General features: G+C 39.9%; 1 protein-coding gene across 1 annotated transcript; it reads right to left on the reverse strand.

Moving 5' to 3' along the window:
• Positions 1-14,286: 14,286 nt before the first annotated feature.
• On the reverse strand, positions 14,287-34,617 carry LOC148017243 (uncharacterized). Its single transcript, XM_087662729.1, has 4 exons — positions 34,585-34,617; positions 34,205-34,420; positions 15,009-15,218; positions 14,287-14,728 (listed from the first exon to the last, which is right to left on the reverse strand). Exons 1-4 carry the CDS (start codon positions 34,615-34,617, stop codon positions 14,684-14,686), a joined length of 504 nt encoding a protein of 167 aa, XP_087518855.1. The 3' UTR covers positions 14,287-14,683.
• Between the last annotated feature and the right edge of the window lie 37,472 nt (positions 34,618-72,089).

Below are 72,089 nucleotides of genomic sequence, written 5' to 3' on the forward strand. Positions count from 1 at the left end.
CCATGCTTTCAGTGAAGAGACTAACATATGATCATATCATACAATTTGTTGATGAAGGATGGGATACAAGGACAGAAGGAAAAATTATATGTAAGATAGATCAAGACTTTATAGCTTGTAAATATATGATTGCTACTCAAAATTTTATCCTTAGCTTTTACTATAGTCGATGGCATTTTGTTGGTAGTAGTCTAGTTACTTTAGACCAGAATCTTAATGATTTCAGCAAGGATCCTATAGTGGATCTTGATATTTGGTTCAACGAGGATATTATTGCAATCTTAAAGATGAGAAAATCATGTACGCTACATCAAGTGAGGATGGATTTACAAAATGAAGACATTGAACTACCATGCTCATTTGTATTCCAACTTGACAAGAAACGAGTAAGTTTTCACATCATATTATATCTACTTAGATGTATATCAAGATCTCACTTTCTAACTAACAAACATTTGTAATTTATTTTTTGCAGATATCGAAAAGGAGAGAAAATAAAATACACTGCAATGACATTCAAGAAAAGATATATTTACTATCAATATAAAATACATATACAAATTTTGTAGCAGATGTCTATCTGCCATCTCTATGAGATATACAAGGGCTGAAGGGAAAATTTCTATATATGAAGGCTTACAAGGCGATATGGCAAAGCTATTTCTTTTTTGGAGAACTATCCTTTCTAGGAGTCCTTTTGCCTTTCTTTGATGTCTTGGGTATAGAAGGTGTTGAAGCTGTGGATTTGCCTTCCATGGTTATAGTCACCGCATCTCCTTCATGGTGCAAATCCCCACCAATCTCTGTTGTTGGTTATATACAATTGACCATTATATACTTCAAGAGCTTTGCTCTGATATACCAAACATGCTCAGATGTATAGCAATCCTTCGAAAACTGACACACATTTATAGAAAAAAGAGTTTTAGTTCATTATTGTTCTTACAATAGACTATATTTTTATCATCAATGGACTATTTGCAATTAATATCTATCTTAAAGTTTAGCATCTTTCATATTACCTTTACATGTTTATCATCATTAAGATAAACAAAGTTAACCATTCTTCTAGCATTTGCAATCACCCTCCAGCCACAAGAATGGCTATCATCCTGATGGGGACACTGCAACCACCAACACAAAGTAAAACTATAAAGAGGACGAATGGTAGTTCATAGAATAAACTCATGTTTCAATTATTTTAATGAATAACTTACCGCAACTTGTCTATATTGCATTGTTGCAAGCAAATCAGATGGCATAGGGGGTCTTTTCTCTAGCTCTTCAATTAATCTTTTGGCACCTCTGTATATAAAATATGTTGAAATTTAGAGTACTTACAAAAAAAAGAATTGAAATATCAAGGAGCCCTTGGATAATATAACTTACAATTTAGCATCTCCATGGCTTCCTTTCATAGAGTTGATTAAAAAGCATTGCTTATCCACAAGGTCTATTGCAATCAAGCTCCAATGAGAACTAAAAGCAATCATATCTCAACAAATTAGTAGGATAAAATCTCAAAAACTCTAATAGAATATTGAATCACTTACTTTTCATTATATGGAATTATAAGCAGCTCCAAAGTATCGAAGTCAATCAAATTGAGCCAGTGCTCAATAAAACTTGTATCAAGCTCATTCCTCATAAAGAATGAGATAGATGGATCAAAAACCTCAATTTTTTGTTGTATATCCAAAGGAAACTCATGCATTATACACCTAGAAAAGGCATAGAAATAGTGAGTATAAACAAGAAAAATCTTATTGCTAAAAAAATATCAAAAAGTATAAGTAATTATGGATGGACATACCTTAGGCCAGCAAGAATAAGACTGTCATTTACTTCTCTTCTTTTATCCTTAAGAATCTGAACACATGCAGCATCAAAGGAGATAACCTCAGTTCTTTTGCCTAAGTCACCAGGTAAGAAACAAAACACATTGAATCCTTTTGGATTAGCTGCTTCAAGAAGGGTGGCTAGCTCATTTTCAAAGGACTCTAGTTGCTCTATTTCCCTTTCTTCAACCCTTTGCCTCCTATACTCTCTCCATTTATCTGCTTGTTCCTCTTTAGCCTTCTCCTCTTTTTCATGTTGCCTTGTATCCTTCTCATGGGTGACATCCTCAACCCTGAGACCGGAATCATCTTTCTTTCTTCTAGCTGGGGGCACATTAAGGATATTAAATGTCTTCATATCAGTGAGGGGAATTGGCTCAAGGACCTTTGAAAATCTATATCTTAGCCTCCTAAGAATCACCATGTCCTTGTCCATGAGTGTGAGCCTATGAGCATGAGCAGCACAAATGTAGGCATCTTGAAAAAACTCAACTAGAAAATCCTCTGTGGCTTCTTGTATACAATTAAGAGCTGTTCTTGTCCATTTGAAACTATCCAAACTATATCTGTCACAAATTTCCCTGACAAGCCTCTGAAAAGATAACTTTGGAATTGCATTGTCAAGAGCATTTACTGCCTTCCTAATCTCCCTTAGACACCTGACATTTTGAGAAAACTTTCTCCTTGGCTTTGACTTTCTAGAGAGCTTCTGAGGCTTTGAAGACTGATGAATCTTTGATGCTAAATCCCTAGGATCAATCTTCTCTTTTCTTGTTGTTGCCTTAGTCCTAGCCATCTGCCAAAAAAAGATATGTTATTTCTTCTCCAGCATGTCCAGCGAAACGCGAGTCCTAGACAAGATTTATCTATGCTGCATGGCGTTTTCGCGTATCAGCTGAATTTTTCTCGAGCTGTCTAGTGAAACGCGAGTGTCAAGCAAGGCGCCTCCTTGCAGCTGCTTCTTTTCGCATTTCACCGGACTTGTTGTCCATTGTGTCCAGTGAAACGCGAATTTAAGCCAGGAGACCTGCTTGAAATACCTTATTTTCGCGTTTCACTGGACAGCTCATGAATAGCATAAAAATTGACAAAACCAAGAAAAAAGAGCTTTGATCCAAGGAAAGCTTTTAAGATTACATAAAATATCCACAAAATTAGGGAAGAAATTTGAAGATTTCCTTAAATATCCACAATATTAAGGAATGCTTTCACTATGGAAAAAATTCTTTTGTAGTGGTCATAAGCTAATAATAACATAAAGGATTAAGGAAAAGTATCAAAACAATGCATTGAATGGAGCCTGTTATTGAAAAGCAAGATGCAGAAACCATACCTTCTTTTTAGCTTGTTCTTCACAATCTCAGCCTAAAGACGACAATATGCTCAAAGGTTTGCTTTGTTGGGGAAGCAGTGAAATGCTTGGAGATTGGAAGGAAATGCTTGGAGACTGGAACACCAAAAACAAAGATGGAGTAGCGATGAAATGCGATGAAAGGTGAAGGCGGTGAATTTGCATGGACTCAATGTTCTTCGCAAAGTGTTAATAACACACGTGTGACGTACTCTCGCTTACCGGAAATTTTTTTTTAACTTGGAAAAGGATTATGTAACACACGTGTGACGTATTTTTGGAAAAAGAGAGTGCGCACGTCTAGTGAGGAGTTTAATACGCTATGTTAAGTGAGACACGTGTACACGTATTTTTCCATTATTACACAAACTTTTTCGTTGGAACTATCACCACATGCTTAACGATCAATATAAAAGCATTTCAAAGCCAATTCTCCGACATTGTCTTCTTTTCTGCCAAAATTTCATCTCGACTTCCCTTCAAGGTCCTTGCTTCCTGTATGGAGAGCAGTTCAACAATCTTTGATAGGTAACAAATTTTTTTTATTACAAGCATTTTAACAAAATAAATTTGATTAATATAGAAAGAATGTTTTATAACACTTGAACAATTAGAGATGTTATGTGCTTTCTATCTTTTAAAAGCAACATAGCTTTTCCAAAAATGATTTTATCATCAATTTGTGTGTTTCCATAGAATTTATTTATAGTTCATGTTTCTTTTCTTCATTTGCAATTTTTGACCAGTGAAACGCGAAACAATGTCTCTGTTAGTGATATTTTGCTAAGTATCGTGTTTCACCGGCCACATATTAGAATAATTTTTGTCTTCAAGGAAGTGTCCGATGAAACGCAATTCCTTCACAGGCATTTGCCTTACACACTTGAATTTTCGCGTTTCACCGGTCAACTAAAAAAATTCTCCTTTTTTGATTTTTTTGTCTTGGAAAATCAATTTTGGGGCCTCTTTCCATGGTTCCATCTTGTTTTATTGGATATTGGTTCTATTCTGCTTTTTTTTTCAGGGATAAATATTTTCCTAGTCAAGATGACAAAGAGGAAGCTATCTCTGGAAGGAATGGATGAGGAGGAGATAATTGAGGCATCTGATGATAGGCTCTTTGATTTTTTACACACCACTGGAAATTCTTCCAAGTTTTACTATATCAGGGAAATTTTCAATGTTCCTTTTGATTTGAAGGAGTTATTGGAGGATCTTGATGATAAACTTAAGGAGTACGTATGTTTTTATGATAGACATGTGCAAGGTTTGGAAGTCAATGGATTTGTTCATTATAGTGATGTCATGGGAGCCACCAATACATCCAGGTCAACTTTGCTAGGCAGGTTCAACCTCATTGATGAGGAATTCAGAAAGAAAGAAACATGTTGCCCTTTCCACAGGTACCAACACCAATGCCTTCTGATCCACAAGGACGTTGGATTTATTGTGTATCTTCAGTACATGGAAAATTCTTCTCCAGATATAGACCAACAAAGAAAGCTAGAGGATATTGCAAGTATGGATAAGGAGGTCGAAGAGAAGGAGGAGATGTTCCAAGAAGATGTTGAGAATCAACTTGTCCAAGGTTTTGATGTAGGTTTATTCAAGAGTGACAATATCACAATGGTGGAAGAAAAGGAGATTGAGCCAAGTGCACAGGTTGATGAAGAAGGTCCTCTTGCCTGTGTTCCAACATTTCCCACTTATCTTATCAACAAGAAGAGATATGTGTTGCTAAATGATATTCAACATCTTTTTTATCTTAGAGAAGATTATTGCTTAGCAATCCTTGCAGGTTGGGGCAAAAATGACATGAATTTTATAGGTTATGAACAAGAACCACTAGCAAGTCTTGATGTTGAGGGAGAGAATTTCCAAGATAGCTCTATAGCCTTACATACATGTATTAATCAGATCATAGAATACGAAAAGGGGGGGCTACCTACAGAAGAAGAGTTCTTGCAGGTCCAGAAGAAACTTTATATTGATGATGTAGGGTATGAAGAGAGATTGAAGTCTCCATCAGATGAGAAGCCCAAGAGTTCAATAAATCTTTATGATGATAGTCTTCTTGAAGGAGACGAACACCCTAAGGTATGAAATATAATTCGAAGTTACCCATTGAGTTTATGTTAGACTTTATTATGCGTTATAGATAAATATCTTATATCTTGTACTGTTGTGGTTTGTTCTATAGATTGAGATTGAAGATCTGGACAACTTTCTTGGAAGGGCCAAGGGCTCTAGGCCAATGAAGCTTGGAAAAAATCAAAGCCTTGGCCATTATATTGGAAACTTAAACAATCAAACAATTGTAATATATCATAGTAGATTGTCAAGCTCTCCAAGTCTACCAATGATGGCTTTGAGAGCTATCTCAAAGGTAATTGGATCTCAAGTTTTCAGCAGAGGTTTGGACAAGATCATTTTGGTGGAGAAGGAAGAAGCCATCAGAGTTTTTGGCTTCATGCCTGGATACAGTGGATCTAGAGCTGGATATTTTGGAGTTCTTGGCTTCTATTTGCTCTCTTATGTAGGAGATAGTAAGAATTTGAAGCTTCTTCCAGGCTATCGGAAACAAGAGTTTTTGAAATGCAGAGGTCTTATTGAGTGGGATGAAACAAATATATTCCTCTAGAGGCCCTGTCGAGCTACCTGAAACTAAGGACTCCTCTGAAGGCCCTGTTGAGGTGCCTGAAACTAAGGACTCTTCTGCAACACAATCAGACTAGAAGATGCCAAAGATTAAGGGTTTCTTGAAACCCATCTTTTCCCAACTCTTTGTTTGGTTTGTAACCATTCTGTAAATCTTTGCTTTGCGCAAGAATTTAAATATCTATCTTTTCTTCTTTGGGTAACAATTTGTATAGTCCTTGCTAAAGATGATGTATTGCTTGATGTGGTTGTATCTTTAAGCTTGAATTTATGCCAAATTTGTTGATAGAACCATTTAAAGACCTCTAATAAACTGTTGGCTTTGTGTCTTCCACCTCCATGTCTTGTATGTCTGAAATATTTTGTTCTTGCTTGATAATGTGATTTTTCCATACCTTGGGTTGACCAGATAGATAGAGATCCATATTGTTTAATAAAGTATGGAGCATGGTTGTATAGAATATGCTGCATAGTCAACAAATAAAGAAAGTTATTAAAAAACATTATATGAGTTCGACAATGAAGAAACAAACATATACAAACTTCTTACCATATAGTGAGTAAAGTGTTGATCACCCCAAGCTTTTGTCATCGCCTTTTTGAAAAGGTTCAATTGGTTTTTAAAGTCTTTGAGATCATCATCATTCCATTCAGTCTTATCACAATAAAAAAACACTTTGTCTAGTGTTTCCCAAACTTTAGCTTTTTTATTTCGAGCTTGTCCATTATCAGTGTGATCCTTAACTACATTATGTAGGGATTTCCACTGATTAAATTTAATAGTTGAGCCACCATTTCTCGAGTTTATCTTGTCAAGTCTCCCATGAAAGCCTAGAAACCTTCTAGCCTTCACTCCACCAATAGATGGTTTTTTTGGGACACAATTACCATCCTTAGACTTTTGAAGATCTGGTTCAATAACAACATTGCCACCATGCAAACCAATTGCAGAGAGAACCTTTTCAACCTTTGTTATAGCATCTGTTCTAGTTGATAATGGCTTCAACTTCCATGCAAATCCTATATAGAGACGAACAAGCTTTTCGATTATCCTGCAAAGTGCATGAAGTGTACAAATATGGGCATTCGCTAAAGGAATGTCCAAGACTGGTTTAAACTGTGGATCCTTATTGTGCCTAGAGGGAGCTCTATTCCAATTTCTTGAGTTTAACTCTACAGCTGGTGACATGCAATATAAGCAAGGAGATCTCGAGTTAGCTCCCTTTGATACATTATACATACATTTGAGTGTCTTTAGGTCACCAGCTATGTGCCACTCAATCCTGTAGTTCCCTAATCCTTCAACAAATAGCTCTTCTCCTGCTTGTTGCCTTTGAATAACATTAGGTATTGATGTTTCATGAAAAACCCAATATAGTATATCAAAATTCTCAGTATCTACCTCAAATGCTCCTAGCCACCAGATGTTATATTCAGATTGAACACTAAATGATGTTGAGTGATTGCAATGACCTGACGAAAGTGCTCTATTCATCAAGGTGATAGAGATTCTCTCCAATTTTTTACATTTCAGAATCTCACTTTCATCAAGTTTAATCACAAATCTAGCCACTCCCTGTGCCTCTGCTACTACTGACAAGTCATAAAATTTGATCATTAAGCATTGTAGGGTGGGCAAGTCAAGGAAAATATTGTTAAATTCATTGAATGTAACCTCCTTTTTCTTGCCCTTGAAGCTAGCCTTGATATGAAAAGGCTCACCTAGAATTTCCATCACTTTGTTATTAACTCTCTGTCTGATAGTCCTAACCACAAATGGTTTCGGAAGTATGCAATTGTGTACTTGTCCTTGCTTCATATTTGATTGTAAAAGCTGGAAAAGTTGCATATAAGCATCTCGACTGATACCAATACTATCCAGTGTCTTCTGTACTAACTCGGAATCCAAAGAATGATCCTTCACAAATGACTCCAAGCATTGTTTCTTTGCCTTTTTAAATTTCTTTTTCTCCAAAATATCCTTTGAAACTACTGAAGGAAGAAGATGATAATAAAACTAAGCTGGTTTTAAAGAATCTCTTTCACTTGCATTTGGTTGTAGAAGAGATCTAAGCAAAATTAACATCACAAATCAATGCAAGTAGTTTAAATAAAGCCATATTTAAGATTTTTCAAGTGAAAAAAAATATACCTTGCTGCTTGGATTCTTTTACCACAGCCTCCTCCTCCTCGTTTGAGATTCTCAATATTTTTAAGAGCTCTTTGTCGATTTCGAAGGCCTAATAAAGTTTGCTTTTGTTGATAAGCTTTGATACGCTTTTCCAATGAATGAATTTTTTGCTGACAATCCTCTAGCTTCTGCAACAACTCTATATTGTGTTTCATCAAAAAATGATTCTCTAGTCCAAGGATATCCTTTTCTGCAACAAGATTAAGTGTATAACCTAAAAATCCATTGTAGCCATCACCAATAAACCTCATTAATGACGAGCTATTATAGAAAGGAGGAGTGCTATTTCTGCTAGGATCTTTGGGATATAGCTTTCCATCTAACCAAAGATTAATATTCTTCTTTCCTTCAAACCTCAATATATGTTTCATAGACTCTGTAACCGTGATAGATTTTGTTCTCTTTCTTATCGGTTCATACTCACTGTCCAACTCAATATGAAGATGATAGAGAGGTCTTTTATGAGAGCTACAGAGATCATTAGATGATTGATCCATAGCTGAGTTACAGAGATCATTGGGTGATTGATCCATAGCTAAGGATATGATTAGAAGCAAGAACGAAAACAAAGAAGAGACTAATAAGGAGGAGAAAAAAAGAAGAGAGAAACGATGGAGAAACGATGGAGGGAGGCAATCGAGTATCCACCAAAATTCAAATTGAATATTACTTTTCACTTTAATGAGGAGAGGTAAGATCTTCATTATGACAACCTTGCCAACTTTATGGCGACCTAGATTTCTAGGTTTGATGTGACCACGAGAATATCACGACAATGACTTATTAACGAATTTTGATATTTTAACTTACCAAAATATAAACCTTTTAAAAATTCTATAAAATGATTTTATTTCGTAAATTTTTTTCTCTCTCTAGGATCTCTTACAGGGCATTTTCGAGACCTCAAAACTCCCCTAATGCAACAATTGTTTGATGCATTAGAAAGGATTATTTTAATAATTATATATTTTTAAGTTAAGATTATATCAACACATGTACTTTTAGATATGTGCACTAGACCTTCTCCAAGATAGCCATGAAGCTATTCACCAAGGTGTTGTTTATCGACTCTAGATGCTAGAATCAATACGAGATGTGAGAGGTCTCTCAATAGGAATTAGGAGTTAACTAGGAGGTGCCAAGGATATAGAGGGAAGCCTAGCTGCAATTCCTTGGGTACATTAGGACTAGTCTGACCCCCCTACAATCCTAGGATAGGTCTCTTAGAAGGCATAAATGCTAATAGTAGTAGCTTATAGAAAATTGATGGTGTTACCTTTGTACAGAGTCCTATATATGGAGTGGAATTGATGTAACAAGACAATGATCATTCAACTTTGCAAAAAAGGTTATGTTTTTCAAAAATGACTATTTTTATGTATGTATTATTGTGAATGAACCTTTTTTAATGGGTTAATTAAGAAATTTGTTTGTACATATTCAACTAATGTGGTAGGTAATTAGAAAACTAAGCAAACCCCATTTTGAATGGGAAGTGGAAGGGTGAATCCCTAAACAGGTTCATTCTATGGATAGTTCATGGCTTTAATTCCTTAATACCTAAGCTAATTGCTATTGCATAAAAATGATGGAACAATCACTCATTAAAGTAAAGGTTATTCATGGGGTTAGAATAAAGAGAGTTATGTGTGGAGTCTAGAGATGTGTTATTTTAACATGTGATCTAAGTAATGGGGAGAGTGGCATGTATCACTTTGTGATTGCACTCTAAGGAAGAATAAGTTGTTATGGATAGCATCTTCTTTTGTGAAGTATCCGAAGGACATTGTGTTGGTTTCTTGACTTTGTCTTTTTAAGAAAATGCTTATTTTTTGGAAAAGAGATTCTTCTTAGCCAAGATAAGTTGGTTGAATCTTATGGGATATTTAAGTGATTACTTGGTTGATGTTACAGAAAGGGAATGTTTTACTGACTGATGATGATAGACTGATTGCCTTGGGTGTGTATTCTAAAATGTTTAAAAGGAAGGATTACACTAGACCTCCTCCGAGGCTAGTTGCGGGACCCTATACCAAGGGGATTCATTTTACTACTTCAAAGAGCTTGGATCGACCACAATTGTGAGAGGTCTCTCTGTGTAGGAAGAATGTTAGATAGGAAATGGTAAGGGTGCCAGGGAGGCTATGGCTAGTAAATTTCTTATACACTTAGAAACTTCCTAACCCCTACGTGATCCAGTATGGTAGGGTGGTCTTGCTTAGCTGAGGTTTTTCCACAAACGGTGTTAGATTAGGAACTTTTAGAAAGAGCTGAACATTGATTGTCTTAGAGTGTCGTCTTTGATCCCAACCTAGTGTCATTTTAGGAAACCAAAGTGAGACTTTATCCTATGAGTAAAGAGGTCGATGCATCTAGCTCCCCCTCATTTCTCACTCTCTTTGAATCAAGTGCCACACGAATACGTTTTGATTTGAATTGTCTTACATAAGTGGCTATCCATAATTGATGCTAGAAACCTTATTAGTTGACCTTAGGATCGATTAGAAACCCTCATTGCAAGTTAATCCTCGTGGGAATGGAGTGGAGCTTCCCTGTGAGGGTAGACTCAAGTGACCCTAAGCCACGAAGTTCGAATATGTCATGAGAGCTTCAAGTTGAGTCACCTAGGTATCTCAACTACCAAATGTGTGTTATCAATGATTAATTAGATAGGTACATTACACCTCACTATTTGCTCGACCTACAATCTCCTATTTCCTCATAGGTATGATGCTAGCATGTCACTTGCGCCCTGGTCACCCAACTAGTATTTGGAGAGAAGGCATCCCCTTCATCAGTGTTTGCATGGAATTCCTTAGAAAACAAACTGTATGTTTACCTCTCTCTCTCTCTCTCTCTCTCTCTCTCTCTCTCTCTCTCTCTCTCTCTCTCTCTCTCTCTCTCTCTCTCTCTCTCTCTCTCTCTCTCTCTCTCTCTCTCTCTCTCTCTCTAGGGTTGATGTATGTCTCTAAAATATATGCCTTTGAGATGTCTAAAAGGACATTAATGCAACTTTCTTGCTCTCTCTCTCAATCTAGGGTTGTACATATTTTATTTTGTACATAGTTAAATTCATTGAGTAGTAAAGAGAAAGTATCTTCATATGTTTTGGGAAATTTGTGACATAGACTTGATATCTTGGAAAGTACATTTCTTCACAACTTGGTTTGAGGCTTTTTTTAAACTTAAATAGACGATAAGAGAAAAACTAACTCATCTTTTCCCAAAGCCTATCCCTACAATCAAGCCCAATATCGATACTAACCACTACCTTAATGACTGTTATCAATACTAAGGGTTGCCTTAGTATTGACTATCGATACTAAGGGTTGCCTTATTGACTATTAATACATTGCTCAATTGGCAAGTCTTCAAGTGCACAAAAAATCTATTCATGGTTTTCAATTTAATCCAATCATTATCACTAGTCACCCATGTCACTCATGCATGTGCATGCATGCTTGCACACACCCCACCCCCAGTGGACACAAGATAATGATTGGTTATTATTTGGCCAAGATATATGGATTGATGTTGAAGTAGGAGCTTGGCCATTGGATATAAAGACATGACCACTAAGCATAGGGATAGGTTGAGTTCAAAAAGGGATATCCTACATTAAACTACATAATAACTCTCAAAGTTCTCATTGAGGAGGGATGGGTATACAAAAAGGATTATATATTGTTACTTTATGGATTTTTGCAAAGCATTTGACATGGTGCCAAGAGTGAGACTCATCTCAAGATTGCATGATACTAGGGTCCCAAAGAGGACATGCATGGGATTTATGCTTTAAATGAATCAATAATAGGCAATTCAAGCACCAATCCATTTTTTGATGCAATAGATAGTACGATAAGAGTGAGTGAAGGTTGGCTACTTTCACCTACTCTATTTGGCATTTATGTGGATGAGGTATCTAACTATGTTGATAGAGTAACAAAAGTAAGAGAAAGATTGGTTGAGGTATTGATACATGTGCTCCTATATGAATATGGCATGGTATCAAACTCTCCTAAAGGTTTGCAGAGACACTTAGATATGCTAATGCTTTTGTGAAAAGGGTGGTTTGACAATGGGCCTAAGCAAGACCAAGGTGATGGTGTTCAATGCCACACAAGCATGGGTGACTCACTCAATGCATCACTTTAGCTAAGTTTCACCAAAAATAACAAAAAGTACAATAAAAACAACATACAAGTTTTAACCACTTACACAAGTGCATGTATTAAGTAGCAAAAGTGACTAGCCTTGGAATGCCAACACAAACATTACCAACAAGATACATATTCAAGCAACCAACATCAAAAAAACAATCAAGAAAACAAGAAAACCATCACCAAAAACTTGAAGCAACCTTTATCAAGTTCATAATACGTCAAACTCAATATTACAAGCTACATAGATATACACAATGCAATAAACTATTTTGCAAAAACTAATATTAAAAAATTAACTAAATGTTTTACAAAAGGATAATGTACTTATCATAAGCACAAATACTCCATGTGGAGTACAAAGAGATCTTGACTATGATGATTGCATGTATATTATGTAACAAGTCACTAATGCCACAAAATCATTCATGTTGAGCTATGAGTGACCCCAATAGTTAGAGGCTTTATTTCAAGTCATGACATGCATATAGAGGATTTGGGAGCTCCATCTAGATAGATACCCTAAAGTAGCACTAGTTTCATTGAGATAGCCAAGGGAGATACTAATTACAAATGGATTACCTCCCACCTTTTCCATGTAGCCTTGAATTACCCACATTTGGAGCTCACATGCACAAAGCAAAATTGGATCATTAGGATAGATATTGTCAAACTAGATATAAAGAAATTGAATCAATCCTCAAGAGCCACTTGGTATGAAAACAGCTCCCAATCAACATTTCCCATATCTCACCTGATGGATTGGATGTATAGATGGTATACGCAATGCAATCGGACAAATCAAGGCCTCTTTGCATCAACTAAAAATAGAGACAAGCCACTACACACAGTTGCAAAGGATCATAATTGCCAATTAGACCATCAAGAGGTAGGGTTGGAACACTCTTATCGATGCACAATATACCACAAAATCAAATGAAGATTCCATTCTCCTTAGAGAAGCTTGGGGCCTCTACATAGAATGGAGTGCGAGGATCAAAGGGGCTCTCTCTCTTTTTTTTCGTAATAAGGGGCTCTCTCTCTCTCTCTCTCTCTCTCTCTCTCTCAAGGCTGACTTCTCATCTTTCATCACAAAATTCATTATGTCAAATTTGTGGTGCCCCAACTTCACAAAGCCCATTTAATCCACTCCCCATTGACATGGATCAATTAAGGTGAACGGGTTTGTGCTTCCAAACTTTGTTGCCGTGGCAAGTGTACGGCTTTATTCATGTACGATAATTCACAAGATTTGACTGGCACAAGTGATTTAACCAAGGATAAGGGCACATTCATAAAAATATAACCATATGCATGGCTTTCTCATATGACCAATCTTGATCTGAGCTGGACATTGGGACTCGGGGGGAGTCATGAGACATGCAACTAGTCATCGGAAACTCGTGATGAGATTAGATGCCAGATCTTGTTGGAAGGGAAGGCATCAGCTTGATGAGGTTCAAAGTAACAACATCAACCTCCTGAAGCATATTATGCTTTTGTCACTCAAGGATCGCCATGCCTTTGAAACCGGTCCACCATGCCTTTGATACTGGCGAAGAACAGTGCTGTATCATCTGTTAAACCTACATCTTGCATATGATGTGATAACTTGGGGCGTTGGAGATCAGATTAACTGTAGACATCTACCATCTCTAACATCCATGGACACAATTAGATCTCTGACTCTGTACCACATCATACTCAACCTTCTTTTGACCAAGTCCACAATATGCCTTGCATAGGTGAAAACAAAACACATTGTGTGTGTAGAGATTTGAGAATTACGAGGTAATGATGCCCCCAAGGCAACATAACCAAGTAGAACCAAAGCCCTTAATAAGGGTAATCAATCCAATGTTGCTCGCAGCTCAGTTACATTACCAAAAAGCATCCAAGCATTAAAAGGGGCATGCCAAGTGCCATCTTCCACTTTGAAATACACAAAAACCCCACTCATTATTTCAACTTTACTAGACACGACTCTTGAAGTCCGCATCTTTTTCAATTTTCCTTCCATTCATTTAACATGCTCCTTACGAAGACCCATCTATAGCTGAAGCTCGTACACTATGGAACCACAAATACTTCTGGGAAGTTCTAGATATATGCACAAACTGTCCAATTTTCAAATACAGAGAGTCACATTGATAAACAATGATTTGGATTGTCCAAAAAACACTCCTAGTGGGTGGTTCAAGAGTTTACAACAAGCACATATAAGACACATACATACAACAAATATTACAATTATGGGAGGAGAAGAAAAGCATCGATGCAAAGTTTTCACACAGGCACTGACAAGACGGTGCGGCCCCTTCTGCTCCACAGGAGACTTGCCCAGCATTGTTCTGCACTATGGCACGATACACAGCAGCATCCTTGTGAAGGCCACCTCCAATGAGTTAAGAGAAACACCCAAAAAATACCCTTCTAAGCAGACTGGCAGCCCATGGCATATGTGCTTTTAATACCACAATGTGTGTCAATCACGAGTCCTGCTAGGATCGAAACAGCAGCAACACCGTCTCTGGACATGGACAACATTACCAAATAAAAACCAAGGCACTGTAGAAAGGTGTGCATCACCAGCCACATACAATTGGCTTAGAAATTTATAAGGATCCTGATATCCCCACTGTGCTCTTTCACTAAGAAACATCAACTCTGTTCTTTTTTCTGAACATCAATGCACATTTTAGATGCAAAAGTTACAAAGCAACAGTTCTCCAACAACTTCTAGGACAGGTTTGTGTGAACAATGATTCAGAATTTGACAGCTCAAATTAGTTCAGAGTCTGAACTTGTACCCAGATTGAAGAGGAACCTTCCGTGTTTTGTAAGGCCCCTCCAGAGTTTGTCTGAAGTAGTGAATCTCCTGGCCTTGCAGGCACACGAGCAGCTCCACCTGTTTTTTTCTCATCCCTTGCTTTATCAAAAATGACAGTAAACCCTCGTCCCGATGCTGGATCATTCACATCCCAGTCTCCAAACTTTGGTACACTTCCACTATTATCCAACTGCAAGACCACGATGCTAAATTTGTATAAGAAACAGACTTTGCAATAGATCTATTGTATATGAGCTTCTTACATCATCCACAAGGCTGAATGATAATGGCACATAATGCTTCATCCTAAAGCTGCATTCCTCCTGTATCTACTTCATGAAGGTGCAGCCATTAAAACTATTACAGATTCAGCCACTTATCTTGCCATCCCACTAGGAGAAACCTATCTAATGCCAAGAGTGTCCGTTTCTCATTTACCGCTTCAAAACATGTATTTGAAAACTGATGCGAACAAAAAAAAGGGAAGTCGTAAAAGCTCCAGCTTTGAAATGTAGACTGCTCTTGTGCGATGCAAAAGTGGTGGTGGTTGATCAAGCAATAGACCTTTGTAAATATGGGATTGCAAAGAACCTCATGAGCCAACCAAGTATCTGTTGCTTGCATAGCCTCACTTGGCATTAGGGGGAAAAAGACTCACCAGGAACATAAATTAATAATTGATTTGATTCATGCTTATAAGGCACAAAGCTTACTTCTTATTAAAAACTAATGTTAAAGCAACCTCTTTGAGCATACAAGTGTTGAGAAACCACATCATTCCGTACAGTTTCCATTCTTCATTCCCACTTTCGGTTTCGGTTTCCAGCCCCAAAAAGGCTTTCCGGGGTCTTCCGAGAGTGTCAATGCGTCATATGGGAGACTTCAATGGGCGAGACTTGGGACTGTTCGTGCCTATATATACAGCAGCTCCCATTCATTCTTCACCCACTTCGTGAGACCGTCATCTCTCTCTCCTCTCCTTCCACCGTCTCCATCCCTATTGCCAGGCGCCAATCTCCAGCTTCCTTGATCTGCATTTATGGTGGTAGTGGCTTCTCCTCTCTAGCTAGTGACCATCCCTTCATCATGGCGACAACATCACAAGGGCGGACTTCTTGTGTTTGACATCTTCTTCCCTCCTCCTTCAGCTAGCATCTACCACCATCATCCAGGCATCAAATTTGCAGCACCTGTACTCTGCATTCGCCAGTCAGGAGGCTCTACCCATTTGCGTTTGTTGTATCTGGGATCTCTACCATGACTAGCGACCTTCACCTCTACCAAGTGTCATCATTTGGGTTGTTCTCCCCTACGTTTGGCAGCTCATCCTTCAGCCATCTGTGTTTTGCTACTTGGACCCTTCTCCTCTACCTGGCGTCACATCATGCGGCTAGCATTGTCTCATCAAGCATGTGTTTGCTAATTTGGAGGCTTCTTCAGCTGTCTCCCTGCTCCACACACCGGTCTTCACCCTGCATTGCAGATTTAGAGGCTCCTCTTTGATGACAGCCTCCCTACTTCGGGCGACACCTCTTCATCCCTCCCTACTTTGCAGATTCAGAGGCTTCTTCAGAAATCTCCTTGCTCCAGGGCATCTTTTGTGCCACCGCACCCTTGTATCAGATTCACTTCATTATTACATTTCATTCATCTAAGTTTCTCTTCTCTTCTCTTCTCTTCTCAATGTTTGTCATACACACTTTGTGTTCCTCCCTGCAAAACCTACTATCTCTCTAGTTGCTTAGTCATTTCTTGATATGGTATCAAAGCCAAAGGCGCTCAATGAGCCATGAAGATCCTCTACATCAATGAAGGCAAAGACACGTTGCAGGTTCTCGACATCCACATCTGATTTCCTTACTTCTTCCGCTATGTCACTAGGAGATATCCTTCTTCTCCCTCCCACCCTCCCTTTTACAAGTTGGCACACCGATACTATGGCATCTCCACCGACACATTGCCCGTCTACTAGGTGCTCCTCTTGCAACAAGAACGGTCACACCCCCAAAGATTGTCAACATCAACCTATGCTATGTACCCCACCAGAGTATATGTGTCTTCCACCAGGCACTCCTTGTGCTACCTCTCCTTTCTGAGCCACAAAGATTTTTCTGCATCGGCTCTCAGCTTACTATGCTCAAGGCAATATGACGCATCCAACATGCACAAAGTCCTCATGAGCAGCCAAAGGCTATAAGACCTCACAAGGCGATAAGCCCTCCTAGAGACCACTACACTAAGTGGTAGTTTCCCCCACCCATTTTCGGGTCCAATAGCTCCCAAGCCCACATCTCCTCCACAATCTACTCCATTGCGAGCCCGCAACTATTCCCCACCCTTGGCTCACCCTAAGCCTCCTTCCCCACCCTCTTCTCCTCAAGTTCCAAAAGCCACCTTTGGGCACTCTCTGACTTTTGCTCCTTCCAAGCCCCCAATACCTTCTTCGACACGATTGGCAGTCCTTCCTTCATCCTCAAACACCTCCAAGTTCATGATCCATGAGTTGGAGTCCCTATCTGTCTCAGAGGGGGATCCAGAGGGGGATCTTTTTCCTTTGCCCTCACAGGGGGCATCTCCATTTTCTTCGGCTTCAAAGGGGGCTCCTACTCCTCCAATTTCAGAGGGGGACCCTACCACTCTCGAAGTTCTTCACCCACCATCTTTTACTTCCGAGGTTTGGCTCTCTTTCAAGCAGATTTAGCTCCACTGAAACCCTACATCTAGAGGATCTATCTTTGATCAGGGTCCTCGGATTTTCAGCCACGACTTTGTGACTAGGCCTTCATATTTCTTATGGCATGGTATAACAGTGCTAGTGGCTTCTCACCCAAGGTTATGTTTCAGGTTCTACTGCTCTTCTAGTCTCCTAACTATCTTCATAGGTCTCCTTTCAGCTAGCTTTCTCAGATTACACGGTGGATCTTCTTCTCTTCACCTCCATCCTCTTTTGTGCTCCTTGTTGGGCCTAGAGGGGGTGTTGAGAAACCACATCATTCCATACAGTTTCCCTTCTTCATTCCCACTTTCGGTTTCAGTTTCCAGCCCCAAGGGCCAAAAGGCTTTCTAGGGTCTTCCGAGAGTGTCAAAGCATCGTACGAGAGACTTCAATGGGCAAGACTCGAGACTATTCGTGCCTATATATACAGCACCTTCCATTCATTCTTCACCCACTTCTTTCACTCACTTCATGGGACCATCATCTCTCTCCTCTCCTTCCACCGTCTCCATCCCTATTGCCATGCACCAATCTCCAGCTTCCTTGCGTTTATGGCGGCAATGGCTTCTCTCTAGCTGGCGACCATCTCTTCATCATGGCAACAGCATCTTGAGGGTGGACTTCTTACATTTGACATCTTCTACCCTCCTTCAGCTAGCATCTACCACCATCATCCTAGTGTCAGATTTGCAGCCCCTGTACTCTGCATTTGCCAATCATGAGGCTCTACCATTTGCGTTTGCTGCATCTAGGATCTCTACCACAACAAGCGACCTTCATCTCCACCAAGCATCAGCATTTGGGCTATTCTCTCCTGCGTTTGGCAGCTCACACCCTTCAGCCATCTACGTTTTGCAGCTTGGACCCTTCTCCTCTACCTTGCGTCACATCGTGCTATTGGCGTCAGCTCATCAGGCCCGTGTTTGCTGATTTGGAGGCTTCTTCGACTGTCTCCCTACTCCAGGCACCGTCTTCAGTACACCTTACCATCAGAAGAACCGAAGCCTGGAGGCTGCTCAACATAGATCTCCTCTTTCAACTCCCTATTTAAGAAGGTAGACTTCACATCCAGCTCATAGAACGGCCATCTCCTATGGCTAGACAAGGCAAGAATTGTGCAAATAGTAGCCATCCGAGCTGTAGGGGCAAAAGTATCATGGAAATCAATGCATGGGTTCTATGCAAAACCTTTAGTAACAAGGCTGGCCTTGTGCTTGTCCAATGTGACATCACTGCAGTGCTTGATCTTGAAGACCCATTTGACTTCAATGATCTTCTTATGAGGAGGCTTCGGCACAAGATACCAAGTGTCATTCCTCTCAATCGACTCCAACTCCTCCTCCATCACTCTCCGCCAATGATCATGCTGTGAAGCCTCCTTCACGGAGGTGGGCTCACAATCCCGCATGACACGAGTCATCAAACAATAATTAGTATAAACAAGCTCGGTGTGGTGTGCCTAGTTCCTCCAAGAACACCGTGGGCCATCTTGCGGCTGCCACTCCTCAAGGACCCCCTCAATCCCTGCACCACGAAGAGTGTCACAAGCCCAACGAAGAGAAGGCCGAATCTCACCTCATCATTCTCCATCTGCTAAAGTTTGTGGAAGGTCCACTGACTGCTGAGGCGCAAGCGGGGAGTCCGATAGCTAAGGACTAAGCTCCTCATCCGAAGAAGAGTCCTCAAGAGGCACAGGCTCCAAAGGAACAGTCGCGGGCGCCCAGTTATCACCGAGATCTCCAAGAATGGGGTGTTCCTCACCCCCCTCTGAGACTAGAACTTCCACAAACCGAACATTGCGGCTCATGTAGACATCTCGCTTAACGGAATCATACAACCAATAGCCTTGAGACTACGAGCTATAGCCCATAAACACCAGTCTTTTGGAAGCCACTTCAAATTTATCACACTGTGTTTTCAAGATGTGAACATAGGCATCACATCCAAAGACCCTGAAATAAGAAACATCTGGCTTAGACCCAAAGTACACCTCATAAGGGATCATACCAACAACAACGGCAGTAGGGGATAGATTAAGAATGTGAACTGCAATAGCCACAGCCTCAACCCATAGACACCGAGGCGTCTGATAATGCTCGATCGTGGTACGGGCCATCTCGATCATATTGCGATTCTTCCACTCCAATATGCCATTCTCCTGAGGGATGTTTGTATTGGCAAACTCTTGGTGAATACCACAATCTACACAAAAACAAGCAAGCTCATTAGAAAAAAATTCTCTGCCCTTATCCGATTGTAAGGTCTTCAATTTCTGGCCCAATCAGTTCTCCTCAAAGAGCAACCAATCCGTAAAGTTGGAGAAAGCCTCCAACTTCAGCTTCAAGAAATAAGCTAATGTCCTCCTGCTGTAATCATCCACAATTAGCATAAAATACAAGCTCCCTCTAAGGGACTCCATCTTCATCGGTCCACAAAGATCGGTAGAAACAAGCTCGAAGGGTGCTAAAGACTGCCTCGAAGCCTTGTTGGAAATAGCATCACAAGTTTGCTTCCCACGGATGCAAGATACACAAGGTTGCTAGCTCACCACAATATCCGGCAAACCTGAACAAGCTATCCCTTAGATGCCTTCCGAAGGTAATCATAGTTGAGGTGGCCAAACGGAGCATACCAAAGCTCGAACTAAGTTTGAGAGGTAAGAAGAAGAGCAGTCAAGATAGAAGAAGACTGCAACTTATAGACTCCATTCTCTTCATATCCTGAAGAAAGCACCTGTCTCAATCCACGATCAAGAATCTGAAAAGAATCCACATCAAATTCGACCAAAAGACCCAGGGCACAAATCTTGTGCACCAAAAGTAGATGGTATCCCAAGACCAGCACATAAAGCATCTCAGATGTATAGGCACCACCTCGCCCGTCTAGAATAACATGCATATCACCCCATCCCTAAATAGGAATAGATGAACTATCACCAATGAGAATCCAGCCATGCGAAGGCCCGAATGAGTAACACCTCTGCTGCTGAAGGAGTCATGTGCCATGAAGCACCACTGTCAATAATCCACTCTCAAGTATATGGGTCCGTCAACGCAGCATCAGAAGCCGTCAGGGTCGATTCCTCAACCACTTCCAAGTGGAGGAAAGCAACTGATAGAAAGCAACCTCAGCTCCGAAATCCTTTGAAGATTTCTCCTTCTTCTCCTTGTCAGGGCAATCCTTGTTCCAATACCATGTCTTGCCACACATGTTATAAGTAAACTCCTTTTCCTTGTCCTCCTCAAATTTGGCCTCCTTTTTCTTTTGGTCCTTTCCCTTCTTCTAAGAGGACTAACCAACCAAGGCCTCAGATTTAGAAGCATTTGTCCCTTTCAACTGCTCTTGGTCCAAGACCATAGGAACCAACTCCTCCCACCAAAGAGTCTCAGACAAGCATTTGTCCCTTTCAACTGCTCTTGGTCCAAGACCATAGGAACCAACTCCTCCCACCAAAGAGTCTCAGACCGCCCTATGGCAATCAAGACAGAATAAAAACCAGTGAACAAGATGGTAACTGTGAAAGAAGAGTTATCGCCATGTCTTCAAAAGTGATCACCTTCCCTGCGTTTTGCACTTGCATCTCAAGCTGCGTCAGCTTGTTAATATGCTCCCGCATAGAAGATGACTTGTTGACACTCATGGTCCACAATATACTTCCAAAGAGACTCGTTTCATGACAGTCATTCGATTGTACATTTGATCAAGCTCAAGCCACATCTCTCGGGCCACCATCAAATGCTTAATATAAGAGATAATAACTTTAGTGCATGAGAGAAATAAAAACGAGCGAATGCGAGCATTGAGTTTGTTCCAATGTGCCTAAGCCTTAGCCAGCTCCATCTGATCTCTAAAAGAGAGTCTAGACTTGTTTCGCAAAGAAGGACGATGAATAGCCTCCATAATAAGCTCCGCTAAATCATAGGACTCCAAAATGGCAAGCATCATCACCCGCCAGATGCGGTAGTTCTTGCCATCAAGCTTTTAATCTGATGGAAGAGCCGGTAACACGAGCACCTTCCGGTCCATGATCGCTTGAAACTCTGTCTCGGCCTCAGAAGACATCTTCACCTACAATGTCTATACAAAACACAAAAAACAGCCCCCTCTAACTATGTGAATGCAACCTGCTAGGGCTCTTCGCCGCTCATCTCGCTCCTTTACAAGCCGGAGGCAATGAAAATGTAAAATCTGCACTTGAAGGCCCAAAACGCAGCCTTATTCCTTCTCTAACAGCAAAAATCAACAATATCTTCAACAAATCTTCTCCTTTCTCACATACCCAAGCTCGCCTCAACCTTGTTCTGATGCACAACCCTCCTACTCGCTCTTAAACACTGAAAACGCAGCCTTGTGTCGCACTGAAAACTCCTCTTCAGGTGGATCCACTCTTGGTCAATCCTTCGATACTCTGATACCATGCCGAAGTGAAGTAATGTGGAAGCATATGACCAAGACAGAGTGAACAAAGAGAGGAGAAAAAAAGAGAGTAAAACACAAAAAATCTACAATGAGGAATGTTGTATGAGGATGCAGATATATACACGGGTGCAGAGAGAATGTCTACATATGACCAAGAAAGAGTGAACAGAGAGAGGAGAGAGAGAAAGAGATAGTAAAACGCAAAACATCTACAATGAGGAATATTGTATAAGGATACAAATATATACATGGGTGCATAGAGAATGTCTACATATGTCTCCACCTCGAAGATCTCACTCTCCGTGAACCTCGAGGATAGACTCTATGGTCTACAACCTAAAACCTGAGAGCACAACTATAAAAGAGTGTGGAGACTGGGGCCAATAAACAGGTCACAAATAATACTGCAAATAATGCACGTCAACTGCATTTGGACAAAAAATTGTCCAATTGTAGCCCCACTGCCCAACCTGATACATGTCTCCAGCCTGTCGCCTCTTGACGCCAGTTGCCACGTGGACTACCTATTGCACCTACCTATCCAAGGAATGTCAAGCTCTAACAATCCACTCCTGTCCATTTTGCACATATGACCTCGATGCTACTTGAGCATGAGGCGCCTTTGTGGTTACAAGGGTGGCTTTCGTCATCTTATGAAGGTTCCAATGAGGCTTTTGCAATTTCAGAGAGGGGTTCGAAGAAGAAGACCCAGTGTTACCACTGTGGGGAGAAAGGTCATTTACAGAAGAACTCCAAAGAGTTAGCGGCTCCCAGGAAGCAAGAGCAGAAGACGAAGCGGGATGCAGACTCCTCCAACAAGTCATCATCTGCCTTAGACTTAGACTTTGATCCTCCAGCCCCAGCGAAGGCCTAGGCGTAGACAGGATCAACTTCTTCGGCTCGCAGGTGTTGGGAATAAAGGCCCTTGTACCTTTAAATGTGCTCGAGTATGAACACACCCTTAGCACTTGTACTTACACATATATATCTATCTAAAAACCTAAAAGTACACACTTGTCATTGTACCTAAAAACGTGCACACTCTGATCTGCTCGCTCTCACTCTCTCTATCTCTCCGCGACTAAGGAACACCTACTATCTCGATCCTCGTGCCTAACCCGTCACTACAAGCTGGTATCAAAGTGGACAAGAGAGCTCTGGTGTTGCAGGAGTCCCAAGTGGACTCAATGAGCAGCAGTCAACAGTCAACAAGCAAGCAGGTCGTGAGGTCGTTTTCTGACTTGGCAAGCAAGCGGAAGGCATTCAGTTGCAGCAGTTTTGACAGTCGGTTGCAGCAACTAACGAACGACAGGTGACCACGCCTAAAGACACGCTGCAGGCAACCCCAGACGACACGCTGCAGACGACTAGGAGTAGATTGGACACGTCAGTAGACAGCGGTCAGGTGACCAGCAAACGACTAGCAAGTGGAGCGACGACTACTGGACTGGCGACGACCAGCAGTCGCGACCAGGCCAACGCAACCACCATACGTGACGGTCGGGCAACGGCGTGTAACAGGCAACAAATGGATCACGGTGTCGGAGGGGTTTTTGTCAAAAGGTCGAATCCACCGGGGATCAGAAGTAGAAGGAAGTAGAGATAGGAGATGAAAGAGACGATAGAGAATACCCAAGTGGTAAACACGACAAAAACAAATCACAATGAATTAAAACAATATGTATTGAAAGAACCTAGAATCTTTGCTCTACTCAGAAGCAATCTCCAGGCATTAGTTCTCCTGGAGCTCCTTCGTAGACCAAAAAAGTGGATCAGAAAAATCAGCTCTTTCTCTGTTGCCCGGAATCCAAATCTGATGGCTCCGTTGGCTCTGAAAGGGGGGTAAAACCGCAGGACACCTGCTCACGGATCTCCCAGATCACTCCTTCTCTCAGTTCAATCTGCAGTTTTCAGCCTGTTTACAGCGATCGCGACGCGCGCGATTTTGTCAATCTGTCCTTGTGAAAAATCCCTAATTGGCTGAAAAAGCAACTAGCTTTTTGCATACCATCCTAATCTAGAAGCTTTTTCTAACTTTTTCAGATTTTTACAATAAATAATATCAAAAATAGACTAAAATTATCCAAAAATCTAGTATTTTCGGATAATTCATGCAACTCGCACTAGTACTAATGGCTCAGATCACATTGACTCTCTAGATCAATAGAGAAGTCGGATAATGATGCATTCCATACATTTTTACACTATGTCCTCATAACATCACGACAACGGCTGACAGGTCATGCGACCCGACTCAAAGGTCAACCGGACCCCCCGTCATTTTTTTTCCAAATCAGAAATCCTATTTTCTACCAAATCTCTTTTAATTCCTTTCTTTTGTCCATAGTTCATGCACTGGAGGCACAGATCTCAGATCTGTGCAAAATTAAGCCAATAATTTCGGGCTTTTCTCGAATTTGGGGATCTCAATGCAGAACTGGATAATTTGACTGAGAAATTGCAAAGTCGGTTCACATTTGCCAGGGAATTTTGGGGATTTTTCACATTTTAGTGAAATTCTTTTAATTTCACTGAAATTAGTGCACACAGGACTTAGAAAATTTGGAAATTTGTCCAGATTTGGTGTGAGCAAGATGCAACAATGATATCTGTCTCAAAAATTGCACGAATTTCTGACATTTTGTCCCTGACATGTAGGCCTTTTAATGTACATGCACAAATTGGGCTGAAATTTACCCAATTTCTCGACATTGATGCACATTGGACCGCGTGCAATTTGGGGCTTTTGCAGTTTGGACAAAATCTGTGCAACATTTGGTCACTTTATGTACATGCAGGTTGAATTCCACGCAATTTGGACATCAACACTTGGTAAAATTTGGGGGCTTTGCTGAAATTGTTCTATTTTGGCAAAATTGGCATGTTCTATGCATGACAAAGAAAATGCAGATGTGTGGTTGATGCTTTGAGCACAAAAATTTTGGGGCTTTTGACTGTTCGTGTCAAACTTTGTGCCCGTGGGTACATGTACAACAAAAATTGCAGCTAAAATTTTGGGATTTCTCATGTAATGTGATGTATATGCCCTTGGAACAGCTGTAATCAGTTGTGGAATGCTGTAGCACATGGTTTGGTGCTTCTGAAAATTTAATTACAGATCTGAAATCTGTGCTTCTACGTGGTCATTTATTGTTGGTTGGTACTTGTTTGTACCTTGGTCACTTGGGTGACAGTTTGGCCTGCATTTACCGTTTTTTTTTTGTCACATTTGGGCTGAAAATCATGGCTGACAACAATGACAGCAGTAATCTCATGCACATAAAGAAGCTTGAAGGAGCACATAACTTTGCAATTTGGCAAAAGCAAAGCTACAATATCCTGTTGCAAAAGAAGCAAGCAAAGCCGATTAAAACCAAAGGGGCAAAGCCCGTGGACATGGAACAATAAGATTGAGATGAGTTAAATGAGCTTGCATGCTCAACCATTGAGCTATCGATTTCTGATGCCTTGTTATTTAATATTGAAGGTTTGGATTCTGCATATGCTATATGGACTCGACTGGAAGAACTGTATGCACAGAAGAGTGCTGCAAGCAAAGTGTATTGGCTAAAAAAGCTTATGGATTTGCGTATGAAAGAGGGTATAGCAATGTCTACTCACTTGAGTGAGTTTAACTCCATTTTCAGCCAGCTGGTTGCCATGAAGTTCATGATTGATGAGGAATTTAAGGCTACTTTCTTGCTTTGCACACTACCAGAGAGTTGGGATACATTCAGGTTTGCTATGAGCAATTCTAATGTGATCCTTTTGTATGCTGATGTAGAGAGTGCTCTACTCGTGGAAGAAATGAATCGGCAGAACGATGCATCCAATAAGTCTTCCAGTGCTTTGCATACTAGGGGCAGATCACAGCAAAAAGGCAAATATAATGGCAAGGGACGCAATAAATCACATGGCAAAGATGTTGAATACCATCATTGTGGCAAGAAGGGTCACTTTAAAAATGACTACTACAAATAGAAAAAAGAGAAAGGAAAAGGCAAGAAGACAGATGATAGCAAGGAAGAGAAGAAAGACAATCAGCCTAAGAATAGCAATGTCAAAATTGAAGAGATGAATGTAGTCACTCATGACAGTGATATTGGGAGTGACGTACTCTTTGTCTCTTCACACTTTGGCCATTGCATGCCTGGATTCTTGATTCAGGTGCTTCCTTTCATGTCGCCCCTCATCATGAGTGGTTCTCTAACTATACAGGGGGTCAACATGTTGTCCATCTTGAGGACGATTATGCATGTGACATTGTAGGTATTGGCAATGTGCAGTTGCAGTTTCAGCATGGCTCTGTCTTTACACTTCAACATATACGGCATGTACCTCAACTCAAGAAGAGCTTGATTAGCACAGGGCAACTAGATAATGATGGTTTTCATTCCACCTTTGGTGATGGAAAATGGAAGATCTGTAAGGGATCTAGAGTGATTGCCAGAGGTTTACAAGAGTGATACTTTGTATCAACTTCATGTATCTAGTGTGCGTGACCATGTTGTTGCCATGACCGAGCAGCCAAGTGTTTCTTTGTGGCATGGCCGGTTGGGACACACGAGTCAAACTGGAATAAAAGTACTTTCGCGTTTGGGTTACTTGCCTTGTCTTCGTTATGCTAATTTTGAGCATTATGATCATTGTATTTATGGCAAACATGCACAAACGTCTCATAAAAAGTTTCTTTCGCTAAAATCTTCTCCTCTAGAGTTAGTACATTCAGATGTATGTCAGATGCCAGGATTATCTTTAGGAGGAAAGAAATATTTTGTCACCTTTGTCGATGATGCTACACGGAAGGTATGGGTTTATCCTATTCGTAGCAAGGATGAAGTGCTAGACATATTTAAAAACTTCTTGGCATTGGTTGAAAATCAGACTAATAAGACAATTAAGTGTCTTTGCTCTGACAATGGTGAGAAATATGTGTCGAGGCCCTTCATGCATTTTGTGACAGCAAAGGGATAAAGAGGGAGCTCACTGCCCCTCATAATCCACCCCAAAATGGAGTTGCAGAGCATATGAATCGAACCGTACAAGATAAGGTCCGTACGATGATGTCTCATGCTCCATTACCCCGTGGTTTTTGGACAGAGCCTGTTATGACAGCCGTTCACTTAATTAATCGGTCACCAAACAGGTCTTTGGGAGGGGGGGGAGTTCCCCAAGAAGCGTGGTCAGGCAAGCCACCTTCATATGCTCACCTGAAAGTATTTGGCTGCGAGGCTTTTGTACACATTCATAAAAAAAAACGCAGCAAACTTGAGCCAAAGTCCTGTAAATGTATTTTCCTAGGATATGGTGATGAGGGTGAAATGGGGTATAGATTGTGGGATCTCAAGAAAAGGAAAGTAGTACGTAGCAATGATGTTATCTTCCGGGAAGATCGTATGCATAAACAGCCCGAAAAGACTGAGAAGATCCGTAGGATTGTATTTTGGAAAGAAATACCCTTTGAACAGTAAAATGTGCCCACTGTACAACAGCAAATACCTGCTGTAAATAAACCTGTAAATGCAGAAAATAATGCTGGAAATGATCAGCCAGCTATTGCCCATGATAATGAGCCACTACATGTGCAGGAACAACCAGAACAACAAGCTATTAATGCTGATTTGCAGGCTGAAATGCCAGGACAGCAAGCTGAAAATGCTCAACCACCAACAAACAATGATCATTGGGTTAAGAGATCATCTAGGGCTACTAGACAACTTGACACATTTGTTCCTGGTACAAACAATGTGGCTGATTATGTCATGTTGACAGACTATGGTGAACCGTCTTGCTTCAAGGAAGCAATGGACAAACAGGACAGTAAGAAATGGTATAAAGCCATGTTGTTAGAAATGGAATCTCTTGAGAAAAATGGCACTTGAGACTTGGTGCAGTTGTCTAAAGAGCAGAAAACACTTCCATGCAAATGGGTTTACAAGATGAAGGTCACTTCTGGTTCCTCACCAAAGTACAAAGCAAGATTGGTAAGGGATACAAGCAGAAGCATGAAATTGACTTTGATGAGATTTTCTCTCCTATAGTCAGTGACTACATTGAGAACCATTTTGGGCTTGGTTGCAGCTGAAGATATGGAGCTCATACAGATGGATGTAAAGACTACATTCTTACATGGTGATCTGCATGAGAACATATATATGCACCAACCTGAAGGGTTGGTTGAACAAGGGAAAGAGAAAGAGAAGATGGTATATAAACTCAAAAGGGGTTTATATGGGCTGAAACAAGCACCAAGAGAATGGTATCATAAGTTTGATATATTCATGCAGTCTCAATGCTTTCATAGAAGTCAAGTGGATCACTGCTTGTACACCAAGAAGGCAGCAAATGGCAGCCTGATAATCTTGGTTTTGTATGTGGATGACATGCTGATTGCTAGCAGGGATACTCATGCCTTGGGCTCACTGAAGCAAAGTCTTCATGGCAGCTTTGACATGAAGGATCTTGGTGATGCAAATCACATTCTTGCCATGCGAATACTTAGAGATAGATCAAAAGGCTTACTTTATCTATCTCAACAGTATATCTCCAAGGTTTTGTAGCGTTTCAATATGGAGAAAGGAAAACAATTGGGGTTCCATTGCCTCCATATGTGAAACTCAATGCAGAGGATAGCCCTACATCTGATGATGAGAAGGCTGAAATGCCCAAAATACCATATGCTTCAACTGTTGGCAGTTTGATGTATGCTATGGTTGCTACATGTCCTGACATTGCCTTTGCAGTAGGAGTGGTTAGCAGATACATGGCAACCCCTGGCAAGAAACATTGGGATGCACTGAAAGGTATTATGAGATACCTCAAAGACATAAAGGAGTTGTGCATCTGCTTTGGAAAGCATAAGGCATATGTTGTTGGCTTTACGGATGCAGACTATGCTAGTCATCCGGATTGCAGAAAATCCACTTCTGGATATGTGTTTACTTTCACAGGAGGAGCAATCTCCTGGATCTCCAGGCTACAAAAGTGTATTGCATTGTCTAGGCAAAGTAAATGGCTGCCACTGAGGCATGCAAGGAGGCTTTATGGCTTCCACGTCTGGTGGGAGGGCTTGGCATCACAAAGTTACCTGTTCTCCATTGTGATAGTCAAAGTGCTATCATGCTAGCATGGAATCCTGTCTTTCATGCAAAGACAAAGCACATACAAGTGAAATATCACTTCATTAGAGATGTACTTGACAGCAAGAGCATTGAGCTTGTCAAAGTGCATACATATGATAATCCTACAAACCTTCTCACGAAGGGTCTTCCAACAGAGCGGTTTGCTCATTGCCGACAGATGATAGGAGTTGTACATATATATGTATTTCAGCTTCGTACATACCTAGACTAGCTGATTCTTTTCTCCTCTTAAAGCACATTGCCTTTAGGTGGGAGGTTGTTGGGAATAAAGGCCCTCATGCCTTTAAATGTGCTCGGGTGTGAACACACCCTTAGCACTTGTACTTACACATTTCCAACATTATTTTCTCCTTCCTCTACTGCATTATTTCACCTGTAAATGCAAAAAATAATAGGGTCACTTCCTCTACTACTTACTAGTAGTGGTGATAACAGCATCCCTCAAGACATGCCAGAGAGGGAGTGTGAGAGTGGACGGATGGGGCATCTACGTCTCATCTATACATCTATACAAATGCTGAGAATCTAGAGGGGGACTTCCCTGTTGCATCAATTGAAGTCTGGCAGATTCAAATCATGGAGCTAGGTATTGATATCCAAGTTCGTAATGGGCTATCTAACAGAAGACTTGATTGGTTCCTAGTCATGAGTTCACATGAGGGGACACTTTGGCAGTCTGGCCAAAGCCAGGGAATCCATGATCACATATGTTTCAGAGACATTTTTGACAAGCTGATCATGTATGCTACTGAGAGACATTGGGACAAACACAAAGATATGCGTTGATCTTCTCTATTTTCAAGTGCTAGAATGATTAACATCGACATTAGGCTTTCTCTGAGGCACCTTGCTGGTAGCTTATGCACCCATTGCTTGGGTATCCATGGTTCTACTTGGTGGTTCTATGTTGTATGGTTTATGCTTCATTATCATTGTACCATTGTATTGTATCCAATCACCCATGATCTAAGAAAGGATGTTAGCAAATATATCAACTCATGTGTGAGATTGCGTATACTTTAGGGTTGGGCATTATTAGATTCTTTTAGGCATTTTTTATGATCTACATATTGATCATATTTAACATTTATTGCTGGCCTACCAGCATTAAATGCTCACCAACCTGATCATATTGAGAACATATTTTTGTCGTATTTATTTAAGCTCTTTCTTCTCAATCAGTCACTCACTCACCGTCACACTTGTGGATCTTCTATTGGGGAGAGGAACCAGTACCAATGCACACAGCAAGTGACTTACTTTTGTATGCGACTATCTCATGTTGAATATATGGATTCCATTTCCCAAACATACATTTAAGTTCTCATCTGTATCGTTTTCTTCAATGTTCCTGCTTTCCTTTCTATTTTGTCTTGTGTTCAGCAATTTATTTCAGCATATGTTTATGCTTCCACTATTGCATCCACTTCTGATAGTTGCAACTAATGTGATTTGTGCTGTCATGAGGGCATCTATTTTTGAAACCTCACTTAACATATAGAATAATTTTTAATCACATGATTAAGTAAATGTTGCACATGTGAGGTGCAACTAGGATTGAAGTAAATTTACGAGCCCCGGACCCAAAGAAATCACGAGATGTCAAAGGCAAAAGTTGCTATAAGTTATGCCACACAAGTACTTGGTGGTATCTGGTGTCAGTTGTTGGCCTAGGTCATCCATGTGGCCATAAATATCAGTCGTCGATGACACTAGAGAAGTGGCATTTAATGGTATCTAACACTAATCTGATAGTCAAAAATGGTGCAAAGACACTCGAGAGTGAAAGTTGCCTAACCAATTTAATTATTGGCCTGCCAGATTATTTTTCAGAGCACAGAATTAATTATTAGATAAATTTTCACTATTTAAAGTATGAAAATTAATATTCAATTACAAAAACTGCTGAAAAAACCATTTGGGAATGCTACCACTTGTCAAAAATGCCCATACAAGACTGAAAAACGTCTTTAGAGGCTGAAGAGAGGCATTTTTATGAATTCAGCCTGCAAGAGAGAGGGAGAGGAGACTGTTGGTCTGATTTGACCCCATTGGAGGATCTTCTGAGACTGCCAAGGGCAAAAAAAGACCAATCAACAACAAGAGACAACATGTACATGCTGTTGAGACAGGGCAGCAACAATAAATGATTAATTTTCTTCAGTTCTTTGCATCTAAAAGCTGTTGTGGCAGGGCAACAACTGCATTTGACTGATTTTCAGTCACTCTTCGCGACAAAACTCTGAATTTCCTCTTTCTACAGCTTTCTCTCTCTTCTCCCAACCATTTCACAGCTTTGCTCCGAAGATCTCAGCATTTGGACCCTTGGAGGCTGAGAAATTTTAGATTTATCTACTGTAAAACCTAATCTGCAGTAGAAATTAGGATTTAGCACCAGCAGCCTCAAGAAGCATGCCAAAAATTGAAAGCTTCAAGACTTGGATTCAACAAGGCTAAAGCTGTTTTTAGCCTATTCTAGTGGAGGGACCAGCAAATAATTGAATTTAGGGCATTTTCCATCTTCATCAAAGTGGGTGAAGGCTAATTGATTGCCCGAATCAAAGGGCAAACCAGATTAAAGACTTGCTGGTGATTCATTACAGTAAGAAAAGTTGGAATACCAAAAGGGATTGGGAGAATCAACTTCTTCTTCAATAAAGCTAAAGAAATACTGAAAGGGCCACCAACTTTGGAGTCAATCAGGTGTGCATTGTCCAAGATCAATAGATGAATTTGTATTTTCAGATTTGCATTTATTGTTTGCTACTGTAATTAAGTTGTAATCACGAATTTACCACCCATCCACGGAAGGAAGGCTGGTTACATGTGCCATCTTAAAAAAGTGTCTCTTTCAAGCTTTTTATCACTTGTATATTCTACAACACCAAGTCTAGAGCTAGGACTCTTCGCGTATATTACTCAAGATAGACTTACTATATCTAACATAAGCATACAAATTAAATGATTGGGCTACCATAGTTTAACACTCTACCCAAGTTCTACAATCTTTTAAACGCTGCATCAACTTAGTATGAAGCTACTCAAGTTGGTGAAATAACTAGTAATATTTCATTGGTTCTTCCTTGGATTTAGATTGTGACCTAAAGCACATTTTTTCTTGCTACAAAATATTGGGTGGTTTTTTCTACAAACCCAAAACATTGGACTCTCTCACCAAGGGAGAGTTCCTAATCTAAAATGAAATGATTCAATCACAGTACTTACCTTTTGGCACCTCATCTTCATAGCTTACATGATCTCCTTACCAAAGCCTCAAGCCCTCAGTAATGCCTTGGATAAAATATTGTGTGACAACCTTGTTCAACCCGTTAGAATTCAAAATGAGGATGACATGCAATCCAAATATTGTGTGGAATGGGTTGGTATCTTGGTTTTGCAAGACATTCTGTCTTATCGTAATATAGCAGAGAACCTTCTCATTCTATATACCTAAGTTTTTACAAGGGGAGCTAGCATTCGTACTATTTTCAAGGTTGTCATCATGTACGATAAGATATGATATAGTACAATATGATAAAATACGATACTAATTGATACCTTAAGATCTTATAAGGTATGGTAAGCTATTAGTACGAAATAAAAAATTGCCTTGGTTATTTTGGACTATAGATGATAGAGCACATGTTTAGAGCTAAAATAGCAATGTCACTTAAGCAAGGCAAAACCTAATGCATGATATGCACAACGCACTACAAGTATACAAATGGGAGAGTATACATGGTACATCGTACATCATACAAAAAAGTAAAGTGTAGGGTGGATGGACAAAGAGGCTCTTCATTGTGTGTGTGTGTGTGTGTGTGTGTGTGTGTGTGTGAGAGGCTTGGCAGTTTAGGGCGAGAGGGGGAGATGGGAGAGAGAGAGACATAGAGAGGAGAGAGAGGCTTGGAATTGCATATTCATCTTGGAAGTTGGAGCGAGTGAGTAAGAGAGGCTTCAAATTATGATAATAAACATAAGGCTTGGAAGTTGGAAGATATAGAGTATGGTCCAATCTTCATGGGCAAAAAGTCTATTTTTTGGTACAAAAATTGGTACAGTATAAACTGTATGGAACAAATCAGTCCATGAGTAGTACGAATGCAACTAAATTATAGTAATAAACATAAGGCTTGGAAGCTGGAAGATATTGTACAGTCCAATCTTCATGGGCAAAAAGTAGTCTATTTTTTGGTATGAATTGGTACGGCTATATACTGTCCAGTATAACACGAACCATATGGAACGAACCAATACAGAAGTAGTACGAATGCAACTAAATTATGATAATAAACATAAGGCTTGGAAGTTGGAAGATATTGTATGGTCCAGTCTTTATGGGTAAAAAGTAGTCTATTTATTGGTACGGATATTTACCATACGGTATGAACCATATGGAACGAACCAGTCCAGAAGTAGTACGAATGCAACTATGACTATTTTTGAAGTAAAAGGCATGCAAGTTTCCCCAGCTCTGACAACTGGCATTAGTACACAGACAAATGTCAAACGCGACAGAAACAAATCCCGGTGGCCAGCTTCTAAACACGTAGTGCTACAAACAGTGCAACAAACTGATGAAAACAATCAAACTTCAACGATTTCAAAGTTTTGAAAAATGGAGTAATGGAACGTGTACAAAGCAATCGAAACTTTCAGAATCAAGAAGTTTCAACAGAGAGGAATGGACTGGCAGAAATGCAGGCAAGACAGTCAAACTTTCAGAATTCAAAAGTTTAGACAGATGAATGAATGAACAGAAATGTGTACAAAACAGTGAAACGTGCACGGGACAATGAGAAATGCACATCAGAAAATAAGAAAGACTGAGGACTTACCGCCATTGAAGGAGCAAGAGGGGGCAAGGCAAGAGACCACACGGGGAAAGCCTTGTCTTACCTTCTCCTGTTCTTCCCTTCCTTCCTTCCTTCCTTCCTTCCCTCCTCCTCCTCCTCCTCCTTCTTCTTCTTCTTCTTCTTCTGCTGCTGCTGCTGCTCCTCCCTCTTCTTCGTCTTCGGTGCGGAAGCGCGAAAAAGGTCTATAGACAGCTTTTATCACGTTCCCTGATTTTGTGGCGCCTTTTACTAATTTGAGATTAAGATTTGGCGACCGGCGCTAGCCGGTCAGCTTTCAGGCCACGTGCGAGTCGCTCACATTTTGACCAACTCGAACATGAGTGGGGTCACACGCAGACGTGCCAGACCTTTTACATCACATAAGTCAAGTTCGCTAGGTGTGAAATGTTTTTTTTCTCTCTTACTTACTAAATTTAATGTTACCTTTACTTTTGAATGCAAGTAGAGAGTAGACATGTGGCATGTCTTTTTTCTCTCTAACTTATTATATTTATAATCATAATTACCTTTACTTTTGAACGCAAGTACAAACTAGATGTGTGGCAGCACTCCAAATGTGTCTCGTGAAGGCCTTAAGTCTAGCCTAACAATGGTAGAGATTTTTTTTCCTAATGCATCAATTTTTTTTTAATGATTAGGCCTCATCCAAATATTTGCATTGTGCACCCCTAAAAGCTCTGTCGCATCGGGGCTACCAAGGTGAAGAGTGTCGCTGCAAAACCCATTAGCAAACTGGTCTCACTGAATGGTTCATCAACATTATAATTGCTTCAGTCGTGGTGTGGGTGTTAGCTTTCAACAAAACTACCAAGCACTCATTGGTTCAATCCTTCGACTGCATTAACAACAGCCAATAGGATTCCTTCTATCATGAACGTTTAGCCACATGAGCTAATAGTGTGGTAAAAAATTACGAGTTTTCTAGCTAGAAAAAAGTTGATAAAGTAAGGAGCCAATCCGAACACCCATGGTTGTTGCAATGTTTTAGATATGTGTAGCCACTAGCACCGCTATAAAACTTGCACTTTCGTGAGTGTTTGTGGGGCAACACAAGGTTAAGGAGTCCCTGCTCCTCCTCAACAACTTGGCAAGCCCAACTCTAAGGCTTACTTCCTATATCGATTATGTTTTTAATTTCCAACCTCTAAGTTGCTCAATCCAAGACTTGGACCCTTAACCATGCAATCATCCTAGTGATTCACTTGTCACTTATTGGGAGAGGATTGATTTTTTGGCATGCTTGCTTACCCTTCAAATTTGCACACAAATCCTAAAGATCAACATAATCTTATCAAATCTATAGCACAAACATTTTTGCAAGTATTCACTCATTCATTTTTAAAGAAACCATGCATGAGGCCTATCAAAAATTGGGCCTTAAGGTAGACTATATTGTACATAAAAATATGTTTGAGGAGCTAATATAAATATCTACCATTTGTTGAAGGTGTTTTATTTGTTTATTTATTACTAAGTTGCATCAAAATTTTGAAACCAAAGCATGCTTTGTTAAACATCTTTGAAGTTTTCTTCTAAATCTAATGATTTTGACACAAAAAGATCTTGTAATATGTATAAAAGAATGTCAAAATTTACATCAAAGCCAGTTGTGTCATAGAGGGTAGATTAATTCCTCATATTGCTATTCATTCCGTGTTTGACCTTCAAGTGCTCAACAAGCTTATGGACTACGTCCTCCCATGTGAACTCAACTCTTATCCCTCAAAGATTAATTTCAACCTGGCCTCCCAAATAAATTGGGGTACATTACATCTAAGGCTCTGAAAAACTTGATTATTCTCATCACATTAAACCACTATTTTTTGTGACCATTACCATAGCATTTTACTTCTTTTCAATCTAGTGAAGAACACTTGCAGAATACGGTAGTGGGAAGAAGACAAGTACCAAATTTATCAAACAAGTCCAAGCCCTAGTTTTCTAGTACCCCAGTACAACCTTGAAATTGAAGCCTTCGATAAGGTTTTGTATAAGAAAAGTTTCTCTCTGTAGGGTTGTTTTAGGAGTTGATTTTCACATATTTTAGCAAAAATCCAAGACCGCTCTGGGGCACATGGCATTGTTTTTTAGCTTTGAAGAGAAAGTTCATTTTTTACCAGGAATATGGGCATTACTTAGGATTGTCCTCATATATCACCAAATAGAAACCAAAATGTATTGCTATAACTTTGTGACTTATCAATGACCATAAGATTGGTCCTTCATGGAGGCTACCTCCATGTTTCATTGGTTCGAAGGTTGAATTGTAAGCCTAAAACTTGAGGAGTGATCAACCTTAATGGGCTTACCTTGTGGTAGAATAGGTTGTAATATGTGTCTATTTCTTATTTCTATGAGTCAAGCATAAAGTGAGACTATGAATTAGGATATGTATTCATTACTTTGATGTTGAAAGTTCGACTTGTCAAAGACGATTCTTTGTTTGTTCATGTGAAATTTGCATCATGGAACAAAATAGAAGAAAGTAGGACCTTGAGAGTCCATCACGTGTTTCCTTCTAATTTTTAATTTCTATCATTTGTTTACTCTGTAATTCTTTTTATTGACTCTCTACGAGTTTATCTTTGCCATTTTCTTTAGATAGTTTTGTAACTCTGTTTTATCAACATTCTACCCATTCACCTTCTCCTTGTCTTTAGGTAGGTTTAATTCAAGTTGGGCAATGTAGTAGGACAATCAATGTGCAATACAAACAATGATAGCAGAAGAAATAGATCAATCATTTCAATCAATTGATGTGACATGTTATATGCATAAATAATCTTAAAACTCATACAAGTTTGAGTCATTCGGTACACTTATATAAATATTGCGGTCAAACATTAAATCAATATTTCAAAGAAACCATGTCATTTGTACATGGCTCATTAAACATGTGATTTCTTGTAATTTAACAAGCTCACTAGTGAGCACAATTTCTCAAATTTGTTGCACATGTGACAAAAAAAAAGTCATATTTTAAGCTTGTCAAATTATCCCACCCTATACTTGGTCAATAAAGTGTAATAGTCTAGATGTGCTCTCTACTCTTTCTCTTCATATGGGTTGTGTTTAATATATATGGCATTGAATAGGTGCATCATATTGAACGAGGTTGTTAAGCTTGGGTTCCATTAAGTGATCTTTCCATCGTAAGTGGCAAGCATGACCATCCTCGTGTGATGAAGCATATGCTCTCTCTCTCTCTCTCTCTCTCTCTCTCTCTCTCTCTCTCTCTCTCTCTCTCTCTCTCTCTCTCTCTCTCTCTCTCTCTCTCTCTCTCTCTCTCTCTCTCTCGTGTGTGTGTGTGTGTGTGTGTGTATGCATGGTGTGTGAAATGGGCTAATGAGCTAAGCAAAATAGGGCATATTCATCTAAGAGATTTTGAGCAACCATGTAAGAGTTACATTGTACAATTGGGCATTTCAAATATGATGTTGAGCTTATTCTTTCAATCTCAAAGGTTTATATTTTTTAGTTTATGTTAGTACAAACCAAATAAACTTTGATAATTTTGATCATGTCCATTTGATGTGGATATGAAAAGACAAATACCTAGATGATCATGGCTAATAAATATGCTAATAGGCTTTATAAATGTTGCCTTAGGCAAACACATTGTGATTCTTGTGTAGACATTACAAGATACGAAGCATGAATAAAGTTATGGTAGGAACCTCTTTTTCTATTTAGTATATTTAAGCGTCTACCAAGAATGCATGAGCTATGGAGATCAACAACCCTTATGCACTCAATAGGTGAGATGGAGAAGACAAACTCAAGAACAAGGAGGTGGAAGCCAGTCTTACACACAACATGCAAGATGGATAAGACAAACTTCAAAATAAAGATAAAAAGTAGTTTTTCTTTTATTTAGAATGTTTAGAAGCAATAATGTATTGTCACTTAATGTGACAACTATCCATTGTGGTCTCATATGATGTGGCATGTGCTAGTTGCCAAAGGGTTGCAGAATATCCTCATAGGTATTAAGAAGTGGCCCAAGTCTTTTGCTACAACTACAACTTTTGAAGGTATAGTGGAGGATGAGGCAAGTCTTAATATTATGGTGCCAAATGTGTGACATGATAAACAACAATATATATGGGATGCAAAGGGTACATAAGCTTGTACATTAGTGGCTCTATGTATTGAAACAACAATCATAATTTATATTCAATCATGAAAGTTGCAAAGAAGGCTTTAGATGCACTTATGATTCTCTAACAAGTATGTAATGAGGAACATGTTTCCTGCATGCATAAATTATGGGATTCTAAGTATACAAAGGAGGTGACTCTATGGATGAATTTCTCATGAAAGTCAAGGATCTCAAGCAGCAACTTATTACACTTGATCATGCTAGATGGCACCTTGATTATGAATGTTTTGAATGCCTTACTAGAATGTTATTGAGGTTTTACATTTGCAGTTCAATTGATGATGAATGGCAACCACACTCCCTTCATGTTTGACTAGTTGACTTTGATACTACTACAAGAGTAACAATTTCTATGATGTGTGCAAGCGATTAGACATTTGTTGTAGGCCTTCATATAGGCAAGGGAAAGGCCTTTTTACTAGTGACTCAAAGCCCAAGTTTGATTGATACATATAACTCTAATAATAACAATGACCAAAGTATAAGAAGAAAGAACTTTTCTATCATTATCGCAAGCATAAAGGTCACATAGTAAGGATCATGAGAAGTTACACGGTAAGGACAAGAAGAAGAAGAAGAAGAAAGAGTAGAATTTGGCAATTGCTAATGTATCATGTTCTAGTTTTGGGAAGAAGAATGTTGCACATGCTCTTCAAGATGATTATGGCAAAAAGAGCAGTTGGGTACAATCTCCCCCCATGCCTTATGTGAGCACTCCACAAAGCATGTATTTATAATTTTATTCATCTCCCATGCATTGCATTATGATCATCTTTTGCATGCTACATGTATGGCAATTTCTACATCTGATATTTGGTATTTTAACTATGTGCCAACAAGTATGTTAGCTCTCAAAAGGAGTTGTTTATTCTTTAGAAAATCCTTTGCAAAAAGGCTAGGTTCAATCTGCCAAAAATACCTCATACCATATTAAAGGGTTTGCACATGATGCATTGTTGTTACTCCTAGTTTTTAGACAATGCTAAGTTGTGATATGCACATTTTAGCCACTTGAACTATGGTTTCTTGTTGTATCGCTAGTCAAGAATGGTGTCTAATTTTCTACATTTGTGGACTCCTATAAACCATGTATGTGAGGGTTGTATTATTGGTAAAATATAGCATGTTGTATTTCCTAAGGACAATTTTGGTAGGGGAACTAAGAAGTTACATTTGGCATGTGATGGTAGGTCCTATGTAGACACATTTGATTGGTGGTTATTTGTATTTTGTCACATTTGTTGATGATTACAATAGCCTTATATGGGTCTAACCCTTAATGATGAAGTTAGAGGTATTCATGTGCTTTGACCACTCCTTCTTTATGGTCAAGAATGAGATAGGAAAAATAAGACTCTTATGAAGATGCCATGGTACATGGTAAAAGTGTAGACATTACCTCAAAGCTTTTGCTCGGACGTTATAATGTGTACATACTGGGGAGGTGCCCAATTATATATTAGGTAGGTCTCCAACTTTAATGCTCTCAGACTCAATTTTCTCTCACACAAGTCTTAGTAAGAAAATGCACATCCAAGATTTTGTAGTAGACTCACCTCTTCTTGCCCTCATGGGTTATAGTTTGAATGATTTCAAAGGCTTGAAGATGGCCTCACAGTCCAAGCGTGGCTCCCTTTATCTACTGTACCACTCTGTTGCAATCAATGTGCTCCTCAAGCACTTCGACGAAGAGAGGAAACATACATAGATCCCAACCTCGCCTCAGCTCCACCTCTCACCCTCCATACTATAGAAGAAGGGGAAGAAGAGAAGAACACAAGACAAGAGAGAAGCTTCACTCCCCTAGTTCCTCACTTACTCCCTCACTCTCATACTCTCACTCTCCCTTACTCTGAATGTGATGCATAAGAAGATAGGATAGAAGAAAAGAGAAGAGAGCTCTCAAGTTTGCACACACAAGAATGAGCATTTATATTCACTTTTGAGCTTTTATACATGGTTTTGCAATTTAGGGTTCCCTCCATAAGTTGGGCACCCTTTCCACTTTTTGGTCTCTTGACTAGTTTGTTTTAATAATGTATACACCTTATGTTAATTGGGCAATCTTGCCTAAAAATGAATAGAAGCTAAGTGCCCACAACCTTGCATGGCTATGGGTTTTCCTATCATTTTACAAGAGTGACCTTGGCTCTTGGATTTATATTATAAATTAATCATGCAATTGAAATAATTGCATACTTTAGATAATGGTACCAAAAAAAAAAATTGTGCAACCCAAAATAATTAATTCTTTCAAAATGTTTTTGGCACATTATAGCTTCGCTTGACTTATCCTTATTTGCTATTTGTGGTTAACATTACCCTCCTCCTTGTTGAGATGTTGAGCTCCACCTAAGGTAGTATCCACTACACACCTAGGTGATATAGCATGCCTTTACTCATTGGTACATTAGGTGATTAACATGGAGAATGTGTTAATGATTTCATAGTTGGACTACATCCATGTAGTCCACTCTTGGTTATGGCACATTCAATGTGTCACATCATCTATCTATAGTGGGTTTCCACTTAATGGCCGCATGCACATATGTTCTAGTACTTTCATATTAGTCTTTTATCATGTTATAGACTAATATTTTGTGTAGAAAAAGAAGAAATAAGAAGAGGAAGATTTCAGCCCTACTTCTCTATGTGTGTATGCTCTTGCTTGCTTCACCTCTCTCTTTCCTATTGTTTATTTACATGATGTTAGAGCACTCCCATACTTGCACGAATCTCAATAAGAGGTTGAGGTGAAGGTGATGGAGCATGAAATTAAGCAAGCAAGGGGTAGGAAGCACTTCCAACTTGTTTGATTTGCCTTAGAATATAGCTACAAGAGGCTCTCGAGGCTGGTAGGGCTACAATCTCTAATTGTAGTGAAACTAAGTGAGCTCAAAGAGCAGAATATATATTGTAGATAAGCCCTTTTGGGTTTTTCTATATTGATTTTGCCATTTGAAGTCGTTTTGGCCTTCGTTTAGGTTCTATAAGTTAGTTGAAAGAAGTTTTTAGGTTGTGCAAGTTAGTCAAAGTAGTTTTTGGATATGCTGTAGATTCGATCGTGTTTAGTATTTACATGTGTATAAGGTTACATATATCAAATATGTAAGACTTGAGGTGTTTGTAGACATAGAGAATATCTACATATAGATTTCATACATTATTATGCAGCTAGTGAAAAATACTACATGTTTTGGTTATAGTGCACTTTGTATCAGTTTGGTTGTAGATTGTAGGTTTTGCAAGGTTACTTGTCTTGTTAAAATGTCTAACAATTTCAAATGGATTGCCAATGAGAAGCTTAATAAGAATAATTATATTGTGTGAAAGTTTAGGATGACAAATTTCTTGAAGGGCAAAGGCATTTGGAACTATATTGAAGGAGATATGGCAGTGGCACTCAAAGTCTCTCAATGAAATGTTATTGTAGAATAGATAAAGGCTAAGAAAGATTAGGAGTAGACATAGAGTAAAGTGTTGTATGGGCTATTTATGAGTATCACAAATAGTATGATGGGCTATTTACAAGAGTCTAAAACCCTTGCTATTGCTTAGAAGAATCTGGCAAGGTTGTTTGAGGTAAACATAAAGGCTAGAAAGTTACAGCTCAAGTCAAAGTTAAAAGAGGGAATCTGTCTATTTATGATTACGCATTAAAGATCAAGAGTATTATAAAAGCTCTTGGATTTATCAATGTAGGAGTTGATGATGATGATGTTGTGCGAGCATGTTAAGATAGACTTGGAGATAACTACAAGAGCTTCATGCCATCTTATTAATACCAAGGATAATATACCTAAGTTTGCAGCTTTGATCTCCATGTTGATACTTGAGGAGAAGAACCTTGGTTTGGATTCCTCTTTTCCTCAAAGTAAGAGTAAATTTGAATAGGTATTTTACTCTATTAGTAATGCTAGAGGTTGTGCCTAAGGTCAAGGTGGTGATTGTAGACAAAGTTATGGTGCACAACAAAATAGGGTATAGAGAAACCTCAGATTGAATTCTTAATCAATAGATAATAATTAGTACATACACTTGAGACAATATCTTCAATATAATGCATGAGTTTCATAAGTTATGACAAAAACCAAGATGCATGTACAATCTATCAAATACCATCAACCAGGAAGGCTTCCCCCACTGATAGTATGCATAAGAGTTGAGAAAAACCCTAGGTTATCTTCCCAAGATGCATTTAAAATCAATCCTTTACATGCTTCAAGAATATACCCAAAGCATGCATTGATATGGTTTCTAAAAGTTAGTCAATACTCTCTTGATCTTCAAGTTAGCATACATCCAAAAAGCCCATGTAACTATCATAGATTCTTTAAGACAACAATCATGTCTTGAGCTTGGTTGCAACTTGTTTTTATCATAAATTTCACATACGAGTTCTCAATATGGTCATCTAGGTACTCAAATCAAAGTAGAATAGACCTGGTCTCAACAAGTTAGCATGGGCGGAATTCCCAAGATCCCCTTAGAATAGTAAAAAATGCCACTTTTTGAAGAACACACTTCTTTTTTGTATATTTAGGCTTGGATGACTTGTAGTACTCAAGATATGTCCTCACATGTGTTATTATCTATTCAAAGTTCTCATTAAGTTAATAGAACTTAATAATAGAAACTTAGACCATTTCAGTGGATGAGTTTTGATCCTAGAAAAACTTGTCAAGTTCATAAGCAAGTATCCCATAAGCACATATTTAAAATACTTATATAGATGTCTTTTCCTTGCTTTTCCTTCGTTAGACATGTAAACACATGACACCTAACCCCTCCTCATCCTCTTCCTCAACATTGTCTTGGGCACCTGCATCCAACTCTACTTTCTTGCATGCATTAGGCTCATGTTTCTTATGATTCGCTTCCTTACAATTGGTCAACCCTATATCATTCAACTTACTGGGGGTTAGTACCTTGCATCGAGCATGATTAGGTATTCCCTACTCTTACAAAATCATTAATAAGAACAACCCTATCTTAAACTGCTCGTAACTCTTGATCCATAACTCGAATTGTTGAGATTTTTAAAGGAAAATGTTGATTTTGAACTACAAATTCCTTAAAAGACACCAAAGCCAAATCCCTAAAGCTTTAGCACGATAAAAACTCTACATAGCCAGTAATTCACTTTTCCTACATAGAGTCTTCTACAAACATCGTCCTTCCAAGGTATGTATCTTTCACACACTAAATCGGTTGGCTACCAAACTCGGTGAACCTCTTCCTTAGGTGTGAAAGTACACCTTATATATGTTTTGCATCATTAAAGGCTCCCTAATTATGCTAGACTTTGAAAGTACCATATCTACCCCAAAGTTGCTAACTATATTAACCTACTCTATGTCCTTTCAAAAGCCCACTTATGCATCTCCCAATAATAAATAATGCACACAAACATACTATCACCATGATAAAAAACCTAGATACATGTCATCATCCACATAAACATGTAGTTAACACAAGCACTCTCTCCTAGATCATAGGGCATCAAAAGCACATATAGCCTATGTCTCTCTCTGCATCCAAATTAATGAAAGTGATAAGTCTACTGGAATAAAAAGATATAATTATAGCTTCCAACCTCCCTTTTGTGGTGCACAGATCGGTCGCCGTATGCGCGCGTAGTGAGTGTCAGAAGGTCCCCAAGAACAAAAGAACTCTACTTTTTGCACACAAATCAATGAAGAAAGCTTGCACGACATAAACAAGAGACCAATTGGGTGCAATCTCCCCCCATGCCTTGTGCGAGCGCTCCACAAAGCATGTATTTCATATATTATTCATCTTCAAGCTCAAATAATAGCCCAAATTACAAAATAGCACGCTTTAGCTTTTGAGTTTGCTTTTGTGCCAATAAAGAATTAAAGCTAATGGGCGCCCAAGAAGTCAGGCAGTACCCAAATACAATGTCCAATACAAATATTTAAATTGTGCGCCCATGCACATACAAAAATAATAAATAAATATCAAGCACTTTGATAAATAAGCGCGACAAAATATAGGCGCCATGCCTAAGATATGCGCCCATAAAAAATCGATGATAATTTGAATACACGCTATTCTCCAATGCTTCCCAATGCCACCGCTGCTTGCTCTACACATCAACTGAAGCATTCATAATTGTTAGAAAAATAACACAATTAAACTGACAAAAGTGAATACCTAGCAGTCTTTAGCTACATAAATAAATTGGTTAGAAATCAATCCTAACCTTAATTTATCACGAGTGTGCACTTTAAACTCATAAACGTTTATTAATTTAAATATGTATTTTGCGGAATCACCCACTATGGAATCACCCATGTACACACAAAATTAACAAAACGCCCGAAAAGGATAGGCGTCCCCATTGCCTTCTCGCACAAAGAATCCACTTTGTGTATGAGCCCCGGTAATAAAATTTTACGGAATCCACTGCAAAACCTCACGGAATCCACTGTGGCTTGGAATCCACCATGGAATATGCCTCCTGGCATCGTACCCCCGGGGTGGGATAGCAATTGTCCTCAATTGCTATTAGCTCAATGTGGAGCTAACAGAGTGGGGAAAGCATTTAAATCTCTAGCGTGCATCCATTGGGCCTCTTCAACAGGATGATTTTTAAACTTGACCAAATATCTAGAATATCTACGGCCAGTTCTAGTGGTCATAAAGTCAGTATCTATAATAGTTTCAGGCTCAAGGATTTCAGTTTCATCATCTAGCAAAGGAGGGTTTTCATAGACAGGGTGTACTAGTATTGGCCTCTAAAAGGTTGTAATAAACTGATATGGAAGGTGTTATGGATTTTCCAATGTTGTGGTAGTTCTAGTTTAAATGCATTGTCATTGATTTTGTGTATGATCTTAAATGGTCCATAAAATCTAGGTGCTAATTTCACAACTGGGTGTTTATCTACACTTTGTAATCTTCATTTTTCTATGCGTAACCAAACATAATCGTCAACTTTAAAATTCATAGCCTGTCTTTTCTTATTTGCTTGTTTTGTATATGATTGCTGGGCTTTGGCACTCATATCTGTAACTTCATCAAAAATAGTGGCATGCATGTTAGCAATATCATCAGCAGTTTGAATTTTGTTTGACAATGATGCAACAGGTGTAGGCAATTGATATCCATAAATAACTTCAAATGGTGCTTTCTTTGTAGCTGTATGTGGTGTATTATTATATGCAAACTGAAGTAAATGTAGATGTGTATCCCATGTGTGTGGTTTTGAAATGGTGTAAGCACGCAAAAGATCTAAAATAGTACTGTTAGTAGCTTCTGTTTGACTGTTTGTTTCAGGATGAAATGCAGATGAAAAATCAATCTTTGTTCCTAAGTTAGCAAACAAAGTAATCCAAAATTTATTACAAAATCTAGAATCACGATAAAAAATAATAACTTTTGGTAAACCATGGTTAGTGAAAACAGTTTTCAAAAACAATTGAGCAGCTTGAGATGCAATTAAAGTTTTCTTGCATGGAATAAAATATGCTTGTCTGCTAAACCTGTCTACAACAGTCCAAATTATATCATGGTTAGCTTTAGTGTTAGGTAAACCAGTGATAAAATCCATTGAAATCTATTCCCATTGTCGTGATGGAATAGATAATGGCATTAGTAAACCATATTGTTTACCATGGTGTATTTTTACTTGTTGACAAACTAAACATTCAGATACAAAGTTAGATACATTAGTGTCCATATGTGGCCAATAAAAATCTTCAGTCAATGTATGCAAAGTAGATATAATTCCTCTATGACCTTGATATGGAGGACAATGAAAGTTGGACTCCTGACACCATTTTGCATCTAGGAAAACTCCAGCTTTGCCATCCGCCATCATTTGATTTCCATGAAAATAAGCATAGCACTTTAGGGACTTGCCGCTTAAAATCGTACTGATTGCCACCGTCGCCTTCCACGAAGTCTATTTTTCCCCGGATATTTGTAATTTTTGGCTATTTTTAAGCACTTCTCGACATAAAAAATCATCTGTTAGATACAAAATTCTACAAGAATGTAATGCTGATAAGAGACACCATATAGTACATAGACTAGAAAACTATAATAATATATATAAATAGAAAATGTGTATGCAGCTACAACAAGCACGTGTTGTCTTAAAGAAGAGATCCACACTACACAAATAAAATGAATGCAAAAGGAGTCAACATTGGAAAATTGGCTAAAAGATAAAAATTCCATGAGATACAAAAGATAGCAATTGGACAAAGACTGTGGGAGCCTTCGATCGACCACCACACCCCACGCTAGAGTAGGCTATTGGATGAGAATCTTGCATAAGGACGGCTCCTATTCCAGATCCACTAGTTCAGTAACTACTAAGAAGAATGGTCTATTGAAGTTAGGTAGTTGTAATACAGGAGCATGAGTTAAAGCATGTTTCAATAAATCAAAGGATTTTTGTTACGTTGATTATCAAACCAGTTATACACAATACCCTTCGTTAAAAGTTTTATCAAAGGTAATGCAAGTAATGAAAAATTCCTCACAAACTTTCTGTAAAAACTAGCAAGACCTAGAAAAGAACGTAATTCATGCACATTTTTGGGTATGGGCCAATTTAAAATTGCTTCTATCTTTTTAGGGTCAACTTTAATACCTTCTGATGAAATAATATGTCCTAGATATTCGATTTTTGTTTGGAAGAATTCACTCTTTTTTGGATTAGCATATAATTGATTGTCTTTTAACAACTTAAAAACTAAAGACAAATGTTCATAATGCTCATTCTCATTTTTACTGAATACTAATATGTCATCAAAGAAAACTATGACACAATGCTGATGTTTCAAAATATGCGATTCATCATATGACTAAATGTGGCTGGTGCATTAGTTAAACCGAAAGGCATAACTAGAAATTCATAGTGTCCAAATTGTGTTCTAAATGCAGTTTTGAATATATCAGATTTGTCCAATCTTACTTGATAATAGCCAGATTTAAGATCTATCTTACTGAATATGGCAGATCCTTGTAATTTATCCATAAGATCATCTATCCTAGGAATCGGATATCTATTCTTAACAGTAATTTTATTTAAGGCACGATAATCAATGCACATGTGATAAGTATTACTTTTCTTCTTTACTAATAAGACATGTGCACCAAATAGAGAACTACTAGGTCTAATTAATCCTCTATTAAGCAATTCCTCTATTTGATTTTGAATTTCTTTCTGTTCAAATTGGTTATGTCTATATGGTGCTTTACATGGTGGTTGTGTTCCAGGAATTAAATCTATTTTGTGATCTTCAGGACGTGAAGGTGGTAATCCAGGTGGTAAATCAGCAGCAAAAAAATCTTGAAATTGGGCAAGAAATTGTGTATGCCTAGGATACATCTATTTTTCTTTAGCTTGAATTTCATTCACCCATATTAAATAAGATTCGCTACTTTTACATAATGCACGTTTAGCTTGAGTATGAGTAAGCAGTGGAAAGTTATTGAAAGCGTGCATACCTTGCAATGTGATTTGTTTTCCTTGAAAATAAATTTCAATTGAATGCGTAGAATAATCTATGTCAGGATTGTATTGATGAAGCCAGGGCATTCCTAAGATAATGTCACTAGACTGCAAAGGTACAACTAAGAAATTTCTTCGTTCAGTATATTCACCAATTTTAATTTCTAAATTATGCACCTCTTGTATTCCATTATATCTCGTTCCTAGGAATGCAGCCTTGATGCGATAATGTGTAGAAACAATTTGTAAATTCAATTCTTTGACTAATTTTGTAGAAATAAAGTCGTGTGCTCCCATCATCATGTAAAATAGTCTTTTCTTTACCATGCACAAAACATTTCATTGTTAATAACGAATGGGGAGTTGGCATACCTGGCAAAGTATCTGAAGTAGTAACAATGTCGTCATCATCTTCTGTAAAGTCCGGCATTTCCTTACGTTCTTCTTCTTCTATTGCACCAAGATAATTGATATGGACAGGTGGCTTTTTCGATTGAGAATTGGCTGCTAGATGTCTAGGTTGATGGCATTTGTAACAAACTATAGGTTTGGCTTTAGATACATCATTGGTAATGGCAGGAAGTTTAGGAATGTTGGGATTTGACTGTGAAGATAGCTTAGGGTTTGGATTTGTGTTTGATGGCAAGGCAGGTGGTGGTGTCCAAGATTTATGGAATGAAGATGGAAGAAAACGACTTTGATTGAATCTTCAAAAATTTGTATTGAATTGTTTGGAACCATAGTTATCATTAATTGTTTGTAGTAGGGCAGTCTCCCATGTAGTGGGACAATCAACGCTCTTACGGACCATAGTCCACCATAAGGATGCTCGATCAACTAAATGGTTAGTGACACATTTAATTTTGTCTTTCTCAGCATATGTTTCTTCATGAAATTAATCATCAAATTGACTGATAAAAGCAAGTACAGTCTTTCCATCGCGTGATCCATTGAAAGTACGAAATTTGAAGTTTCTTTTACTTATCTTTGTTTCTTTGCGAATGGATTGGACTTCAAGTGCTACATCGATGGTATGTCGTATAAGATCTTTGAGTTGCGGTCCATCTTCGTCGGTGGTAGATCATTGCAGATTGCCAATTGAACTTGCAAAGCTTGTCGGGCTCTTCATTCTTCTTCAAGCTGCATCATAATCAAATCCAACTTTTGCTCCATCGTTGGTTCGGGTAGATCACCTTCAGCCATAAGATCGTCCATGTTTTGTTCAGTCATCCTGTAAAATCCAAAAGACCTCACACTCTCGAAATCTTATTAGCGGGATGAGCGTAGCTCAAAAGCAGGTATACAAGGCTTGAAAATTTTATTGGCTTTTGTAGTCTTTCTCTTTTACGTTTGCGGTATTCGTTGTCACAACCGTCGTCTAAGAGAATAGTGTTGCGTAGAAACTGCGTATAATCTGCGTATGACCTGCGCATGAACTTCTGTTCTTGCTGAAACTGGTTCAGCAAGTCAGCAAGTGTGAACATGGTCTTCTTGGAGCTCCAAAATCAGTTCAATTTACAAACAATATGAACTGCCTCTAAGAAGGTAAGTTTGGTTGAGTAAGTTGAAGCTTAGTGTAACTTAGGTGATTAAGCTTCTTTTTTTAAAAAGCTTAATTGACTTAAGCTTTATGAAGCTTAAACTGTCTGTCGCCGTTTCGTTTTTTTAGGAGGGGGGCCGTTTTTCACGCTGTCGATTCTGGCGATAGCATACCGCGGCAGCAAATCGTGAATTGGAAAGGCCTTAAGCTTTAACACTTCAATTGTTTTTTAAAAAACTTCTCTTCTTTCTTCTCTGTAACAAAATGACTTGATATGGAAGCTTTACCGCCGGTTCTTCGCCTACAGAGACTGGTCCTTCGCGATCAGAGGGTGCAGAAGGGGGTTCTTGACTGCCAGGAACACGCTCGTATCAACCATTCGCGACGAAATTGACTGTAGAGCTCGATCATTCCAGGAGCTCTGCCTTCGTGCAAGATGGTAAGCGATTGGAAGCTCTCGATATCAGCTTCGCTCTGATACCACTGGTGCACAGATCGGTCGCCATATGCGCGCGTAGTGAGCGTCAGAAGGTCCCCAAGAACAAAAGAACTCTACTTTTTGCACACAAATCAATGAAGAAAGCTTGCACGACATGAACAAGAGACCAATTGGGTGCAATCTCCCCCCATGCCTTATGTGAGCGCTCCACAAAGCATGTATTTCATATATTATTCATCTTCGAGCTCAAATAATAGCCCAAATTACAAAATAGCATGCTTTAGCTTTTGAGTTTGCTTTTGTGCCAATAAATAATTGAAGCTAATGGGCGCTCAAGAAGTCAGGCAGTACCCAAATACAATGTCCAATACAAATATTTAAATCGTGTGCCCATGCACATACAAAAATAATAAATAAATATCAAGCGCTTTGATAAATAAGCATGACAAAATATAGGCGCCATGCCTAAGATACGTGCCCATCAAAAATCGATGATAATTTGAATACACACTATCCTCCAATGCTTCCCAATGCCACTGCTGCTTACTCTACACATCAACTGAAGCATTTACAATTGTTAGAAAAATAATACAATTAAACTGACAAAAGTGAATACCTGGTTGCATCAAAGGATTGTATCATGCGTTAGATGGATGTTAAAAATGCCTTATTGTATGCAGAGTTGCAAGAAGAAGTTTATATTAAGTAGCCATCTAGTCTTGATTATGTATGTAGAATTATTATATACTTATATGGATTGAAGCAAGTACCCAAGGCATGGCATGGAAGGATTGCAAAATATCTTGCTAGCATTGGATTCTATAGAGCACGGTTGATCACTCACTTTATGTATGTGAAGGTGATATGGATATTGTGGTTGTTACTCTATATGTAGATGACTTGATTATCGTGAGTGATAGTGATATAGAGATTGGCCATGTGAAGAGTCTTCTCTCAAGGCTAAGTTTGAAATGAAGGATTTCAAAGAGTTGTGTAATCTTATTGGTATAGAGATAATCAGGATTCCATATGCTATCTCGTGCTTAGAAAGACAACATGCTTTGGATATGCTAAAAAAGTATGGTATGGGTGATTATAAGCCAATATCGATGCCTCTGGATGTCAATGCTTAGCTTACTGCACATGATGGTGATATGATTGAGGATATCACTATGTATATAAAGATTATGGGTAGCCTTAATTTATTCAATGATCCTTAGGCTAGATCTGAACTACATAGCTAGTTTGAAGAGTTAGTTTATGTAGCTTCCACGAAAGCGGATACAATGTGCCACACATTACGCTACACTTGACTATGCCTTCTTCTATACAACATGTGTACCTTGGGAATTGCATGGTTACACACATGCAGATTGGGATGGTAGTATGTCAGATAGAAGATCTACCAGTGGATTCATATTTTCTTTTGATAGCATTTTAGATAGGAGATATACTAATGGATTCATATTTTCTTTTGGAAGTGGTGTTGTTACTTTAAGTAGCAAGTAACAACATCACTTTTTATTATGTTGGAGGTAAAGGTGCTTGTGCCTACCTGCTTGTGTATTAGTTACACCGACAATACCTGCACACTCATATACCTATACATTGTAGGTGGTGGGTGCCTATCACTGTCACTTCATTCTTTATTCTTTCAGTGACATTTAAATAAAGGGAAGGCTAGTCACACATTGTGACTATTGGAGTTCCCATATCTTGTGTGTGTCTCTCTCTCTTTTGCTTTTGCTCCTTCCACCATAGCTCTTGCTTCCACTCCATGCTTCCACTTTAAGGCTCACTCCCTTCAACTAGTATTATAGCCATTACATCAGCATTGAGGAGCTCAACCCAATGTTGCTTTAGCTCATGGAGAAAAGCTTCAGCTCAGTTTCAATGGCAGCCATGGCTTCTCATTCGAAGATATGCTTTTGATACTCTATGTCTTTCAAGCTACTTCTAGCTGCATTGGATCTATTTCCCATCTTCCTTTGGCATCCCTTGGAGCTTGCCTTGTCCCCCATTTGCTTTAGCCTATCTGGCAACCCCTCTAGGATAGGCATCGTGATTTGTGCCTATTCGATCTCTCCTACTCAGTTCGGTCACTCCTCCAGCCTCTAACAAGCTTCTGGCACTCTTAGAATCCCTAATCTCATCATTAGCAACACCTCATGGCACCATTTGGCATTAGGCATAATTTTGGAGCTCTTGGGATGAGCCATTGATTCACAGTTTGTGATAGTTTGTTATCATACAATTCAGGACAACACTTCACTCATTGTCTAGAGGTCACTTATGCTTCTCGGGGTTCTTGCAAAAGGTATAAAGGTTGATCCAAAGAAACTACGAACTATTAATGAGTGGGCTACACATAAAAATGTCCATAAAGTTTGTTGATTTCTTGGTTTAACTAGTTTTCATCGAAAGTCTATGTATAATTTTTAATTAATATCTCTTTCATAAACACTTTTGCTGCATAAAAATGTTGTTTTTTGTTGGAAGCCTAGCCAGTAGAAATAATTTGATACCTTTAAGTGTTTCTTAACGCATACACATGCACTCCAATTGCCTAATTTCAATAAGCCTTTCTTTCTAGTTGTGGGTTGATGCTAATGGATCTGATATAGGTGTATTACTTATGTAAAATGACCATCCTATTGCATATGAGAGTCGAAAGTTGAAACCTTTAAAATAAAATTATAGCATATATGATAAGAGTCACTAGCCATTGTGCATGCCTTAAACATATGGAAACATTATGTTATGGGATTTGAAGTTTTTATCAAGATTAACAAATAGGCCATTAAACACTTGCTTTATGAGTCCTTAATTTCTATTGTTGAAATTCAAAATTTTGATGCAATGATTTCTACATATGCTTCTAATAATTATTTTGGTAATGTACATAGAAAATTTCAAAATACAAACACTAGTTTCAATCATTACACCTACATAAATGCCTTTTTGTATATAAAAAAAATTTGTGCATAGCTGCACCTTATAGAGCTATTGCTATGAATGATATGCATGTACCCCCATGGATGGATCATTGCAAAATTCACTCCACATTAGCTACATGTAGAGGATATTTTTACTAGCTTGATTTAAACCATGATGTTGCTAAGTATGTGTCTAAGTGCATTGTTTCTAAACATATTAAATGACATCATGGAAAATCCTATGGCTTGCTTATGCCCTTGCCTATACCTAAAGAATCATGGCAGCAAATCTCCATTGGTTTTATAACGAGCTTACCTTCTACATTTGCACATAATGATATGACATGGACCATTGTTGATAGGTTTAACAAATAATCATATTTCATACAGTATAAAAATATATTATTCACACCTCAAGCTGCTATATTATTCATATATACCATCTTTTCTCATCACAATTTTCCTAAGGTTATTCTTTCTGATTAAGATTGACAATTTTGTAATCACTTTTGGGTTCTCTTTTTCAAAATCTAGGTACAAAAATGGATTTAATATTTGTTTTTCATCCTAAGGGAAATGAAAAAATTAAAGCAACCAAGGCCTTATACTATTAACCGTCTTGTTGTCGGGGGATTTAGCATGTATGGCCGAAAGTTGTAAAGACACATGTAAGAAGAGCTTGAAGTACAAAGAGAAGAAATTTCGTAGAAGAAGATGGTATGAAACAATAGAAATCTAGTTTATATATAGTTTATGATTAAGATATAAAACCTTATATATTAGTCATATATGTCTATATTTAGCCCATATGTTTTATAATCCACTATACATGAGTTTAGGCATCAAACAATGTATCTGTGGCTCAAAAATAGGCTTGTACATTCATATGAATAGTCCGAAAGCCCTTATAAACATATCAATCTATCTCTATTATAGGTTCCCAAATGTCTCTTCCTCCAGTCCAAAACATCAAACTTGCATCCTCTTAGAGTAGTAGAGTGGGAATAGAGTAAGAAACATCAAAACAATCCATAAGAGCCTTGTTTCAGGACAACCAAAAGCATTTTTCAAGGATAGATCACAAAGAAAACTCTATGAATAGTAGTGTTGCCCTATTTCCCTACATGTACAATGGTGAATATTAGCATACATTAGCACCAAACACTAGACTTGCATCCCATGACAATAATGAAGCAAGAGGCATCAAAATAGTCTACTTTTTTCCTTGTTTTGAGATATCCAAGAGCAACCTTCAGACATAGATTAGAGAAAGAATTGTATGAACAACAATATTACATTATATATATATATAATAGTATGATTTATCATATAGAAACCCTTGATCAGCCATGAAGTATCTCTCAAGGTTTAGCTTCATATATGTAAAGTATGCCTTGTAGAATACTTCTTTTTGCCATCCTGACTAAGAGCAATCATTCTCCATGCAAATTTATCCTAGAATCCACCTTCCTACTACCATAAAACAAGTGCAAAATAGTTGTGAATTACTATCCATATTTTTTCTTCCAATAAATTCAAAACAGCCCCAAAAGCATGGGCTAAGTCAAGTAAAGTGAGAGTAAAGTGCCCCCTTTTTCTAATTGGAGGCTCAACCTTCATGTCCACCCACCAAGACTCGAATACGGAAAAGACCTCATGATTATTTGGCATGCTAGATAGTTATTAAAGACTCTTAATCTTGTATCTATGTTGGTCTTATCACCTTGTGAAGTTGTGCAAATAATGTCCCATAGACATACAATTAAAATATTTGTGTAGATGGTATTTTTTGATGTTTTCTTTTACTGAACTAATGACCATACAACACCACTAATTGGGATCAATCCTTCAATTTACTTACAACACACCTAATTTAACTACTACTTGTGCATCTTTTGAGGTAATTTACAATAAGAAATTGCCTCCTTCTATGTTGACCATATCGATTGATCTACCAATAATTGATTTGTCAAACCAGCTTTTGCATCGTGCTTTCTCGCATATGAGCGCATGGGTAGCTAGAAGTCGAGTTTTCGAGAGGTGTTCGAGTTCAACTAGACGTTCCATTCATGCCTCCTTCCCTTTCCATCATTTGTGAAGTGCGATCCTTAGGCTAGGAACGAAGAACTCTACAGGTAGAATTGCTTTAGTTCCATAGGTCAACCTAAAATGCATTTGGCCTACAACTGTTTTATAGGCTGTGCAATAAGCCCACAAGGTTGCCATCAACTTGTTATCCTAGTCACTACACGAAGCAGAGACTACCCTGGTCAGGACGTTTACTAGAATTTTATTTGTGGATTCCGCCTGTCCGTTTGCCTGAGGGTAGTATAGCAAGGATTTCCGATGGATAATTAGAAAGGTGGATAGAAGATGCGTAATCATTCATTAATGGTGTGTGCCCTGGTCACTAACCAGTTCGATGGGGAAGCCGAATCGTGAGATTACCTAGTCCCTTAGGAGCTTGGCAGTCATTCTAGCGTCATTCTTTCTCGTAGCTCTTGCTTTTGCCCATTTCGTTAGATAGTCAGTGGCTACAATGATGTACTTGACTTGCGAGTATTGTGCCGCATGACTAATGGGTCCTATGAAGTCAATTCCTCATTTTTCGAAGGGTTGTCGTGCAATTATGGGGGCTAGCTCCATCTGATCCTTGCGAATTGGGACCTTTGTCCGTTGACACTCGTCATAGTGCTTAATGAATCATGCTGCATCGCGAAAAAGCATGGCCACCACATTTGAGATTGCAACACCTTGCGGGCTATCATATCTCCGCTAAAGTGTCCTCTAGCAATTTTGATGTGCACCTCTGTGATAGTGCATCGTGCATCTCATGCTCGCATACACATTTATGCAACAATCCGTCTTGCCCTAGCCTATACAACTGGTATGCTATCAACTGATAGGGTTTGGATCTTGAGGATAAGTTGCCTAAGTCGGGCTTTCTCCATCGCGTTCAGGTAGCCCATGCTCAAGCACTTGGACTATGTCGTCTACCCAATATGACGTCAAGTCGGCTCGAAATAAATCTCTCTTGTTGCTGGATAGGCTAAACAAGTACGTGTCTAGCAACTCATCGCCGATGCCTTATCCAGTGGCCTTTGCTATGGGGATGCGTGACGTGGTTGGCCATGTAGTGCTGCTTTCCCTTTCGTACAACCACGAAGAAGTCAAATTCTAAAAGCAGAAGGAGCCATTGAGCTATGCATCTTGTAGCACACGGTTTGTTTACTAAATATAGCAAGGCTTGATGGTCCACAAAGAAACTGAAAGGCGTGGCTAATAAATAATGCCAAAATTTCTTCATGGTAAATACCATGCCCAGACCTTCTCTTTCTGTCATCGAGTAGTCCATCTCGGTCTCAGTGAGTTGTCTACTAGCAAAGCTCATTGGATAGTCGAGATTGTGTTCACTAGGTTGGCACAACACTGCTCCCACAACAAATTTCAAAGCATCAATATGCATGTGGAAGGTAATGGTCCAATTTGGGGCTCATAGAATCGGTGTTGTAGTTGGAGCCTTTTTCAATTCCTCATATGCATGTTGGAATTCTTCAGTCCATTCGAATATAATCAACAGTTTGTACAGAGGTCTAGCAATCAATGCATAATTCAGCACAAATCGTCGATAATACCCCGTATGACCTCAGAAGCATTGAACTCCCTTATAGTTGGTTGGGGGTGGAAGACCAACAATGACCCTAACTTTCAAAAAGTCCATGGCAATGCCGTTCTTTAACACCACATTCCCTAGGATGCATTTGTGCTTTACCCAAAACTGCCACTTTAAGGGATTCAGAGAGAGATGATATAGGCGATACCGTTCACAAACTACTCGGAGTTTGTCTAAGTGTTCTCTCCAGGTCGAGTGAACACACAAGTCGTCTACAAAGACTTCTAACTCTTTCATGAGCATGTCTTTAAATATAGTGCACATAAGGCATTGAAAGGTGGCTGGAGCGTTAGTCAACTCGAAGGGCATGACTATGTAGGCAAAGACACCCCACTCAGTGGCGAATGCAGTCTTATGCCTATCATTAGGATGCACTTGCACTTGATTGTATCCAGAGAAGCCATCTAGAAAACTGTAGGCCTCTTTGCCCGCCACTCTCTTGAGCATGTGCTCGGTGTACGGCAATAGGTAGTTGTCCCTCTTAGTGGCAGCATTTACCTTCTTGTAATTGACACACACTCTAATCTTTTCATTTTTCTTCATTACAATGACTATGGGTGACACCTAGTCTATGTGCTCAATTTTGTAGATGAATCCTGGTCTCATCAGCTTGTCAATCTCTTCCTCGATCACATGAGCATGTTTTGGATTCATAGGGTACGGTCGCTGCTTGATCGGCATTGCATCTAGTGTCATGGGTATGTTATGAGTCACTACACTCGGATCTACCCCCTTAAGCTCTTCTAAGGACCAAGCGAATACGTCTATATACTCTTACAAGAGAGCAACGAGACTTGTCTCCTCTTCCTACGTCAAGTCATCGGCAATAAAGACAGGTCGAGGTGTCTTTCCTTCCTGGGCTAGGTTTACTTGCTTCCCATTGATGTTTGGCATCCAACAGGATCACTACCCTATCACCCTTCTTGAACTTCATAAATCTCTTAAGGAGGTCTTATGGTTTTCATTGTTCGTCTGCTCGTGTGTCCTTAGGCTGTTATGCCTTTTCTTCCTTTAACCGTCTACGCCTCAGGTGGATGGGTAGGTCCCCCTTGGTATGTCTAGTCTTGGAAGGCCTATGTATTTTTGGGTCGCTCTCTGAACTCACTTCCGACTCAAAATCAAACTCCATGTCATTGCTAGAAGAGGTAGTCTCTCTCAATGGTCGCAACTTAGAGGGTGACTCTGTTCTAAGCACTGGCATGTCAAGTGGTTGGGTTAGGCCTGCTTGTTCAAAATCTATGGCCCCTATATGTTCCAACCAAGCGTGGTCACAATCCACGCGCATGAACCCTTGCTCTATCCTAAAGGTGTTCTTTCTCTATGGCTTTGAGTCTGCTCGTATCTGTTTTATCTCTCGTCCTTCAGTGTCGTATTCCATGGTATCTATCTTACCCTCACTCTCATCATTGAAGGAGCGGGAGTCTTTGTCTGACTGCTCGTCGTCTCCTAAGTCTTGGTATGTCTTATGTCTTTGATCGAGGACTAGGGCCCAATTATACATGAGGTTTAGGTCATGCACCTTGGTCCATTGCCACCTTGGTTCATATAAGAGATCTTATATGGCTTGAAATTTGCTGCTGTCTGTATTGCCAACTAGCTTGCCGGTCAAATACTCTAAAATCTCTTGGAGTTCCCTCTTGTTATTTGGCACTTGGAAAGTGGCATGGTTGGGTCTTTTGTGAAGATTTCCTGCCATCATGCACACCGGTACCGAGGGTGTACCCTTCGGCTTGCTCATCATTTTAATGGCCTATTCATACTCCTCATTGTACGAGAATGGCAGGTCGATGGTAGCAAGGACATGCATCCAATCTTTGCTCGTCTTCAGGACACGGGATATACTTAGTTAGGGGCCCGTAGGATTTCTTGATCTGAGCATCACCCTTAAGCATTGCAGAAATGGCATTGAGGTCGACTGGTGTAGTCTTCTAGGAGTTCATTTCTATCCTTATGACTTTTATTCTATTGCCTAGGAAGATGAGACCATTCCCCCAATCTTTGATCACTCTGGTATTGCACATCTAGGGTCAGCCCAATAGGATATCGTAGTTCACTCCCTTCATGACTATAAAGTCAACTGAGAATTGGACTCCTACGATTTTCACTGATCAGTTTTTTAGCACCCCGAATGGCTTCACTTTCATTCCATTAGCTAATGTGACATTGAATCTAGCAATCTTGATAGGTGGGTTACCCCAAGCCTGGAGCATTGCATGGCTCAGTACACTAACTCTCACCCTTGTGTCTACAATCCCTTTCCTTGTTGTATCGCCTAAGGCTAAGATCGGTAAGACCGCATGCATCTCGGTGCCTTCCCAAAAAGTATTAATGTATAAGGACTTAGGCATGGAGTGCAACATCAAACTTGGTATTTGCGTTTCTGCATCATGTTCTTGTAGGTCTACAACAGCTTGCTCTCGTGATCCTTCAACCCATTGCTTCAAGTCTTGCCATAGGGTCGGATGCTGCCTAAGTAGATCTCCCAGGCTTAGCGTCACAAGGGTGGTCACTAGAGTGGTGAGGAGGTCATTGGCTGCTTGTCTTTCTCCTATTCCAGATTGTCCTAGCCAATGGCTATGACTGATTTGCTGGCCCGTAGTTTTAAGGCTTTGCCTAAGCGATACTGCTTGTGGCGCAATCGCATCTCTCGATTTCCTCGATCTTGTCCTCCAAGATGGGCTCAACATCTTTCAAGTGTTCTTGGGCCTCCTTTACCCACTCTTTCACCTTCTCGATGGCCTCTAGTTGGCAGTTCATGTTGGGGTACTCCACAACCTTAGCACTTCCCTTTTCAGTCGTCTTTGGGGCTGATGTCTCTGCCTCAACGTCGGTGACTTTCTTTCCAACAGGTAGCGTTGTGGCACTCTCAATTATGAGCGTGACTTCAGCTTCGGGTCTCTTCTTCCTTCACCTATGGCTCTTCTTTCCTATCAAGGTTGCATCAAGATTACTAGGACTTGGCAGTGATATGCCGGCTTGCTTCGTTTGTGCACGGGTCATGACATGCAATGGAATAGGTGTAGCCTCCCCATCGAGATTCTCGACACCGAATAGACCCAATGGGATGGATGGCATGTTAGTTGAACTCGAGGATGGTTTTCACTTTGACGGTCAACGAAGAGATGAGCGATTTCACACTCAGGGCACCTGAGGTTAGCCTTGTCTCTATTTTGTTGTTCCCTTTCAGGACAACGTGATGAGACGTGTCCTGGGTGACTGCAAGTCCAACATATGATTGGTTCTTGGGTTTTCCCTCCTAGGCATCACCGGTACTGGTTGATAGTCCATAAGGACTGCGTTGCCCTCATCGTCGTGCAAGACGTAAGGGTAAATGTAAGTTTCTTCCTCATTTGGCTCTTTCACGTAGTGGATTGGAGCATCGCTTGGTGAATGGATCACATAGGGACCAAGCGGTCTAGGTATTCTAGTAGGTTGACCGTATGGTTGTGAGTAGTATGGAAGTCTTCTAGGCAATCTACAATGTGCAACATCGTGAACAAACCTACCACAATTAGCACAAGGTCGTGACCTGGGGTCTTGACACTCGGTTGGCAAGTGGTTTTCGCCATAGTACACGCATTGGATGTGTGGGCACGTGTTGAGATATCGAGCTCCATTCGTGATATGCCAGGGTGACCGTTGTGCATTTATGTCACCGACTTGTCAGTTGCAGATGCGGTTGGTACACCGCCCATGAATAATAGCTAGATGACAGCTATCCTTATCTACTCTAGTTCATGGTTCAACTAGTATGCCACCTTAGTTATTTGAGTTTGGTTTGAGACCCATATATAGGGTTCTTCTATTTCTTTGTATGAGAGTTCTTTTTGGCTTACACAACTAAGAAGAGAAAAACTGTTTTCAGCCTCCACCTGTGTGTGTATTCCCCCATTGTGCAAGCAAGAAAGCTACAAGTGAGACTCCTTCCTTCTCTCCCACAATCTTGACATGGTATCAGAGCCTTGTTTGTGGTAAGGAGCTCAAGAAAGCAAACCAAGTTTGCGGTGTTCTGGTAAGAGGACCAGAGTTCTTTTTGGCTTACACAACTAAGAAGAGAAAAACTGTTTTCAGCCTCCACCTGTGTGTGTATTCCCCCATTGTGCAAGCAAGAAAGCTACAAGTGAGACTCCTTCCTTCTCTCCCACAATCTTAACATCACATTGGTCATCTTAGCATCTCATGCATCTTGGCTATTTCCATTTTCATGTAAGCCAATTCTTGGTTGGTGTCCGTGGCCTTTCCCTTACCTTGGGTACTTGTGTTTGATTGCTCACTGGATGTTGAAGCTCTCTTTGAACTTCTAGAGTTGGTCTCTTCTTGGTTCGAGGTCTTGGAGCTCCTCTCCTTTAGCTGGTCATCTACTCGAATGGCTTCTTCAAACACCTTCTAGCACATCTCGCTGCAAGCTCGAGTTGCCTACGTCGAAGGCTTTATAAAGCTCCTCATTTTGTGTTCCACTGATGAATACTGTCGATACTGCTCTTTTGATCGGGTCATTTGCTCATCAGGATTCTCTTGAAGAGACTCCTCACGTGGGTCATATAGTCGTGGGTGGCCTCTTTTTTTTTCTGTTTGACATTCATAAGTCGTACTAGGAGGTTGTCAGAGTATCCAGGCTAAAAAAATCTCTTAATAAAGAGGTTTTTGAGGCCATTGAAGTTCGCTCACTCTGCGACATCTAGACTCGTGTACCAAGTCGACCCTTGTCGCCTAAGCAAAGCCCAAATGCTTGAGAGTGTCGATGAGACTGTTGGCCTTGTAGACCTGCTTGAACTGCTCTATAAAGCTGTATGGATCGTCGTGGGGATGGTACTTATCGAGCTGCTTAGCGACAACTGGTATCTTAGACTGGCTCTTGGAGTCTTGGTTTACCCCTAACCTTGCTAGTAGTGATGTTGCTAACACTACAGCACTCTACTTTGCTGCTGTGTTATCTAACAATCGCTTCATGAGAAGCTCACTCAGCGTCAAGTCTCCTTCTAGCGCTCTCTCATGGTCAGTTTGATTCTTGCTTGCTAGGTCAATCACTCGCTGTATCTCTCGCATCTTCGTCCCTTAGGCTCCTAGTCTACTGGTCTTGGTTGTATTCCACTATGCCTCTAGTGCTTTGTGGGCTAGGTTCCTTCCCTCCTCTAGGTCAAATATGATGGCTTTTGCTGTTCTACTGTGGTGCTCATACCGAGTGTGAGAATCATAGCTGTTCATCAACTGCCGGATCACTTCTGGAAAAAATCCCAAGTCGAGTTCCTCGTTCTGCTTGCGGTTTGAGCTTTTTTCTGACATGGTTGTGTTCTCGTGCTCCACCAAGCTGTCGATAAGCTTAAGCAAGATGGGTAGATCCACGTCTCTGTTGCTGTTCGCTTGGTCCCACGCTGGGCTCCGATTTCCCGTTTATGTCTTGGGATCTTCTCCTATTGGTGGGTTTCTTCAAGTTCTTTTATTTGAGCGAGTTTCTTAATTATTGTATACGATTCTCAAATTACCTCCACTCAGTGTGTGTGTCTTCTTAATTAAGCGACTTACGTACTCTCATTTTGTCTTAAGCCTGATAGACTTGTTCGATCAATTTTTGGCCGTCTTGATAGGTTTTAGGGTTTCTTGTTGCATCGTTGTGCTCATTTTAGGTTCGTTTCGGGGTCTATGTCTCCATTGGCTGCCGTTAAGGCATTGACTCTCTCAACAACCTACTTAAGCTACTAAAAGCGGCTGCGTCTTGTGAATTTGCCTATTCCTTACACTAGAATTGAGTTTTGGGTGTTGGGATGGCTCACAAAGGTTTGCGCGGTTGAAATCTAACTGGATCTGGTGCAAATTTTCAAAAAATTTACAAAAATCTGACTCGGCCCAACTCATCCGAATTGCAGGGGCCGAGTGGCAGATTCGGATGGGTTGAGGGCCAAATCGGAATGGTGGCCGAATTTGTGGCTCGAATGAACGAATGGACATGGCCGAGTTAAATAGGACCGAGTGGAAATAGCCAAGTTAGTTTGGGTTGAATCAAGTTGGCCAAGGGCCGAATCCAAATAGGGCCGAATGGTAAGTTTGGACGGGTGGAGACATGAGGATCGAGGGTCAAATTTAGAGGTGTTGGCCGAGTTGTCTATCCGGACGGGCCAAATCGGCCAAATGCAAGAGGATCGAGGGCTGATTCTGGGTCTTAGCCTAGAACCAAGCCACTCGGATGGGTCGAGTTGCGCACAACGATGACAGCGCCGAGGATGATTTCGTTAAATCTAGCAATCCAAGCAATCACAAAGCACACAAACTTCTAGATCACAACAAGGACATAGGAGGAATCGTTTGATATACCTGATGCATGCGAAGAACTCCCTAATGGCAAGATCGAATCGAATCACCAATGGAAATTCTCTCTCCCTCCCTCTCTCTCTCTCTCTCTCAATGATAGGGTGAAAATGAGCTCTTCTAGTCTCCTAGCCCTTAAACCCCTTCCCGGGCAAGGTCTTGCTATCCCAAACCACTCATTTACTGACATTAATAATTTTAAACACTTTTTTTTTTCCTATTTACGACGATTTGTGCCCTATTTTGCCTTGTTTTATAGTAGTAAACCCTACGCTTTTCCAATCCGATTTCTTAATCCTAACCTACGCTAAATGCAACAAGAATCGAAAGCAAATAACTGAAATGTTTTCCCCTTCTTTTCCAATCATCAAACAACCAAAATAACCAAACACTTACTTATATCGAAGATAAAAAAACCCAAACTTCCTACCTATCTCAAGCTCCATTTTGAGGATGAATCCCTTACTTCGATGCTCGATATGAGGCGCGCAAGTGCTCAACCTTAAATCTGTTAGTCCCGGCAACAATGGAACCAAAATGTGGAGGGAGCTCACACTCAACCGCCAAGACCCACGGACCGCTTATTGTTTCAAGATATGTTGAATGATTTATAAGTTGTCAAACTTAGTACAATGGATCTTGTAGAAGGAGATAAGTTCATCCTCAACTAAATCCACAAGGTGAGGAGCAATGGAGAGAATCTGTCTCTTTAAGAAGTATTTACCCACAAGCATGATCATGATATAGACCCACCCCCTAGTACATATTTTCAATGAAGTTGAGACTATAGGATTGATCCGTACCTAGTGGATGTTTTTTTTGGAGCACTTCATGAAAACCCTAAAAAGGCTTTGTGGAAGAGGGGGACTTGTTTAGAGGACAACATGGTTGTACTTGGCTAATGTTGGAGAAAATGGTACATATTTCTAATTGGATGCTGCTGACAATTAGAGAATAGGATGCTATGCATGTTGAAAGATGATGATAGATTAACTAGACACATGGTAGTTGGAAATGGAATAGAGAAGCGGATGGATGGAGCCATGGAGGAGAAGGTGAATCATTTTTGTATACTGCACCATGCATCCATGGAGAAGTGGTTGAATATGTATCAGGTTGCCAGAAGGCAATGAGAGGAAGCATGATCAGAGTATTGGCATAGTACACGTTAATGGGGCATGTTCGACACCTCGAGAGTATTGAGGAATTACAATGGTTCATGTATGCGAGATGGTTGCATGATGCACTTGTTGTAAGAGTCATTAACCAACACTCAACTACTTGACATACTTTTGCTTAAAAACCCTGTGCAGTTTTGGAGCAAAAAGCCCCTTTTCGGGTTTGGAAACCCAACGTAGAAAGGATCTATTTGTCGCATGATTGCATCTTCAAGATAAAATTCGTCTTTTAGAGCTCTCTTAAAAGCAACCCATGTAGTCCTATGCTTTGTATAAATTGCATTTACTCTGGTCGGTAGTTCATAAGCTACAACTTTGTCAAAATACCTTGGCATCTCTTTGGTCAGTACCATGGCCATCTCAAGCTTTTCTGCATAAACATGGAGAAATATGGTAATACTTCATATGTTAAATTTCTTGAACTCTACTACGATATTCTCCAAAGCATTAGTCACATCATCATTTGCATATACACTCTCTCCCATGTTGTCAAGTTTGGATGTGGCTTTTCATGTGGAGTTCACCAAATGTCTCGGGGGGGGGGGGGGGGGGAGTTTGTGTCAAGTGACTAACCATTAGTGTTCAAAGGAAACTAACAAGATAGATGGAAGAAACAAAAGAATCTTAAGAAGCCAATCAAATCCATGTGGTGCATGGTTATTATACATGGATGCTCACTTTCATGATAGAGTTCCATATGCTAATATATATGAAGGGGCTTTTACTTTATATTTTGCCAATTGGATGTGATGCGTAGTGTTTGGGAGGGAATCTATGGGCTATTTAGATCTATTAATACTGTAAGATTTAGTATGTGTGCTTGTATCCTTGTACTTGTGTAAGTGACCGTGTGAACCAAGGCATACTCGCCTTATCCAAAAGGCCAAGGATGGAAACTAACCTGGCAGCAGGTGAAGAAGATGAGGATGGAGCATAAGAACAAAAGGCAAAAAATCTTGGAGGGTGTTGGAGGAGTTTGGTTGGGATCAGAGGGGGGGGTTCCCAGGAGAAGGGCAGCCGTCTGTTGCTGCACGAGAGAGCCACCCATAGCTATCACCTTAGACAGGATGATTGAAGAAGACTACAGATGAAGGGAAGACTAGTACAGCAAGCGCCGCTTTGAGAGGGAGCTCGAATGTGACAACAACCAACTGAGGCATCTACACCTGATTGCTGGACTGCGGGAGATGAAGAGATCTTAGGGAAGGAAGAAACTGCCACAACTATTAAGTGTGAGGGATACGTGCCAATCAAGGTTCGTTATGCTCGGGTGCCGCCATGTTTGCACTGGGAGAGAGATACAAAAGCGTGATCAGGAGGTAGGAGGCTACTCATGATCTGAACCAACTTTCATTATAAAAAAAAGTCGTGCTCTCCCAATCGGATGGTAGAAAGAGCATACTACTGGAAATAGCTTGGCGTAAGCCCATGAGGCTTCCATGAAGGAAGAGTGGAGTTGCCACATTGCAGGGCGCAAAGACAGCCGGCCATGATCATCATCACGTGTCAGAACAGCCTCTCTTCAGATTACCAATACACGCATTATAAAATGTACCCTTTCAGCATGGTATACAGTCAATACTACATTGAAGTCGATGTTCTTTAGGTCCCCAGATGCGAGCATGAAAGGTTATGTGTACCAGCAAGGAGGTTGTAGCTTGCAACATAACGATAAGCACGAATGCGATAGCCTGGAAGTGCATCACTACTACCATGACAATATCATCATAGATGCTTCAAGTAAACCAGCTTACACGAACAGGTGGCCTGTTCAACAGAATGGGCGGTGACATCCTAGTTTCATAGCACTCGAGCGTTACTTGAAGATGTATATCGAATACCTGTATGTCCAGGCTTACTCTATCTTTGTTTGAAAACTATAAAGTTTCCAAGGTTTTGGACTTTAAAAATGTCTTGTGATATGTCAAAGAGACGCCAGTGGAATACGATTCACATGAGGTGCTTGAAGAAGGGGAGATCTTATTATTAAGGATGTGGATTTGTATGACATATAAATTTGGGAGGGTTTTTGTCGCTTTTTAAAGGATTCTATTCTTTTTGAAGTTAAAAATAGTGTCCTTAAGACAAGCACATGAGATATAAATTCATATTCATTTCTTTACTTACAAAGTTTTAGAAGGAGAGTCTAGATAGGTGGGTATGTGGTCACTACTTTGACTTTGTGTTATGGTAAGGGATGTGATGGAACAGAGTGGCTAAATAAGTTTGATCCAATAAAAATGAAGAGACATATTGAAGTAAACCTTAAAGTTTACACTACCCAAAGTGAATCAAGTTATCATGGCATCCCAGTGTTTTCTCTGAAGTGTAACTATATAGTGTGCCACAATGCCCACTACAAATACTATGTTGGAACGAGTGGCTATCATGGCATATATCAAACTACCCACGGTCGATGCATAAGGCAACTTACCCATCTTAACCTTCTACTTATTAGACTATGGATAATTAGCATGACTAATCTTCACATGAAAAGGTAAAGGACAACCAATAGGCTAAATGCTCTGCATATGAAACCACTCAAGGACCTTTTGGATGTACTCCTTTTGTGATAAGTGAAGGATCCGCTTGGAGAGATCATGCGTGATACATATCCCAAGGATATATCAGGCTTGTCCCATGTCTTTCTTTGCAAAGCTCTTCTTGAGCTGACTTTTCAAGGCATCTAGCTGGACTATCACCTCTATGCATGGCCTCATCATAGGTAAGAGAGACTCACCATCATTTGTCACCATACTATAATGCATGGAGGGTGCAAATCTATTAGGCTGACGTTTATCTCTAGTAGACTATCTCAAAACAGGTTGTGGGCCTTATACATCATGTCTAAGATCATGGTTGTAGGCAACTGGAGTATTAGTTGTTACAATGCTATCTAGCTAGATGTATAATAACAGGAGCACTACAAGGATATGAGGGTATAGCGACGGCGATTTGCGACGTGAAATAACGGCATCGCTATTAGCGTCGCAAATAGCGACGGTACTCAGACGAAAAAAATGCGGGCCGAAACCCGAGCGCGTTATTTTGCGCGCATTCACGAAAGAGAGAGCGAGAGGGAGAGCAAACATCTTGCATTTGTGAGGGAGAGAAAGAGAGAAAGAAGGTTTCTCATCGCCGCTGCCGCCATTCACAAAGAAGAGGAGGAGGTGTACGGAGGGCGAAGAGGAGCCGCCAAACCCTTCTTCGAGCCTTTACGGTGAGTGCATTGTCCATTCTTGCTTTGCTTTTGTGTTTTCTCTCTCTCTTTTACTTGTTTTTGGTATAATTCGTGTGTATTGAGAGAGTGAGAGGAAATGAGAGAGAAAGAGAGGGAGGGAGAGGAAATGAGAGAGGGAGAGGAAGAGAGAAAAGGAAATGAGAGAGGGAGAGGAGAGAGAAAAAACATTAAACATAATAGGGAAAGAGAGAAAGAGAGGGAGAGGGTAAGGGAGGGAGAAGAAATGAGGGAGGGAGAGGAAATGAGAGAGGGAGAGGAGAGAGAAAAAACATTAAACATAATAGGGAAAGAGAGAAAGAGAGGGAGACGAAATGAGAGAGGAAGAGGAAGAGAGAAGGAAATGAGAGAGGGAGAGGAGTGATAAAAAACATTAAACATAATAGGGAAAGAGAGAAAGAGAGGGAGAGGGTGAGGGAGGGGGAGGAAATGAGGAAGGGAGAGAAAGAGAGAAAAAATGAGGGAGGGAGAGAAAGAGAGAAAAGGAAATGAGAGAGGGAGAGGAGAGAGAAAAAATGAGAGAGAGGAGAGAGAAAAAATATTAAACCTAATAGGGAAAGAGAGAAAGAAGGGAGAGGGTGAGGGAGGGAGAGGAAATGAGAGAGGGAGAGGAAGAGAGAAAAGGAAATTGTTGTTGTTTGTTGTTGTTGTAGTAGTAGTTTTTTTTTTCTTTTCTTATTTATTGTTGTTTAGTTTTCTTGTTTTTTGTTGTTATAGTAGTAGTAGTTTTTTCTTCTTTTCTTGTTTATTGTTGTAGTAGTAGTAGTAGTAGTAGTAGTTGGTTTTTTTTTCTTCTTTTCTTGTTTATTGTAGCAATAGTAGTAGTAGTAGTAGTAGTAGTAGTAGTTTTTTTCCTCTTCTTTTCTTGTTTATTATAGTGGTAGTGGTAGTGGTCGTGGTCGTTGTTTTTTCTTCTTTTCTTGTTTATATTACTAGTAGTGGTAGTGGTAGTGGTAGCGGTAGTCGTGGTCGTGGTCGTGGTCGTGGTTGTCATCATCGTCGTGGTCGTGGTCGTGATCATTAAAGAAAATGAGAGAGGGGGAGGAAGAGAAAAAAGAAGAAGGAACGAGAGAGAGGGAATAAACATACAACATAATAAAGAAAGAGAAAAAGAGAGAGAGATGGAATGAGAGGAGATAATGAATAGATAAAAAACAAAGAGAGAGTGGTGGCGAGGTTCGGTGCAACACCACGAGACGGGAAACACTCCGACATATATACATTAATTTGTGGGTGGGTGGGTGGAGACTTTACATACGTTAATTTTTGCTGAGTTACAAGAGAAGAAATTCCTTCTCAAATAATTTAAGAAAGAAAAAAATAATGATAATAAAAACAAATTGTTTGTCGTAACGTAGACAAAATGGAAAACGATGAAGGTCTTGTTGTTCAAGATCGCAAGGTGTATCTTAATCAGCGTGTTTCATGTCCTTGCTCTCAATGCAAGCATGCAATTAGACGAAAACATCGATTGTCTATAGAACACATACGACACTTTGGCGAGTTTCAATCTGAGATCATTGATTAGGCGAACTTGGATTTTCAGCAAATGGTAAGAAAAGTTAATATCAATCATGCATTGTACTCGCAAGCTAATTGAATACCACATACAATAAGATTGGGTGTGGCTGGCAAATTTTCTATCCAGGGAGGTGACGTCTCGTCCCAAGGAGAAGTGCAGCCTTTGCGGCCAATTAGAAGAGTTCGTGGGCATACGATGGATGGAGTGCCTGAGCCAATCCACCACTTGGAAGGTACTACCCAATCTATATCGTCAATACCAGAGGAGACATGCAGCCTTCCAGACCTACCTACAATCTTGGAGCCTGAGATGGAGGCAATGATCGATGCATTGATTCCCATGGATGTCGAGACTTCTGATCTGCTTAGAGAGGAAGCATCCATATCATTATATGATGGGTGCTGAGTATCTCGATTAAAGACACTACTTGCACTCCTAAGTGTGCAAGTAAAATACGGGTGGAGCGATGCGAGTGTGACCAAGTTGTTCAGGTACCTTGTACGTACGCTGAGTTGATTTCTTTTCAGCACTATCATTAAAAACATTTGTACTTTTTCAAGGTGTTTTATGATTTTTTAAAGGTTACTGAAATATCATATATTACCACTTGCAAATACAATGCCCGAGTCTCGTGATGATGCACGACATGTTTTAAGAAAGCTTGGCATGGACTACAATAGCATCCATGCACGTATCAACGATTGCATACTGTTTCGAGGAGAATACGAGACTACGAAGACATGTCCAAAGTGTGGTGCTCACAGGTATCGATAGGACTTGCAAGGGCAAACCATCCCTCAAAAAGTTCTTAGACACTTTCCGCTTATCCCCCACATAAATCACATGTTTCGTACGTTCGGCATGGCGAGCTTGACAACGTGGCATGTATATAATAGGTCCACAAATGGAGTTCGACACATATCAGCGGATTCACGTGCATGGAGCCACATTGACTCTACCTTCCCAGGCTTTACCCGAGAGCCAAGGAATCTTCGGCTCGGTCTTGCAATGGATGGTATGAACCCATTCGGTCTACGCTCAACTTCTTACAGTGTGTGGCCTATAGTCCTTGTCAACTACAATATCCCTCCATGGCTTTCTATGAAGAAAGGACATCTCATCCTTAGCTTACTTTCATCCCCGGCCGCTACAAAGTCAAAAATATGGACGTGTATCTTCATCCATTAGTTGATGAGCTTAAGATTTTGTGGGAGAAGGGGGTCACCGTGCAAGATATGAGCAAGCGTGATGGTCGACGGTCCGCCAATATTCGAGCCATTCTCATGTGGACGATGCATGACTTTCCAGGATTCGGAGAGTGCTCAGGTAAATAGGCTTCCGTTCTCGTTGGTAATATCTATCATAGCTCGTTCAAGTTTGTATTCAGTGGATGGAGGTGTTGTAACAGGTCTGGTTACCTCAGCTTATCATGTATGTCCATTGTGCGGGCCACAGTTAGACTCCCGAAGGTCACGAACCATGAAGAAGATGGTATATTAAGGACACGCCGCTTTCTTACCAGAGGGTCATGAACTCATGGAAGGTTTTCTTGGACGACCTCCAACACGTATGAATGCCACAAGTTGGTATGAGCTGAAAATGGTCCACGCGGAGTCACATCCAAATGGAATGCGACAATTCTCAGTTTTCTACGAGTTGCCATATTGGACCCACTTACAGATCAACCACTTGTTGGATCCCATGCATATTTTCAAGAATGTGGGCTGCTTGCTATGGGACCACATCACAGGAAAGAGAGATACTATGGGGCCATGAATGGATTTGAAGGAGGTAGGCAAGATGGAGGTACTTTGGCCACAGTCGAGTGCTGATGGTCGCGTGTAGCTACCTCGCACTCCTTGGGTTTTGTCCACTAAAGAAGAGCGCATTGTGAAGCAAATAGTCAAGTCTATCCGAACTTCGACCGGTATGATGCGTTCTCTCAGGTCTGCATTTTCTAAAGATGACTAATTATTAGGGCTAAAATCCCATGACTAGCATAAGATATGTAAGGTTTGTACTATGAATGGATTGTAATCGGTGTGCGCATTTTGCTATTTGGAGTGTAGCCATTGTTCATAATGCTTTCTCATTTGTGGCAGTTTGTACTACCGATCGCGATCGCAGGATGCCTTACTTCAGAAATACACGAGGCCATTTACAGGTTGTCGAATTTAGTGCAATGGATCTCATAGAAGGAGATTAAGACGTCCTCTATTAAATCCGCGAGGCGGGGAGTAGTGGAGACGGTCTGTCTCTTTGAGAAATACCTGCCTATCAGCATACTTACGACACAAATCTACCTTCTTGTGCATCTTGTAGATGAAGTGGAGATTGCTGGGCCTATCCATACGCGATGGATGTTCTTCTTGAAGCACTTCATGAAAACCCTGAAAGGCTTTGTGTGACAACGAGCTCGGCCAGAAGGTAGCATAGCTGGAGGTTGATTGGTGTCTGAGGTGCTAGTGCATATTTCACAATGGCTACCAATGGTGGATCCAGACAACAAAATGCTATGGTCGCTGAAGGATGATGATAGACTGATTGGAGATGTGGTGGTTGAAAACGGGGTAGAAAAAAGAATGGATGCTGCAATGGAGGAGAAGGTGAATCGCTTTTGTATGTTGCACCGTGCCTCTATGGAGACGTGGCTCGCTAAGTACCAGCAAGCTAGGCAAGATCGAGAGGAAGCACGATTTAAATTTTGACGTAGTACGCGCCATTGACCGATACGATATTGTGAGGGCATAGAGGAGATGCAACGGTTCATGTCAACGCGATGGTTGCATGGAGCTTTGATTGCAGCGTCTCGCGAAGGAGCGGAGGTCTCAATTGAGGAGTGGGAATTCTCAAGGGGATGTAGTCCAAAGGTGATGAAGTGTTCAGGATTTGTCATATCTATATTTTATATACGACAACTAATTTGAGTATTTCAATGTATAGTACAAAATATATAGTGCAGTGTGATCGCGCGGATGGCATTTTCGCGTGGAGCATATTGACAAAATGCGCTCCGCAACAGAGTGTGGTATCATGGCAAGGTTCGAGCAAGAGAGCCGACGATGAGCAACGGATCCAAACACGGTTATAGATGAGATGGAGTATTTTGGGAACTTGCAAAGTATTGTTACGGTGGATTACTGTAGCTTCTCCATGATACTATTCGATGTGTAGTGGTTCAAAGTGGTACTTGAAGGAGCTGGAGCAACAGTTTGATGAGGTCCATCTAGATTTCTTGAAATAGATTTAAAAAAAAATGGATGGATTTGTGCGACACCTTTGTGTTGCCGGCCCATTGTGAATAGGTGCATGAACTCATTTGTTTGTTAATTGTATTACGACATGGTACATGTCACAATAGTTTAATCTCTCTTGTACGTGTTTGTGAATAGGTAATCTTCTATCCAAACCCTCGACAACCTCGATGGTGGTACGTCATACCTTCAG

The sequence above is a fragment of the Lygodium microphyllum genome, chromosome 22 (assembly GCF_053477565.2).
Source record: "Lygodium microphyllum isolate KBCC chromosome 22, Lygodium_microphyllum_v1.1.10, whole genome shotgun sequence".
Taxonomy (NCBI): Eukaryota; Viridiplantae; Streptophyta; class Polypodiopsida; order Schizaeales; family Lygodiaceae; genus Lygodium; species Lygodium microphyllum.

Coding starts and splice junctions, on each gene's coding strand:
- LOC148017243 (XM_087662729.1), bottom strand. CDS start 34,617: ATGTCTACTCTCTACTTGCATTCAAAAGTAAAG. Junction 34,421..34,584: donor ACTTGCATTCAAAAGTAAAG/GTAACATTAAAT, acceptor CTGACCGGCTAG/CGCCGGTCGCCAAATCTTAA. Junction 15,219..34,204: donor GAAGGGAAGAACAGGAGAAG/GTAAGACAAGGC, acceptor GTGGTCTTGCAG/TTGGATAATAGTGGAAGTGT.